Source organism: Diceros bicornis (genome assembly GCF_020826845.1).
Source record: "Diceros bicornis minor isolate mBicDic1 chromosome 13 unlocalized genomic scaffold, mDicBic1.mat.cur SUPER_13_unloc_1, whole genome shotgun sequence".
Classification (NCBI taxonomy): Eukaryota; Metazoa; Chordata; class Mammalia; order Perissodactyla; family Rhinocerotidae; genus Diceros; species Diceros bicornis.
The window spans coordinates 11,744,521-11,816,609 of record NW_026690866.1 but is presented as its reverse complement, the minus strand read 5'-3'; the positions used below and the strand labels follow the sequence as shown (position 1 = coordinate 11,816,609).

Below are 72,089 nucleotides of genomic sequence, written 5' to 3'. Positions count from 1 at the left end.
CATGTGTGCCTGGAAGGGCGGGTTCATGTGGGTAGACCACCGTGAGCAGGAGCAGGAGCAGTCGGTGAGGTGTTAGAAGCCTGGGGGTGTCGGTCAGGTTCAAAGCCCAGGTCAAGGCCGGCTGGGTGGGACGTGGAGTGCGGGGGTGGCGCCCTTCTGCCTGAGGTTTATCCCAAGCCCCTGAGGTGTAGGTCTTTCCTCAGGGGTAGAATACTGTGCAGACACAGGTGTGTGCCTGATCTGGGAGAATTAGGTCCAGAGGGCAGAAGCAGCAGCAAGTACAGCTGGGCAGGGCTCTGATGCCTCTGGGACGGAGCCAGTCACTGTCTTTGCAGAGCTCCAGACAGGAGACAGCGTGGAGCTAGTGGAAGAGGATATTCCATCCATCTCCCAGATGGAGGGGCCGGTGTCCCACAGGACTGAATCAGCAGCTACCGGGAGAGGGTCTGCAGTGACAGTGATAAAACCTTCAGAGCCACCAGAGGACCCAGCTTCAATCCCCGGAGAAAAATTATATCCACCATGTCCTGCAGCAGACCAGGAGGCAGCTGAGGCCCCAGCGTCCGTGCAGGGAGCGCCATCCCCTACCCAGGCTCCTGTAGGATACCAGGAGGCAGAAGAGGCCCAAACCTCTGTGCAGGTAGAGCCATCCCCTGCACAGCCTCCTGCAGGAGACGAGGAGGCAGCTGAGATCCCTGCCTCCGTGCTGGGACAGACATCTCCTGCACAGCCTCCTGCAGGACTCCAAGAGGCAGCTGAGGCCTCAGCCTCCATGCAGGAAGAGCCATCCCTTGCAAAGGATCCTGCAGGAGACCAGGAGGCAACTGAGGCCCCAGCCTCCGAGCAGGGAGACCCATCTCCTGCACAGTCTCCTGCAGGAGACCAGGAGGCAGCTGAGGCCCAAGCCTCTGTGCAGGGAGACCCAAGCCCTACACAGTCTTCTGGACGAGACGAAGGGGCAGCTGAGGCCGCAGGCTCCGTGCAGGGAGAGCCATCCTCTGCACAGTATCCTGTAGGATACAGGGAGGCAGCTGAGGCCCCAGGCTCTGTGCAGGGAGAGCCATCCCCTGCACAGGCTCCTGCAGGAAAACAGGAGGCAGCTGAGGCCCCAACCTCCGTGCAGGGAGAGCCATCCCCTGCACAGTCTCCTGCAGGAGACCAGGAGGCAGCTGAGACCCCAGCCTCTGTGCAGGAAGAGCCATCCCCTGCACAGGCACCTGCAGGAAACATTGATGCAGCTGAGGCCCCAGCCTCCGTGCAATGAGAGCCGTCCCCTGCACAGGCGCCCGCAGGAGACAGGGAGGCAGCTGAGGCCAATCTCTGTGGCCTGGGAGCGCTGGCTCAGGAACTTCCCTCATTAGCACCTCCAGTCCCACCTGTTCCACCTGCTCCCTTACCACAAATTTCCTTCCCTACCCTGTTTATTGTATTTGTTTCCTTCCTTGTTCCTTTTATTGCTTTGTTTTTATTGTCTATATCTTTAATATTTAAAATAAATTTAACTTTCATCTTTTCACAATTTATTGTTTTTCATTTTAAATTGTACACCTCATGAGCATCAAGTACATTCACAATGCTGTGCATCCATCACCGTTGTCTGGGTTCAGAATATTTCATTCTCCAAAAGGAAACCTTGTTCTAAAAACACTCACTCCCCATTTCTCCCTCAGGCCCTGGCAACCCCTAATCTGTTTTTTGTCACGGTATTTTTTTTTTTTAATCTGTTCTGGATGTTTCCTATAAGTGAAATCATGCCGTAGGTGGCCATTTGTGTCTGCCCACTCATTTTCACACGGCCTGATAGGTTTTCCTTTCTGTTTTTATTTGAAATAGAATTTCTCTAATTTGATAGGAAAATCCCAGATGAGTCTAGATTTTATGTATCCAAGAAAGCCCTTTTGGTACATAGGTGCATAATCTTGGGGTACAGACTGTTGTTCTAAGTGGGACACCAGAGCCAGAAGCCACACACGAAACGCGTTGTTCTTCGTGCGGAAAAAACAAAAACAAGAAAAAGGTTGAAAGCTGGAAAGACAAACCATAAACCGGAATGTATTCCTCATAACACAAGGCCAGGGAAAGGTTACGCATCCTTGTGGTCTAAAAAAACGCTCGAAAGTCAGAGTTTTAAAAAGAGATAAAGAGCAAACACATTCTACGCCAACGAGAGGCGCTACACAGGGACAGCATGTGTCAGAGATGCGCGAGTTCCCCGAGGAGGAGACGGGCACACGGAGACACTGTGGAGAGGGCACTGGTCCCCATCAGACGGGCAGGGTTCCAGTGTGGTGATGACAAGCCCCGCTGACAATGTGAGGAAGCAGAGGCCCCAGTAGACCCCTAGAGACAAGTGTGAAAGGACACTCCTCTCTGGAGACCAGCCTGCAGGACACATCGCTGTCCCCAGGGGCACATCTGTGCTGGTGGTGCTGATCCCAGGACTTCATCCCACAGAAATTCCTGCCCAACTTTTCAAAGATGGATTTTCCAGACTATTCATCACAGCACTGGTTGCAATAGCAAGCAATTGGAAGGAACGCTACTGTCCATGGGGAGGCGATGGGATCCATCCGTCCCATCTGTAAGACCACTATGTGATATCAGCCGGGAGACACGCATCTATGAAAATGAATGTGTGTGTGTGAGAGAGACAGAGACAGAGCCAGAGAGATACGCACCAAATCATCCATGGGGTTCACCACTGGGGATGGGAATTGCCACTTGCTTCTCTTCTCCTTTAGGGGCCTGCGTGATGTTTCAACTTGATAGAATGTGCCTCTATTCCTCTTATAATTCTAACAAGATTAAAATCACATGGTTAATGTTATCCATTTATCACTCATCTTTGGACTGAAGTACATTATTTAGTTTTTCTTTGTAAAGGTTTTTATTACAAAGACAATGAACGTTTATTATAGTAAAAGAATGAATTCTAAGGGAATTAAGAATTAAGTGGAAACTGAGGAGTGCCCTTAATAGGCAGTGTTCACCGTTTCAGTCCTTTGCCTTTGTATGCACGTGTGTGTGCACGTGTGTGCATGTGCCCATTCAGCTATGTGCATCTGTATGCTCATGGGTATGTCTATGTGCAAGTGTGTGTGGGTGTGCACTTGCGTCTATCGTGTGGGAAGGACTGCAGCGAGTGTGCTCTTCTGGAACCTGTTCCCCAGGGCTGGACCCTGGCCAGTCAATCCTCTTCCTCCTCTGCGTCGGCCTCAGAATTTCCTAAGAGCCCCTGCTGGGCAACACGGATCATTTCTGATTTTTCACTCCCGTCAGTGTGCTGAAAGGAACGCCTGCATCCATAAATCTCTACTTCTTTAGGACCGATCGCTAGAGGTCGAGATTCTGGCTCATAATGTAAACGCGATGTTAAGGTGTTGCTCACAGTCTCTGACACCCAAGGTCTCCTTCTACCCTGTGATCCTGTTTGGGAACACGGAGTCCAGAGACCCTGAAGCAGAGACCTGAGGGAGGGAGGGAGAAGGAGGAGCAGCTAGGATGCAGGGGATGAAGGTACTTGGGGTGACCTGCCCACCTGGAAGGCCCCGCTCCTGTTGCTTCTGTCCCTACCACTCCCCTCACCCCGGGCCCCGCCCGTACCACACCTGACTCTACTTTGGCCTTGCCCATGCCCCTCCTGCTCCCTAACTCACCTGAGCTGAGCAGCCTGGCCTGCCATCCAGGACAGATGATGATGAGGGTCTGGACACTCCTGCCTGCTCCCTCTCCCTCCAAGCAGAGAGCCCCATCCTCAGTAGGGAAAGCACATCTAGGGCAGTGCAGTGAGTCACAGGGACCTCCTTGAACATGCTCCCTCCAGGGGGAGTTCTCAGTTGCAACAGCAGGACCCACTTGAGCTTGTGTGAGCAGAAGTGACTTTGACAAGACACAGTGGAGGTGTCATAGAAGGTGCCAGAAGGTCAGAGCACAGGGGTGGAGGCTTTGGAGAAGGTCATTGTGCCCAAAGCACACCTCAGGGTCTTCCAGGAGTGATGGCTGCCTCAGGCACTGTGCCAGCCCCAGCCCAAATATCCAGCACATTCAGCCTCTGCGATGGAGGGGCCCTGCTCAGTTGGGACGAGTGAGAGAGCCCTGGTGACCTCGGAGAGGCACTGCCATTGGAGCCTCGGTTTCCTCACCTGTGAAGTGGGGTGGCAGCTGACCTTTCATGGTGGTGTTAGACAAGTTCGCTGAGGCTGCACCTGAAGTGCCCTGCACCTTCTCAGATCTCAACAGCTACTAGCTCTAATGAAGAGGAATCATGGGAGGAGAGATAGGGCTGGGTCCTGGATCCAGACCTGGCTGGCTGACTGCTGTGGGACGAGATGGGGTGGAGAAAGGCATTCCAGAGGAACAGCGGAGTCAGAGCGAGTAGGGCATGCCTGGTGGGAGATCAGAGTGGGCAGAAGCGAAGGGCCCCAGGGGGCTCTCAGTGGGGTGACATCAACAGGAACAGCTCACGGTGATGAGCACTTACCGGGGCCTCTGTTCTCCTCTTGAGCTATCTCCTTGCATCCTCCCCACAACTCTTTGCGGGAGGAGCAATTATTGTCTTCATTTCACTGATGAGGAAACTGAGGCTCAAAGAGACTTGCCCCCTCTGTGCCCTGCAGAGTGGCAGAGCTGGGATTTGAACCCAGTGCCTTTTAGACCCCATGGGGCCTGCCTGAGAAGGGCTCCCCCATGCTGAGGGAGGGACCTCTTTTCCCTAAAGTTCTGAGAACTCTTGGTCCTGATGCCCAGACAGACCTCAGTCTGCGGTGGGATAGGCTGGTCCTTGGTACTGGGAGAGCCCACAGCGCCCACAGCTGCCATTCCCTGGTCACCATACCCAGCCCAAGGCAGGCGGAGTGGCCCTGTCCCTTTAGTTCAGTGATGGCTGGAGGCCAGAAGGGTGCAGGCCCCAGGGAGGCCAGGACCCCTGAGCCCGAGGAGGCCGCAGTGCAGGACAGTGGTTTGGAATGATCCAAAGTCAGAGAAATAGGGGTCCTAGTCCCTGCTCAGCCTCTTTCCAGCTGCTGATGCAGGTGAGGCTCTCAGCCTCAGTTTCCCCTTCTGTACAATGAGGAAATAACTTGGCCTCCTGATAGGCTGTTGGGAGACTTCCCTGAGGAATGGCTTGAGCATCTCTAGCCTGGTGCCTGGAGCGTGTTAAGAGCCCCGTGCCAGGCTGTCACAGTGGTCCTCCAGGGCACAGGGTCTGGGAAGTCCCTCTTCAGGCTCCCTTCCTGCTGCCCTGCTCCCGGGAACATTCAGCAATTTTTGAGGAGGAGCTGAAGAAGATCCAGGAGCACACTGTGTTGAGGGTGACGGAGGCTCAGCTCTGGAAGGACAGCTGGACATGCTCCATGCCACCGTCCAGGGCTTGTGCTGTGACCCCCTGTGAGCCCGCCACAGATAAAGGCTCCTCTTGTGTGGATCCAGCTTCTGTGGTTTATTCACTTATTGCTTCATTGACCCAGTCATTCCTTCACTCATTCCTTCACTCACTCACTCCTGCACTTATCTACTCATTCATGCATTCGTTCATTGTTTCACTCACTCATTCAGCCAATACGATCTGGTCCCTGCCATGGGCTGAGCACTGTAACTTCACCAGTGAGTATGACCCAACGTGGTCCCTGCCCACCTGGATCTCACATCCACTGTGTGACCTGAAAGAGGGCTGTCCCTCAGTTAGCAGGGGTGATGAGCACCAGGAATCCACTTCTGAAAGTAGAGGCCACCCATGCAAAGAGAACAACGGAGAAAACCCATGCTTGGCATTTCATCGACAAAAAAAAATAATTAAAAGTTAAGAAAAATAAAAATATCCTATATTTAACAAAATGTGGGTTCTAATCACAAGTGTGCACTCATTCCTACAACCAATGAGAAGTAATCCAGAGTGGACTGGGTATTTGTAACACATTTATCCAGCCAATAATAGCATTTCAGTAAACCTGTTCCAGTGCCTCACGATTTTCCTAAGGCCTCTGTGATCCTCCAACACTTAAATCTTTCTCCTTGGAAGCCTCTGCCCTGTCACCCTCCTTGTCGAATGGCTCTTCCACTGTTCGGGGGCCTACCCTGCACGTCCACACTCGTCAGTGATTCTCCACGTTGTTTGGACAGGCTCTCCGCGTTCCTCCCTCAGCCTCACGAGCTCCTGTTTCTTTGGCAAGGTTGGTGTTTTCACTGGGTGATCACCTGGCATCCTTCTTTGCAGCGGTTTGCATCTTCCCATGCTGTGTCTCCTCTGACGACTCCGGGAGGCAGGCCTTTAATCCCCATCTTACAGATGAGGAAGCTCAAGTCCAGAAGGCTGGACGACCTGCTCCAAGTCACAGCCAGCGTGGAGCCTCGGCAGGGTTTGGGCCCAAAGCAGACAAGGATGTATGGCAAGTGGTTTGTTTGCAGGTGATGGAGGAGGTCCGAAGGAGGCCAAGGGGAAGGGAACATGGAGGAGGAGAGCCAGTGTGGTGGCTGACGAGGGAGCACTGAGGTGAGCATCCATCCTAGTCCTGTTGAGAGACGAGATCCCACCCGGACTGGCTCTGTCCCCGTGGGTGGAGGGTTTACCCCAGGGTCGTGAAGGCTTCTGTGCTACAGGCTGGCACAGGCTTGCAGGAGAGGAAGCTCCCCGTGCGGGAGAGAGCCCTCAGGAAGAGAGTGGATGCAGGTGCTCCAGGGGGACACTGTGGGCCTGCTGGGGACTGGCTCCCAGGGACTGCAGGGACTCAAGTGGGCCGAGGGAACTGAAGGGCAGCAGCAGCAATGTCTGAAAGGGGGACCTGCACACATGTCCCACACTTATGCACCCAGAAAGGCTGCTCTGCATGGCATTTCTCCTCCCAGATGCGTAGTAGGCCCAAACCGCCCCTCCACTCCACACCCCCAATTCTTTTCCAATCATCTCAGGTTACTAGAAATTCAGAATATTTTAGTTGCTGTTGGAGCCCAGAGACTTTTGTTTGCCCCGCCCATGTTCTAACATTGTTGGCTTTTTAAAGATCTCAGGGCTTTGACTCCAAAACAGCAAGATGCTGAGGATCCCAGACAGCTTTCTGGAAGCAAGACCTTATGCTTTGCAATACTGCCATCCCACCAGCTCTTCTCAAAATCCCTCCAGGACACAGACTCACAATCTTGGGTCCTCAGATTGCTGAAAGGATGCGCCTTAAGAAAGTGATCGGCGTGGGGCGGCAGGACACATCGAATGATGGAGTGAGGAATTCAGCCAATCCTCTTCCCGGAAGCCATGATCACACCGTACGCGCTGTCAGAAACAAACTCTGGGAAGAGACCAAAGACATTCAACCAACTGAGGAGCATTTGAAGCTGAGGGAAGAACAGTGAGAGTCGTGGTGTTTTTGCCCGGGGCACCTCCCGTCCCCACCCCATCAAAGCGATGGACCTGTGAGCCACGCAAGCCTGAAGGGGGGTGGCTTCACTGTCAGAGGTTGCCCACTTGATGTCGCCATGGGTGGACAAAGCCCAGCCCCTAAGCATCTCTGGAAACAGTAGCCATCTCAGTGGCAAGCTGACGTGGAAAGTCAACTTTGCAGCCGCCTGAGGTTGGATCTAGAAAAGAGCAGCGAATCAGCCAGGAAGGTGAGACGGACAACCACACAATGAGACAGACACAGTGGCCTTGATGGGCTGCACTTAACCCCAGGGGTTCTGAAATGTTGTGTGCTTGTGCAGGCCTGTTCCGAATCAGGAGAGAACAGGAAGATGGGCATTGTGGGGATGCTTAGAGACCTGCCACCAGCCTAGGCCCTGCCCCCAGGTGTTGCTGCCTCCCAGGAAGTCCAAGTTGATTGAGGGGACAATGCCCAGCCCTGTCGAAGGTCCCTGTCCACTCTGGGGCTCTCATGGAGAGAGGCCTTCCCACCTGCAAACTTCTCCCCAGGTCTTCTTCAGAGGCTGAAACGAGGTGCTCTCAAAGCAGAGAAGATGGTGAGCAGTGAGGAGAGGCTCCTGAGGAGTTGGCCCACCTGGGGAAGGAAGCAAATGAGCTGGGAGGGTAGACTGGTCCCTGCTTGCTCTGGGCTCAGCCCCCTCAGTGTACATCTCCCTCCTGGAGGGGACAGGAGCCCAGGGTACCTGGGAGAGCACAACTGGGCCCTGACAAGCAACACTCCCAAGGAGGAGGATCTGAGCTCAACGTAGGATGAGCCCAGGTAGGAAGGGAGCCTTTCACCACCACGACAATCGAGTCAATGTCAGCGTGCCCCAGCAGGGATGATCTCCCTGCCTGTTCTATACGTCCCTGTGGACCAACGACAGCTTAGGTATTGGCTTCTGACCAGCAGACCCAGCACAAGTGACAGGATGACCCTTCCCACATTCCACCACCGAGGCTGTCATTCTCTCTCACTCACTCTCTTGTGTTCCCTCGACCCTCTCCCATTGCTCCCCTCTCTCAGTCTGTCTGACCCCTGGACCTGGGGAAATACATGGATGTCCTGAGCTCCCCTATGCAGAGGCCCACACAGAAGAAACCAAGGGAGTGCCCTGGCCAACAGACAGAAAGGAGCCGGGCTGTCAGTGAAGCTGATCTTGACCAAGCCCACAGGAGTTAGCTTGACAGCACATCTCATCCTGGTCCAGCCTCAGTGGAGGCCACAGCCCCAACCTGGAAGACGTGATGAGCAGAGGCTCCAACTCAGTTGTGCAGGATTCCTGGTCCACAGAGATGGAGAGAGAGCGACTATTTGTGGTTTAAAGATGCAGGGTGGGGAGCAGTGTTGTCAGAGAGGAGGAGACACCCCACACCATCTCCCAGTTTCCGGTTCTGGCCTGCCCTTCTCCCTTCTCTCCCCTCCAGGCTCTCCGCAGCCACAGTGCCCACCTCTCTAACCTCCTCTGGCCAAACTCACTTCTGCCTGGGTGTCTCCACACCAGCAGTGCCTTCTCCCTGGCACGCTGATCACAGGTGAGTGCAGCGCTGGGTCCTCCTGTCATTCTGATCACAGCAAATGTCACCTCAGTCAGGCCTTTCAGACCCTCCTACCCAGTGAGACCCCAGCCCTCCCTGCAGGACACTCTTTATTTTAATTCCAGTTCATGCTCTTCTCTTTCACGTGTCTCTGATTTTGTGCTTTTGTCCATCTGCCTCCAGACTGAGCTCCTGCTGGGCAGGGACCGCTGGGTAGATTTCAGCACCACCCTTGGGCCCACCAGGGCTCCTGGCCCAGGGTGAGGGCTTGGCACGTAGCTGCTGAATGAACAAATAGGGGCATCTTGGATCCCTCCTTCCTGCTTTTGCTCCACTCAGATGGTGAAGAGGAACACTAGTAATAGGAAGTGCAAGTGGGTTCCGAGGCAGGCGGAGGGTCAGCATGACTTCTGCATGACTCCTCCTTTTTCCAATTGCTCCAGCAAAGGTCAGTGGGCACCACTGACACAGGAGGCTGCCACCTGATGGCGAGCACAGGAACTGCAGCCTCAGGCAGGGACAGCACAGCACACCACCAGGCAGGCATATATTTCTTGTGGAGAAATGTCTATCCAAATGCATTGCCCATTTTTCATTGTGCTATTTGTATTTTATTGTTGAGAGGTGAGAACGTATTATATATTCTCAATAGTGGACCCTTATCAGATATGTAAAGATCTGTAAACATGTTCTCCCCTTTTGTGAGTCGTCTTTTCACTTTCTTGATCATTTCTTTCAACGCACTCAAGTTTTACTTTTGATGAAGTTGAATTGATCTCTTTTCCCTTTGGTTGCTTTTGTGTTGGGTGCCATAATTACAAAAACATTGGTTAATCCAGGGCCATGTTTTCTTCCAAGAGTTTTACAGTTTTAGGTCTTACATTTACATCTTTCATGGTAAGAAGATGTAACATTTTTGTATATGGTGTGAGGCAGGGGTTCACCTTTATTCTTTCACATGTGGATATCCACCTGTCCCAGCACTACTTGTTGAAAAGATTATTTCCTTCTCATTGTCTTGGCATCTCAAATAATTCTAGAACCTGTGGTTTTTGCAGGTGGTGTGACTTACAGTTCCTTAGAATTATTCTTTACACGAAGGTTGCTTTTCTCTGGCCTTGTGGACTTTCACCCACTGCATATGTAGACTGATCATTAGCGAAGTAATCATATCAGGTATTTGGACTAGTTTTTTCTTTGCTTGCGGTGGGCATGTAAGTCCACACCCTGTTACTCCCTGATGGCTGGGTGGAGCACATTGCACCATTGTTCTGGCCTGGATTATCGCTGTATCCTTCTAACCGGTTTTTCTGCCTCTATATTTGACCCGCAATCTATCCCCAATGCACCAATTGGAGTGACCTTTTAAAGCCAGATGTCACACCCTGACATTGTGAAATCTCTCAAGGGGCTCTCCATTTCTCTCAGGGGGAAAGTTCAAGTCCCTATGATGGACCTCAAGCCCCATACAGTTGGTCCCACACTCTCTCTGACATCATCTTTGGCCAGTCATCCCCTGTACCTCTGCCCTCCATTATGCTCCTGGTACATGCCAGGCACTCTCCCATCTGTAGACTTGCACTCTATGTTCCTTCCACTTGGAATCCTCTTCCACATGATGATTTCATGCCTCATCTTCTTCACTATCTGTGATTCTGTGTTCAAATGTCATCTTGGTGAGGCTGTATTGACCATGTCATTTAAAATATAAACTATCCTCTTGTCCTGACACTCCCTATCCAACTTGTTCCCCTTTCATTTTTCCCCTTAGCACTAACACCTTATAAAATAATATATAATGATAAGAATCAGTGTTCACTCAGGACAGGGAAACCAACCAATTGATTGAGCAGGGACAGTTTATATAATGAACAATTAACCATAAACCTTTAAAGGGAACTATAGAGAATAGCCCAGAATTACAGTAGAGTAGTTAAGAAAGAAACAAATTTGGGAGAGGACCCCCTCACCAAGGCTGCCTTCAGGCCTTGTTGGAGAAGGAATGATTGCAGCACAGGGATGGTGGAGAAGATTGTCATGTTTCCCAAGGCCAGTACCGGTCCCTGATCAGGGCAGAGCTCAGCAGGTAGGGAACAGCAGGCTGTGACTGGCAAACAGGAAAGCCTTGTCCCCTCCCAGGGGCAGGTAGGCTGAGGCTGGGATGCCTACTGGATTCACTGGGATTCCACTTGTAGAGGTGCCACTCATTCTCCTTATTAAGCCATCCAAGGGGATCCACTGAATCCACTGTGGATCACCCACTGTGGGTGAGTCCCTCTAAACACCCCTGAATTGTGCCACTGCTGGTTGTACTGCAGGAGAAAGAAAAAGGAAAGAATGGAAGCACCCTGGAATTAGGAAGGAAGGCCCTTTGTCCTAAACTTTCTCTGACAAAGCTTAACCCCTGCCAGGTGCAAAAGAGAAATGTCTACTGGGTGCAGCTCCATTATTGCAGAACAGACAACAGAGGCCAACAGTCTGACGTTGTTACACAGGGGCAATCCATTGGTAACTGGCACCATAATTCCCTTATTATTTCTTTATGTATTCCATGCTTTTACTTCCAACTTACCTCTATTGCTTTATTTGAAGTAAGATTTTGAAGACAGCATATGGTTGTATCAAGGTTTCTAAAAAAAGTTATTTTGACCCCCCAAAATGCCATTATTAGATCAAAACAACAGAAGAATTAAAAGTACAAAGTAGCTATACTATCAGTATATGCCTTAAGTAAATAGTTTACTGTCAAATTCCTCTTATATAAGAAAGCACCATGCAGTTTCACTTTAATGATGTTAGCCTCAATAATCTAGTATAATAATAAACTCCTTTGTAATGAGTAACTATATAAAATGAAGTTACAATAATTTACAATTTACGTCTGTGACATGACCCAACTACTCTCTACAAGCACCACTGAAATCTTGATTGATGCTTGGCTACCTTTTTCTACTAGAACTAACGGGAATATTTCACTGCCAACAAATTCTGTTTACCTGCTGTGTAGTTTATAAGGGTTGAATTCTTCTCTACTTGAAAATCACCATTTTCATCTCTCCATACAGATACCTGTTTAATGGCAGATAGCTTTGCAGCCAGTATAGTTTTTTTCAGGAGAGTCTTATATAAGAAGTCATAAAAAATGAGTATAAATAACTTACACTTAGGCAATTTTTCTTTTTCTTTTTTTTTCCCTGCTTGGAAAGATTTGCCCTGAGCTAACATCTGCTGCCAATCTGCCTCTTTTTTCTCTTCCTTCCCAAAGCTCCAGGACATAGTTCTATATTCTACGTGTAAGTCCTTCTAGTTCTTCTACACGAGCCACCGCCACAGCATAGTCAATGAGAGACGAGTGGTGTGGCTCGTGCCTGGGAACTGAACCTGGGACGCCGAAGTGGAGCGTGCCAAACTTTAACCGCTAGGCCATCAGGGGTTGCTCCAGGAAATGTTTCTAGAAAAAAATTGGAATCAAGATGTATAATTTATTTCTAAAAATTTCATAACATACTTTAAAACATGAAATGCTCAACATGTTTAAAAGCACTTTACCACTCAGTTTACCTTAACAAAGATATAGCAAACATTTTGAGAAATATACTTTCAACAGGAAAGTCCAATTGTAGCTTTATGCTTTTGTAGACCACTCCCAATAACGTGGCTTAAAAAATATAACTGTAAGATTCTCTCAAGAAAATGTATTTCATTTCTATAAAAATCGTTCCTTACAGCGTCTCAATGTTTGTTTCCTACTGAGCTTCTCAATGTTCTTTAGGCTTAACAATATAGTAGAATCAAGCTCCTATAATCTAGCTTTTAATCCCGCAATGCAGAAAGCTCTATCTCAAGGTCATCAATGACCTCTTAAATCACCAAATAATATTATTCCCATTTTATAAGTGTGAATACTAGGTTTTAAAGAAGTCAAGTTCATGCCCAATATTGTTTAGCTAGTAAGAGGCAGAGCCTAGATATGACTGACTCTTGCTGTCTGATTCTAAAATCCATAAGCATAACCTCTAGGTATGCAGCCAAACATAACACTCTGTATTCTTGCAACAGAATAAATGCATTTGCTTTCTCCTTAATGTCTGTAACACGGTTCTTAACTATTCCAATACAATGGTTTCACCCTTTCTGTAAATGAGAGTGTTCTTCAAAGAACCTTCCTTCCTCTCTGCTCTTCTCTATACATTCCCTCCACTCCCAGTGCTTGAATTCATTTAACAAGCATTTATTTTATTGAGTCCATACAATTCCATACCCCATGGAAAAACAAGGAAAAGAAACCAGCCCCTGGTCTTGAAGGATTTACAGACTACTAGCGCAGAAAGCCCTATAAGCAAATCCAATACTATTTTCAAAAAAAAAACAAGTTTGAGTCTGCACAAACACAGAAGGCTATCTGTGCCACACAGCACGGGTTTTCAAGCCTTTTCTGAGGAGGACTACAGTTTTTTAAGAAATAGCGTTTAAAATTTCCAAAAGAGCACGCAAGACCTAGAACTTCCCTGATCCACTGTCCCCTTCCCAATACAAGCCATGATTTTTCTAAGACTCCTAAGAACATCATTTGAAAACCACTATATTCAAACATCTTAATAGTTTTGCCTTTTATGCCTAGGTCTTTAGTCTACCTGGAATGAATTTTTGTATATGGAGTAAAGTAGGGTTCCAATTTGAATTTTTTCCATACTGATATCTAATAGTCCCAGGACCACTTAAAGAAACGCCCCTCCTTTGCCCTCTGCTCTGTAAGAGAACTTCTATTAAAAGAAATCAAGTTTCTGGATACACGTGGAACTGGATTTGGGTTCTCTACTGTTTTCCACTGGTCTAACACTGTGCTAATACCAAAGTGCTTTAGTTACTATAGCTTTATATATAATAAATCAGGATATCTCATAGAGCAAGTCTTCTCACCTTGACCTGCTGCTTAAAAAATATCTTGGCTATTCTCAGTCCTTTGTATTTCCATATGTATTTTAGAAAACACACGTAGTTTTCAGCTCTGTAATTTCCTGGCAAACTGGTAAAATACCCACAAAACTAATCTAGATCTGTGGTTCTCGACCAGGGCAATTTTAACACCCTCACCTCCCACCCCAGGGACATTCAGCAACGTCTGGAAACATTTTTGGTTGTCACAAAGTGGGGGGTAGGTACCACTGGCCTCTAGTGGGTTGAGGCCTGGGAGATGCTGCTAAGCATCCCACAGTGCACAGGACAGCTGCCACAACAAAGAATTATCCCATTCAAATTTTAATAGTGTCACTTTTGAGAAACCCTGTCCCAAATAAATCAAGGGGCAAATTGGCATGGGCCCATTAAAGGACAGGGAACATCTACCAGAAACAATAATTTAGTTTTAGAAAAACTGAACTGCCATATGCCAAATGAGATTCACCTCAATTTATTAAAAAAAAAAATCATATTATTTGCATAGACCAAAAGGTTTATCTTCCTGTTCTCTACAGCAGGGACATTTGCAGGAAGCTTATTGGAGTGGTTAAGTCTTTAAAATACAAAGTTATAAAGAAACAAGACATAGCCAGAAGATATTAAAAAAAAAAAACTCATAAAAATCAGTAAGAAACAACCCAATAGAAATATGGGCAATCTGTATAGACAATTCACTAAAAGGAATATTCAAATGACCAATAAACATATATAAAGATTCTCAACCTCATTAGTCACCAGAGAAATACCAATTCAAACTCACAAGAACACCATCCATGCACCAGAATGGCTAAAATTTTAGAAGACTGGACATATCAAGCAGTCTTAACAAGACTGCTGAACAAAGTAATTCCCATATACTACTGGATGTAGTGAAGGGGTTGCATAAACTGGTTCAACCACTTTGGAAAATGTTGGCAGTCTCTACTATAGCTGAACATATCCATACACTATGACCAGCAATGCCATTCCTAGGGATATATCCAACAGAAAGTACTTACCTATTTGCAAAAGAATGAACAAGAATGCTCATAAAAGCATTAAAAGCCTAAAGGGGAAACCATCCAAATGTCTAATAACTGCAGAACGGATTAATAAACTGTGATATGTTCATAGAAGGAAATAATATACCACAACAAGAACTACTACTATATGCAACAACACAAATGAATCCCCAAAATACAATGTTAAGCAAAAGTACGCAGACTCAAGAGTACAGATATCACTCCATTTCTATAAAGAGGCAAAACTCATCAATGGTGACAGAAGGGAGGAGAGCAATTACCTGTGCAGAGAAAGGAGAGTGACTAGAAAAGAGCATGAGAAGGGGCTGTAGGGTGTTGGGAATGTCCTATTTTTATCTAGGTGGTAGATACACGAGTGTATTTACTTTGTGAAAATTCATCAAGCTATACACTTAGGATTTGCATGCTTTTCTGTATTTAGCTTATATCTTATTAAAGAATTTGCTTAAAAATATAAAGAATACAACCCTGATTTACTGCATCTGATGCTTCAAGAGACTATTCTAAACAGCCCTAACTCACAATGATGTTAAAATGCAAGTTGTGTATATATTGACAACTGATTTTTTACCAAGGCACAAAGGCAATGCAGTGGATAAAGGGTAGCCGTTTCAATAAATGGTGCTGAACAATGAGATATCCATAGGCAAAATGAATGAACTTGGATCCATACCTGACACCATATACCAAAAATAACTCGAAATGGATTTTAGACCTAACGGTAAAAACTAAAACTATATTTGATAGAAAAACAATTGTATTCAAAATATATAAATAACTCTCAAAAATTAACATTAAGAAAAAAAAACAGGCAAAATATTCGAACACACATTTTATCAGAGAAGATATACAGATGGCTAATAAGCACACGAAAAGACGCTCAACATCATAAGGTATCGGGGAAATGCTGATTAAAACCACAATGAGATACAACACTACATGCCTATTAGAATGGCTGACAAGACTGACCATACCAAGTGTAAGCAAAGATGTAGAGAAATGGGAACTCTCGGACACTGCTGTTGGGAATGTAAAATGTTATAATGTATAAACAATTTGGGAAACAGTTTGGAAGTTTCTTAAAGAGTTAAACATAAGTGATCCACTCACTCCACTCTTAGGTATTTGCCCATAAAAAAGAAAGCACATGTCCATAACAAAGACTTACATACAAATGTTCATAGCAGCTTTATTTGTAATAGCCCCAAACTAGAAACAACTCACATATACATCAACACGTGACTGGATAAACAATTTGTAGTATATCCACAGAGCAGAACATTACTCAGCAACACAAAGGAACAAACTGTTGATACACACAACATGGGTGAATTTCAAAAGAATCATGTTAAGTGACAGAAGGTAGACAAAATCAGTGTACAAATTGTCTGATTCCATTTATATAAACTCTCGAAAATGCAAACTAATCTATAGTGATAGAAAGCAAATCAGTGGTTCTTTGGGAAGAGTAAGTCACAGAGGGGTGGGAAGGAGGGATAACAAAGGTGCATGAGAAAACTTTTGAATGTAATGGATATGTTCACTATCTTGACACTGACTGAATGTTTCATGGAGGTACAACTTATGGTGGAGGTCATAACTTATCAAAGCATACCATTTAAATAAATGCAGTTTGTTTTGTCAAGTATATTTCAATAAAGCTTTTCTAAAAATAATACAGTTTGTATATAAATAGTGTAAACCATAGTTCTTATAATTAGCTCAAAATCAACTCCATTCATTCACACAACAAATATTTATCTAGCACCAACTATATGCCAAGCACTCTGCTAGGTTCCAGGGTTACAATTGTAAACAAACTGACATGGTTCCTGACCTCATGGAGAACACAGTCTGCTAGGGGAAGCAGAGATTAATAAAAGATGCACACAGACACATGGATAATAAAAACTTCACAGACAAGTGCTGTCAAGGAGACAAACACAGTGAGATGACACAAAATAACAGGGAAACCAAATCTGATCTAACGGAAAGGTCAGTATGGCTCCCTCAAAGAAGCGACACTTAAGCAACTCCTAATGGAAGAGGAGGATAAGAAGTTGAAGATGTAACTTTCCTCAGAAGAGACACTAACACAAGCAAAGGCTCTGAGGCAGAAGAAAGCATGACCCTTTGAAGGAATGGCAAGGAAGTCAAAAGGGATAAGGGTCAAAACAGTGTAGACAAGACTATTGGTCACCTCTCCAGTAACTATTCCATCTCCTCTTCCTCACTCCTAATAGAATCACACTTGGGTTCCAGCAGACACCCTCATCCACACATAGTCATGTGCTTTAGAGCAAGATGACTCCATTCTTGATTTTAGGAAGTGGATACTGTTGAGACTTCAGTCAGTCATGGCCACCTCTTTTCTCCCTGCCAGTGATTAGTTAAAGAATGGCATGAGTGAAAGCAGGAAAAGAAGTTATTGCATGCGCTAAACAAGAGATGGTAGTTTGGACCAGGGAGTTGTCAATGGAGATAGAGATTTGCATGGAGAAATAAGGTAGAGCAACGTGTACAGGATGTCTCCTAGGTTTCTGGCTTAGGCAAATAACGATCAATCTTTTCCATATAGTCAAAGCCAGAGAAATATGTTTTAAAAATGAATAGTCTTATGTTAGTCTTAATATATTTCTCTTAAATAAACCTAATTAGAACTAGTCAAGGATCATACCTAAAACATATCTCATCCTCATGCAGGATACTGGCTTCAGAAGTTCATGCAAACTTATCAAGAATGAATGAGGCTAACTAGATTTTGTCTTACAATACAAATCAATGTTTTCTAAAATTCTAACCTATAACTAACAATCCTGCCTACAAATAACATTAATTTCTGAATATCACTTATTTTGCCTTGCCTGCTTCAAAAAATGATTTAAGCTAGCAAAATGTCCAAATCAATTAAAAGCCAAGCCAAGAATAAAGTAGTCCAAGGATTTCTGACCACTCTTGTGTTCTCTAAAAATAATTCCAGAGAAATTAGATGGAGGTACCTAATCAATTATGCTCATCAAATTTATCAAATTAGGTCTCATAACAACAGTAATGAAGGTTCCTACTACAGATACCAACAGACCCAGGCAAAAATATAACCTACCTTGACAAGTTGATGAAGTGCCATTTCTTTCAGAAGGTGGTGTACTTGGACTGCTGAAATGACGTGAAGTTCCTCGGTCCTCGCCATCGTTTGTAAAATCCTTTGAATGGCACGTACAACCACGTGACAATGGTACTTCAGCTTTTTTGCTTAAGCTTTCATCCGCTGGCTTCCCTAAAAGTGAAAGAACCTCTATTTATAATATTTCTAATTCAAAAAACATTAATCATCCTCTGCAGCTACAGTGAGCAAGCACTCGAATTTGCCCAGGATTGGGAGGTTTCCCAGGCTGTAAGATTTTCAGTGCTAAACCTGGGAAAGTACCTGGCAAATCTGGACAAGTTGGTCACCCTATCTGTAGCATCAAATTAGGACAGGAGAGAAACACTTATGATGTCAGAGACATTTATAGAGAAATTATCATCAATTTGCATAACTTACAAAAAGATAATAGTCAAAAATTAATACTGTAATAAAGGCACAACCACTTGAGTATTTGTTTATATTCAGACTTATTAAAATATCAAGCAGGGAGGATTAAAAGAAAGACCAAAAGTATATTCTTAGTTACTGCTATTTCTTTAAATGAATCATTCTGGATAAAAAGTACTTTATTATATTTTTTTCAAGTCCCAATACTCAAGCTGAATATATCAACCAAATACTTACCACGAAGAAGAGACTGTTGCCACGCTAAAGCAGCACAAAGTAAAACTAAGCTTTTCCCACTTTCTGTAGGGCCCTCCAACAAACAGTGCTGCTTACTTTTTAATCCTCGGACAATCTATTGACACAAAAACAATAAAAAAATAATCAGTAAACAATTTACTTCATTAGGGTCTGTCTCCATCACAAGTACAAACACAACAAGAAGTAAGGTTGTACTTGAGGGAACATAGCAATAGCAGAAGGGAGAATTAGTATTTAGTTCAATCTAGACCTTATGCCTTTATCTTTCTCCCTAAAATTATGTTGGACTTAAAAGCATATAGGCATAAAAGAAATGAACAAAGCAATTTGTACCTTAATGATGCAAGCACCGTCATTTCTGTAAAACTAGAGTACACTAATATCATAGATGAAAACTTAATGGAGGATACTGCTAGGGGGAGTGTAAATCGCTACAGCCACTTTGGACAGAAATTAACAATTTCTAGCAAAGTTGAAGATACCCAACACCAGGAAGTCCAGTCCTATGTATATATCCAAAACCTGTCCCACAGGAACATAAGGAAACATGCATAAGAAAGTTCATAGCAGCATTGTTTAGAATTGCAAAAGAATGTAAACAACTTAAATGTCTGTCAAAGGAAAATGGATAAAAAATTCTGGTATATTCATACAATGGAATACTATGCAGCAATTAAAATAGATGAACAATCAATAAGGCTACTTCTTAAAAATAATGTTAAGCAACTAAAAACACTTCTGAACAAATATAGGTACAGTATCATATCATTGTACAAAGTTTATAAACAGGTAAAGTAATGCTCTATATTGTTTACGGATACATACGTATGTAACAAAAGTATAACAACACGTCTAGGAAAGAAAAAGAATAAATTCAGCATACTAGTAATGTTACTTGCAAACAAGGTATAAAGTAAATATGGCAAAAGATTAAGATTGAACAACTCTGGAAAGTTGGCTTACTCATTTGTCTATTAATTTTCTATATGATTGAAACATCTCAAAAAATATGGTGAGAAATATAGTATTCTGTGTAAAAGACAGTAAATACTTTGTAGAAGGTAGTAATTCCGTAAAGTAAATAGAAGTGCCAAATGAGCTGAGAATAGTTTTCAGAATATTCCCCTTTGCCTCCTAACCATATACAGTTTATAGCAATCAGGATTATTTTTTGAAAGGTTACATGTTCTTCCATGAACCCAGCAAATATTTTCAATCCATTTACTATCTGAGAAAATGAATGTAGTCACAGATTCAGTATACGTTATGAATTATCAGCATCTTTATCTTAACGAAGACTTAAGTATGAAAAATACTTGCAGAATTCATTATAGCAAGCTATGATGGACAAGCTTTACAAGGAAAGTTCATCTTCACCCCACCAACTGTATATTCAGACCATATTGAAGAGTCATGCTTTCTTGTTTACTTAGATTCCTAACTGCAGCAGAAACGAAAATCAAGACTGAAACAATGCCATTCAAAGAAAACCAGATACCCAACTAGACTAGGACAGAAGTCTAGAAATAAAAAGGGGATTCCTAAATGTATAAACAAAACAAATGCAAGTAAAAAAATTTCCTAGTCTTAACCATCACAGTGGTTGAGAACATGTCTCAGAATCTGACAAATCCGGATTTGTATCCCTACTCTGCCAAAGCTGTGGACCAGGAGGTAGAAGTACGAGTTCTAGATCAGGTTCCCACAACTCAGATGTGTTTCCTTGATCATGTCTTCACTTCTCTAGACTAAGATCCTTATCTGTAATAATCCCTAATTGAAAAGCTGTTGTAAGGGAGAAAATGCCTCGGCACACAGTAGGTGCTTGATAATTCTGATTTAAAGGTCAGAAGGGTATAATGAAAAGAAAATGGGCTTTGGAGTAAAGCAAGCTTAAGTGTGAGTCCCACTGTGTGAATCACTGAACCTCAGTCTGTTTCTTCATCTGTGCAATGGAGATAAGATTATCTACCTGATAGAGTTTTGATGAAAATTAGCCAGGCATTGAGTTAAGAATTAAGTAAGGTAAAGGATAGAACGTGCCTAAACTCCAGTATTTGACACAGAGGAGGTGATCTACTTAATCCCCACCTCTTCTAAACCACCTATGCTTAATCTAGGATCCAGAGACGGAAGTCAGAGACTGTGCTCTCTTGCTATTGCGTGCAGAAGTCTTGGTACATGACTGCGTTTCTCTGAAGAGAAAGTCCGTGGATTTCTCATTCCCAGAACTATATCCTAATAAAATAACTGAAAACAGAGGGGACACTGATATGCACTGTTATCAACTGAGGACTTCCTTGCAATAGTGGAAAAAAACGGCAAATTCGACCTGGGGATGGAGGGATGGTTAAAGGGGTAATTCAACAGCTTATGAAGCCAATTATACCCTGACCCCTAGCCTGTGTTCCAAAACAAGCTAAGAACCACTATTCTGAGGTATTTCCCAGTTCTAATATTCTGTGACTCTATCTGTGCAACTTTTGAGTAGAGATTTGGTGGACTCTAACCCCTTCACCGAAGCCAATAACGCAACGCCGGCTAGTTCCTCAGATACAGCCTAGAAATCCATCCCGCCCCCAAGTCACCGCAATCCCCCAGTGGATAAAGCACGAGCCCCCATCCACCTCCCGCCGTCGTCCCCGCCGCCACGAGTCAGCGGAGGGCCAAGGGGGCCCGGGGCCTCTCCCCAGGGGTCGGGACAGGCTCCCTCCGGCCTCCGTGTGTTCAGAACCCGAGGCCCGGGGACGCGGTCACCCCGACGGCCCGCACGGCGGCCAGGCGAGAGCAGAAGGCTCTCTTCGGGCAGGCTGCACGCCGCCCCAGGAGAGACAGGCTGGCCTGTTCTGAGGAAAACCGAGGCAGCGCTGCCTGGGCTCCGAGTCCTGGGAGAAAAGGAAATGGTATCTGCGAGCACACACTGCGGAGCCTGGCAGAGAGGAGAGGCCCCAAACCTCTCGCCTCCTCACCGGGCTGCCACTCCCTGGCTGAGCGCGGACTCTGGCTCCTCACCTGCTCCCTCCTCCGCTCTCTCCAGGCCGCGCGCAAGCGCTCTTGCGGACGAATTCCCGCCTCCCACCCCCTCGACTCCCAGCACCCAATCACCCACCAGAACAGAAACCAAGCAACCAATCCCGGCGTGAGGTTTGGGGGCGAGAACTCTGGCCCCCGAGGGAAGCCTCCGCAATAAAAACCAACGCAAAGTATTTCGTGGCCCTGAGGCGAACGCTTGAAGAGGGAGGGACGCGAGCAGACCGCAGGGTTTAAAGGAAAAGTCTTCTCCGTTTTGAGATTTTGAAACCGGCAACTTAACCCGTGCAACCGTTTCCTTGGAAACTCGCAGTCTCATTCTTCAGGTCTGTAGACCATCGAAAGGAAACCCTTTGAAGCCTTGCCAGGTTCTTCCCAGAGCGCCCGTCAGTGCCGCTCAGCTCACGTTTCCGAACTTCATGGCGGCCCGGGTGTCGCACAGACGGAGGCGGGAACTACCAAATGCCTGAGCCCGGCCAGACGACAAGGCTGGTTGACGAGTGGCCGCAGAACCTCAGGATGTTCCAGGCTTCCCCGGATAGCGAGTTCCACCAGAGCGACTCTGTAGAGCGCTCCCGCCCCAGTCACTTCTGCTCCATCAAGGCTCATCCGCCTTCTGTCCCTCCTAAAACCGGGTTGTTATTCTTTGCCATGAAGAACATTTCAGTTTCCTCAAAGGTAGGGAGTTAATCGTGATCTCTCCAAATCGTGATTTTGTCAATTTCTGAATAGCCTAAGCTTGGCTCCGATACGAGTGTCTCAAAAAAGTAAAACGTGAGACAGTTTCTCAAGTTTGAGCACCTAGTTTGGGGAGAGGTTTGCTGCAGGGGGAGCAGCGGGAGGAGAGTGGATTTGTTTGCTTCCCTTTCAGTTTTACTGCATCTTCCCCAATTGCAAAATGTACAGTGCTAAAAATAAATTCTACCTTTTAATTTAGTAATCTCAGGCTCAAAAATTTATCCTAAATGAGTAATCTAAAAGAAAGAAAAAGTAAAAATACCTAAATTGATAACATTGCCTATTGTAATCCTGAAAAAAGTCATCAACCTCCCGGTCTAGAAATAGCACCCTATACGGTTATGATACATCAGTTTGATCATTAGGAAGCCAATAAAATAATTATCAAAAGTAAACAACTTTCGGGCCGGCCCCGTGGCTTGGTGGTTAAGTGCGCGTGCTCCGATGCTGGTGGCCCGGGTTCAGATCCCGGGCGCGCACCGAGGCACCACTTCTCTATCCATCCTGAGGCCGAGTCCCACATACAGCAACTAAAAGGATGTGCAGCTATGACATACAACTATCTACGGGGGCTTTGGGGGGAAAAAATAAAGCATCTGATATCTCAGGGAAGGCCAGCCCAGTATCCTGTTTTTCAGAGCTGACCAGGTGTTTCTGATGCAATCTATGGACCAGCAGAGACCCATTTGACTAAAGAAGAAATAACTAATCAAGTGTTCTCTAAACATTGCTGCATAATGGAATCAACTGGGGAAACTTAAAAAAAAATACTAACGCCTGACTCCCAACCACAGACATTCTGACTTAATTGGCATGGGTTACAATTGGGGATCAAGAGTTTTAACAGCTCTCCAGGTGATTTTAATGTGCAGCAAAATTGGGAGCCACCACAATGATGCAAGACACAATAGTGATCTAAATCACAATTAGCCACAAATGACAGATGCCTATAGAGGAGAACTCACTTTTAAAGAAGTTTCTCAAGTTGGAAATACTTTATAGTTTCTCTCTGTTTCTTAAGATCAAATTTATGCTTTTTCTGAAAGTTATAATGACTCTTTAATTAGTAGTCTTCAGAGGGGATTTATATTGTTAAACACTCAACAATTTTTTTCAACCATTCAGTTTAGGTTATTGTATATAATCACTGCTATACACTTATCTATTACGTGTAACAATACACTGAAATTACCTTCTAGGCATCACGGTATTAAGAACCATCCATAGTTTATTGACTGAAGCATTCTCCACAGAACCCCTGAATTCAATAGGTGGTTCATATTGGATGTTAATACTTCTGCATATGGTATAAGTTCACTGGCAGAGAGTAGAGTCAAGCGTTCTAGAATCTGTATCATATCCAAATGTCTTACTGGGACAGCTGAAAATGCTAAAGGGGAAACTTAGCAGTCATAATCTAAATTCTATAGAGCTTACCAAATAGGAAGTAACATTGCTCTATCAGACTACACGCCAAAAAAATCAAGAAAACAATGTTGTTTTCTCCTGCAGGAGACCAGTAGGCAGCTGAGGCTCCAGCCTTTATGCAGGGAGAGCCATCCACTGTACAGGCTCCTGCAGGAGACTGGGAGGTTGCTGAGGCCTGGAGTCTTGGAGGCTGGATGGGAGGGCTGCGTTTGCAGAGGTCACCCCCACTGGGTGAGTGGGGACTCTGGGACACCTGAAGTCACAGATGCAAGTGACCCGCACCTGGGAAGGTGTGAGGGAGGTGCACAGAGGGCAGTGCCTCAGTGGCAGGCAGGGCTTTATGCCCATGGGCAGAGCTCCTTGGCAAAGGTCAGCTACTCCTTTGCACCCTGGAGAGCAGAAGGCACCTAGGGCTGCCAGTGGTCCATGGGAGGCCAGGACAGCCTGCTGACTGGCAGACATCAGGCCTGCAGCACGACAGGTTCATGGTGAAACTGCTCCTGGGTAGCCTGGGCCAGCGGGTTGGACAGAAAAGGTGGCCACCTGGTTTTTGTCACTCTAGTCTGTACGTGCTCGTCTCCCCAGCTAGCCAGACCCTGGGGAGTGTGGCCCTGTGGCTGAACAGCACTAGGGACTGAGGAGAAGTTGCCCTTGGCAATATCGAGTCCCTCCTCTTCATGTGAGGCCGGGTTGAGCTGGCTCCATGCCTGACCTCACCCCCTTGGCGACAGTGGGCTTCTTCAAGTCAAATTCATACAAGGCTTCGGGTTCATGGCACCGAACACATTGGCATCCTCAGGGGTCTTCAGCATGGGGGTGAGGGGCCAAAGGAGCGTTGGCTATTCTCAGGACAGCCACACCAGTGACAGGGAAATGCACAGAGACAGGAAGCATATCAGTGCTTGTCAGGAGGTGGGGGAGTGGATATGGGGGCATGGCTGCTTCATGGGTACAGGGGTTCTGGTAGGGCGAAGCAATGATCTGGAACTAGATAACAGTGACGGTACACAGCATAGAGAATGTAGTTAATGGCCGGCTCTGAAATGTAGAAATTTATGTGAAGAAAACATTAAACTTTATTGAATCTAAATTTGAACACATAGAACATAAAAAATTATAAAACATTGAAAAGGGAAAAGACATCCTGCCCTCACAGGCAAGGTGAAGGACAGCTCTGGTGTGGAGCTGGAGCCGGCCGGGCCTTAATTGCTGGCGATGAGGGCGCTGCTGCAGCTGCTCTAGCGCTGGATCCACTGCTGTGGCTGATGCTGGAGATCCCACCAGCTCTGGCTGTGCAACTGGCCCAGGAGCTGGACCTGATCTGGGGCTGGAGCTCGGTCTGTCTCAGGCGATGGTGCCTGACCTGATTCTAGAATTAGTTCTGGTCCTGAGACGGACTCTAGCTCTGCATTGTTGACAGATTTGGTGCCGGAGCTAGTGACGGAAATGGCTGCTGCTCTGGAGCTGGTCAAGTGTGGGAGCTGGAGGGAGCTCTCGTTCTTGATCTGGCCACAACTGAGCTCTAGATCTGGCACCAGAGCTCTCACTAGTCCACAGCTGGAGCAGGATCTGGTGCTATGTGGCTCTAACTTTGTAGGTTGAGGTAACTCTGGCTCTGCTGTTGGTGACCGAGCCTTCTCTAGCTCCACAGCTGGTAAACAACGTGTCCCGACCTTTAGATGGGGTCAGTGACATCATCAACCCATCATGAGCTGTCCATCAGATGGTGGGAGAACTCCAGCAAAGAGCATCTATTACAGTAGTGTTATTTCATCTCAGTTCCAGTTACATATTGATTTTAAATATACTTAGAAGGAGAATAGGATAACAGAAACCATTTACTCTTTGCTGAGATTTAACAGAGCACACCTTATTGATGTAATTTTTAAGAAATATTACACAGTGGACGACACCATTCTCTTCCCTCTCTCTTTCCTCCCCAGAGGTAACTATCGTCTTGACGTTAATATATGTATTCTGTGCACATTGTCTTTTGCAAAAAGACAATCGTCCCAAATTTGCTGAGGTTTTTGCTATAAGTGGCCATCAAAGATATGCATCCTAGTGAATACTGTTAAAAACACTGTCCTTTCAAAGTAAAGACAACAGTTCAACAGTTAGTTGAGAAGGTACCTGCTTTGTAGATATGGTTTTTAAAAGAGAGGTTTGAAAATATCTCCATTCTGTTACCATTGATCCTCCTTATTTGGAAGAGTTATGTTCTGTCAATTCTTCACTGACACTGCATGAGCAAGAATGAACCAGTGCTCCCAGGGGAAGGACAAGGTGAGGTTTCTGCAGCCTCTGGTCGTGACATGTTTGGGAACCTCTCAATGCACAACCTTGTCTTATGTGTGTCTCTTGAAAGACACCTTATTTCATATAGATTGTTGATTCATTAGTTGAACTCTCGGCCAACAGCACTATCTATAACTCATGCCTGAAGGAAGCTCATCTAAGACAACCATTTTCTATGAAAGGCCCATCACAGGCTCCTTGTGCTTACGAACACTATACAACACTTCAGCACTACATTTGAGGGCCATTCTAAAGAGCAAAAGCACCAAGGAGAAGCACAAAACGGGACAAACTTAGCATTCCATAGATTAGAAAAAGGACATTTGTTGACGTGAGAATTAAAACAAGAGTTTTAATACTGTAATAGCAAAAACTGGAAACAACCCAAATGTGCACCAAAAGAAAAACAGTCAAAGGAGATGTTGTTTACTCATACTAACATGTAACAGTGAAAAAGAATGGGTCCAAGCAAATTGTTACAAAAGTATCTCCAATGTAGTTTTGAGTGAAAAGAGGAGGTTGCAGAACCAGGTCCATGACTCACAGGAACAGGTCTGCCTGAGGTTTGATCGCCAAGCAGCTCTATCAAGCTTAATGCCAACTGCTGTGAAAAAGGAAACAAAAATTCTGTTTCTGGAATGTGCTATTTGCCTTAAGAAAATCTTGCAAGCATGTGGCTGGTAGGTTCATCTAAAAGGACAGAGAGCTGAGACTTTGCTGAGCTTACAGAATAGGATTTACGAGTTCTTTCATTCCCTGATTCCTAAGGAATATTTTTATGTAAATGTGTGCTTGTATGACAACATTTCAGGTGAGACTCGCTTGCATTATAACCTGGTAATGAGGTTGTGGGATTTAGCTAACCATTAGCAAGGCAAAGTTTTGCTGGCTCTCTTCTCTACCAAAAGCAATGTAAAAGTTGGGCAGGACTATTTTGGGTTAGCTGGTGGTATTTGGGCTGGTTTGCACCACACAGCCCCAAGAAGTCTCTCACCTCTGGGCCTCTGTACTTGAGGTAGCCTCTGCCTAGAACCTCTACCCAGGATGTGTAAATGGCTCACTCTTCATTTCTTCATGCCTTGGCTCAAATGTCCTCTGAGAGGTGGATACCAAGACAGGATTAAACGGGCAAGGATTTTATGAGGGGAAATGTTTCTGTAACAGAAAATGGGGTCGGGGAGCCTGGCAAAGTGTGAGAGTCATCAGGCCATGATGCAAGTCTGACTCTAAATGAGGGGGAGATAGAGGGAAGGATGGGTCCAAGTGTCCTACATTGCTGTATAGTCTAAGGAAGGCTTAAGAATGCCACTGGGGAGTCCTTGAGCACAAGCAGATCAGCAGAAGAGTCCATGCCTCCCAGGAACAGGTCTGCCTGAGTGTCTATCGCTGCCTCACTCACTGATTTGGAGCAGTCCAAGGGAATCACGACCTCAGTGCAAACAGAGGATAGATCTCATAGCTCAGCAGACTACTGACTTCATAGCTTTGGCTAATTACATTTGCTGCAGGTGGAGGCCTTCGAGGAGCAGTCTCCTGGATACCATATCTTATCAGTCAGTTTTCCCTGATCACTCTCTGCAAAACAGCCCCACAGAACAGTAAAACGTCAACCACATTTCACCAGGAAACAGTAAAAACACATTTCAGACTGGATACAAGGCACATTCCAGGACAACAAGTAATCTGGACTGGTGTTGGGAGTAGATTAAAACTGGATTACTTCTAGGGATCAAGCAATATCAAGAGAAAGAGAGAGAAGGAAGCAAGTGAGGGAAGACAGAGGGCGTTGGCCCTCAGCATTTGGGGCTAGTATTTGGCCATGCCCATCAGGGATCATAACCGGCTGCAAGACATCCTACAAGCCATAAAGTCAAAACAGCTCATTCATTTACAAAAATGCATTTCATGTATTGACTTTTGTTTCAACCCGTCCCCTCATTTCAGACAGGAGATCCAGAAAAGGGAGACAACTCATCAGTAGCAGAACCAGGACTAGAACCCAGGGCCCCAGACTCCTGGTCATTCATTCAGGAGGGCACCCCTTGTTCCTGGCTGCCTGCCAACCTGTAGGAGGACAACATTGGTGAGGACAACCTGAAGGAACTGAAGTTCTTGCCTTCACAGAAGTTCAAAGGAGGTGCTTGTGCTGGATCTTAGAGGATGACTAGGAATTTGCCAGACATCTGAAGGGCATTGGAGGCAGTGCCTGCAAAGTAGGGAGGCCTGAAACAGCGCTGGGATCAGAAGGCACAAGTGAAGCCCTCTGCTCAAGTGGATGAAGTGCTGAGGAGCGAAGTGAGAGCTGGGGAGGACGATGCACTGTGGAAGACAGCGGGGAATGCCTGCAGGGGTTTTGGCAGTGAATGCCAATAGGAAGAGCTACCCTCTAGCTCACTGTGGGTGGAGCAGGGACTGAGTGGCTTAGTAGCTGTTGGGGCCCAGGAACGCCCCCAACAAGGCCAGGGAAGAGATGACGATGGACATTGGTAAAGGGAGTACACAGGACAGGGGAAGGACTTACCTGGATATGCGCGGACGGCACCACCCCTCCAACGTTTCCCAGGCTGATGCCAAGAGGCAAAGGGCCTCATGACAGGAAAGCGCCCTGTGCCTGCCCGAACAGGGCAGATGCTTGGGAAACATGCGCTGCGTGGGGAGGGGACAGTGCTCAGGGGGATCTGGAGCTCAGAGGAAGGTCGTGCACCAGGTGGCATGGCCAGGACCTGGGCCCCATCTACCACCCTGAGGATTGCGGGTCCCTGGCTCCGCCCAGCCCAGCCACCCCCCCGTCTGCGCCACTGGGGGCCCTCAGCGCCTTTGCCTTCAGCCAATAGGAAACCTGGTGGCGGCGCATTTGCCAGGGCCTGGGGTCACACAAGTTGGCCTAGACTGGTGGCCTGAAGGTGCGATGGCGCCGGCGTTGAGGGCCCGGCTGGGGCGCCGGCTGGGCTGCCCTGGGCCGGGGCGAGGGCCCTGAAAGGCGGCGGTGTGCTAGTGGAGCAGGCAGGAGGCGGCAGAGGCCGGGGCGCGCCGTGGGCCTGTAGGTTGGCGAGCGCGCAGCCCGCGCCGACTGCACCCTCGTGGGGGCTGCATCTTTTCGGGGCACAGGTCGCCCCTCCTTCATGCTGCCCAGCTCTGGGCCTAGCCCAGCCCCGGCTCGCGGACGCGCCGCCGGGTGGAGTTGCTGCCATCCTGCCTGGAGCTGGAGCGGAAGAAGTGGGCTGCCCCTCCCTCCGCGAGTTCTGCCCGCCGCCGCCACTGCTCCTCCCCGTGCCCTTGCTCCCTTGAGAAGCTGCCACGCTGGAGGGTGAGACTCTGGGAGGGCGCCCCTCGAGCGGCCGCAGGCACGAGAGGGGGAGGCGACAGGGGCGCTGCCCGCCTTGATGGAGGCCCGGAAATGGCGGGTTTGTGGTGGCCCGCTGCATCCGCACCTCCCCAGGGGGTCGGGGTTGTCCCCACAGATCAGGGAACAGAGGGAGGCTCAGACAGGTCAAGGGACAGGCCCCAGGCCCCACAGCTGATAGTGGTATGTACAGTGGGATCCGCACTCGGGCGGTCGGCCCCGGGGGTTCTGATGTTAGGACAGCCGGCTGCAAAAGCTCCGGGACCTTGCGGGCCGTCTCGTGTCGGTGGACCAGTGGGAAAGGAAGCATTAACTGGAGCAGGTACAGCGATGAGCGAGGAGGAGCGGAGGTCCGCACACACTAGGGTGTTTGCACAGGAGGCGTCTGCCTTGACTCAGGTTTGAAAAGATGGCAGCAGAGGGCGACTTGCGGTGGCTTCTCTTGGAGCCAACAGTCAGAAGAGCAAAACAAGGTACTTAGGATAGGTTCTTGTTGGGGATGCTTGTGGGAATCTCGATGCAGGATGAAAAAGCAGCAGTTTGGACCAGTTTGGCTTCTGACTTGTCTGTCAAGGGTAACAAGTGATCTTGAACTGAAAAGGGGAGTTCAAAAGAAACGGGCCATTGAAGCTCCAGAGGAATGACAAGTTGCATTGTTTTTTCCTTAATATTGAGATGTAAGAGTTATTTATGTGTGCTGGATAGAGGTCCTTTATCATATACATGATATGTGCAGATATTTTCTGCCAGTCCACGGCTTTTCTTTTGATTTTCTTAAGTGTCCTTTGAAGAGGCAAATGTTTAAATTTTAATGAAATTCAGTTGATCAGTTTTTCTGCTGTGGATTGTGTTTTTGGTATGTGTAAGAAGTCTTTGCCTAACCCAAGATCACAAAGATAGTTTTCCTATGTTTTCTTGTAGGAGCTTCATAGTTTTAGTTCTTCTGTTTAGGTCTATGAGCCAGTCATTTGAGCTGGTATTTGTGTATGGTGTGGGGTAGGGGCCTTTCTACATGTGGATATCCCATTGTCCTAGGATCTTTAGTTGAAAGACTAGCCTTTGCTTATTGAATTGTTTGGCACCTTCGTCCAAGTCAGTTGCCTGTAACAGTAAGGGTTTATTTCTGAACTGTCAGTTCTGTTCCGTTGATCTATATGTCTAACCGTATGCTAAAATTATGCTCTTTTGATTACTGTAGCTTTATAATAAATTTTGAAATTGGGAAATGTAAGTCCTCCAGCTTGTTCTTGTTTTTAAAAATTGTTTTGTCTATTCTGAGTCTTTTGATTTTCCAAATAAATGTTAGGATTAGCTTGTCAGTTTTTGCAGAAGTACTTGCTGGGCTTTTGGTAGGGATTATGTTGAATTTGTAGATTGATTTGGGCACAAATGCCCTCTAAAAATTCTTTTGTCTTCCAATCCATGAACGTGGAATTTCTCATTTAAGTAGGTCTTTAATTTCTCTCAAGTATGTTTTGTAGTTTTCAGTTTACAAGTCTTGCATTTCTTTTGTTACAGTTATTCCTAAGCATTTTATCCTTTTTGATGGTATTTTGAATAGAATTGTATTCTCAACTTAATTCTTGGAGCGTTCCTTGTTAGTATATAGAAATACCTTTGGTTTTTGTATATTGACCTTCTATCTTTTGACTTTGCTGAACTTGTATATTAGTTTTATATGTTGTTGTGTATTCCTTAGGATTTTCTACATACAAGATCGTGTTGTCTGGTTGTCTGTGAATCAAGACAGTTTCACGTCTTCATTTCCAATTTGGATGTCTTTGTTTCTTTCTTTTGCCTAATTGCACTGGGTAGAGACTTCAGTACAGTGTTGAATTGAAGTGCTGTCCGTGTTCTGTTCCTGATCTTAGGGAGACAGCATTCAGTGTTTGACCATTGCGGGTGATGCGAGATGTAAAGTTTTCACAGATGCCTTTCCTCAAGTTGAGGAAGTTCCCTTCTTATCCTACCTTATGCGGAGTTTCTTTTCTTTTTTTAAAATCCTGAATAGGGACTAGATTCTGTCAAATGCTTTTTGTATATCTGTTGAGGTGATCATGTGATGTTTGTCCTTTATTCTGTGAATAGGATATATTACGTTAGTTGATTGTTGGATGTTAAACCAGCTTGTATCCCTGGGAGAAATTCCTCTTGTTCTTGGACAATAATTCTTTTTCCACTGAGTTGGTTTTGCTAACATCTTATTGAGGATTTTTTTCGTGTGATGTCTTTGACTGGTTTTGGTATGAAGATATTCCTGGCCTCACTGAATGAGTTTCTGGAAAAGTTTGTGAAGAATTGGTGTTATTCCTTAGGTAAATGTTGGGTTAATTTACCAGGGAAGTAAGTCATCTGGGTCTGGACTTTCCTTGGTAAGAAGAGTTAGTTTTATTACTAATTTAATTTTTTTAAGCTTGTTATGGGTAGACTAAAATTTTCTGTCTCTTCTTGAGTCAGCTTGGGTAATTTGTGTCTTTCCAGGAATGTGTTCTTTCCTTGTTAGTTATCTAATTTGTTGGCATAAAGTTGTTTGTAGTATTCACTTCTGATCTCCCACAGTTCTGTAGGTTGGTAGTGATCTTCTCTCTTTAGTTCCCGATTTTGTTAATTTGCATTTTCTCTTTTTTCCTTGGTCAGTGTAGCTGAAGATATGGCAACTTTATTAATATTTTAAGAGAACCAAATTTTGGTGAATTCATTTTCACTATTGATTTTCTATTATCTGTTTCATTGATTTATAGTTCAATTTTTACTATTTCCTGTAATGCTTGCTTTGGTTTTAGTTTGTTCTTCTAGTTTCTTAAGGTGAAGGGTTTGGCTAGTGTTGAGGTCGTTTTTCTTTTATAATGTAGGTATTGGAAGCTACATTACAAGCTTTAAACTTCAGTTTAAAGCTCAAATTATGAGTTTGTCTCTAGGCACTATTTAGCTGCAGCCCATAAATTCTGATATGTTGTATTTCCTCTGTCTTCATTCACCTTCAAGTATTTTTCAGTTTTCTTTGGAATTTCTTCTTTGACCCTGGAGTTATTTAGAAGTGTTTAATTTCCAAATATTGATGGTTTTCCTAATTTCTTTATTGTTTGATTTCCAATTTCATTCTGTTGTGGTTATAGAACATACTTTAATTTCAATCCATTGAAATGTATTGAGATTTTGTTTTTTCGCCTAGCATATGGTCTATCCTGAAGAATGTTCCATGTGTTCTCTAAAAGGATGTGGATTCTGCTGTTGTTTGGATAGAGTGTTCTAGAGATGTCAGGTCAAGTTTGTTGATAGTTTCTGGGTTAATCTATTATTTGCTCCTACTATTATGCACCACCCAGGCAGCTTCAGTGTTCCTCATTAGCCTCTCATTGTTTTCAGCAACCATCCCAGGAGGAAAGGCTGTTTGCTCTTGGTGATATCTGCATCAGGTCAGAAAAATAGAGCCTTGTTAATGTGGTCTTGCAGGGAACCACCAGGCAGAACAAATGCGAGTTCTCTGGGAGTAGGGCTTTCCAATTGTTCCAATCATTTTCTGCCTCCCCCCGTGGCTGCCAGATTGTTGATTTCCACTGAAATTGTGAGCTGTTGGTGTTGAGGGCTCCTGCAGAGTTGAGGAGAGGTGGATGGGAATAGGTCAGATTAAAATGCGACCAAGCTTGCTGTTCTGACTGAGAGTCAGCTGCTTTCTGGAGTGAACCTCCCCGAGATTGCTTGAAGTCTTTGGTTCTTTGTCAGAGTTTTGAAAAGTGGATTTTGACAGTTTCCCCGTGTTTTTGTTGCTCCACTATTTTTACTGACGTTGCTCAATCCATATCCTTTGAATGTAGTTACGGATGTGGTCGGATCACATCTGCCGTTTTGCTGTTTGTTTCTTTATGTCGTTTTTATCTTTCTGCTCTTCCTTTGAGGCCTTATTTTGTGGTTAATAGGTATTTTTCTAGCGGACCTTTTAAATTCCTTTGTTGGGTGTTTTACTATATTTCGTTTGTTTTTTTTAGTAGTAGCTCTTGGGATTAAAATATATGTCTTAATTCATCACAATCTACTTCCGGTTTTTAGTGACCTAATCCTGAGGAAACTAAGGCAACTTTGTTCCAACATTGCTCCATTTCCTCCTCTCTCTTTTGTGTGGTTGTTCTGATATATACCACATCTTTATACATTTGAAGCTCAGCAAAGCAATTTATAATTATGATTTTGAGCGATTGTCCTTTAAATCTCTTAAGGGATGAAGATAGACAAAATATATTTGTGCAGTGTTTTATATTTACGTTTATAATTACTTTGACTGATGTTCTTCATTTCTTCTTGTGATTGTTACTGACCATCTGCTGTCATTTCCTGTCAGCCTGAAGGACTTCTTTAGTTCTTGTTCAGACACGTCTGCTCTCAGTGAATTCTGTCAGTCTTTGTTTGGTCATGTCTTTATTCCAGCTTCAATTTTTTTTAAAGTGTAATTTTGCTGGATATAGAATTAATGCTTGGTTGACAGTTTTTGTCTTTCAGACTTTGAATATGTCATTCTATTCGTTTCCGGTCTCCATAGCTTCTGATGAGAAGTGAGCCGTGAATGTGATTGTTGTTGCCTTGTACCTGATGAGTCCATTTTCTTTGGATGCTTTCCAGAGTTTGTTTTTTAACGGCTTAACTGTGTTTTGTTGAGCATCTGTGATCTGTAGGTTTATGTTTTTCATAAAATTTGGTGGGTTTTCTGCCATTCTTTCTGTAAGTGTTTTGTTCTACTTTCTTTCTCTCTTGCCCTTCTGAGACTCCCATTTCCTGAATGTCAATACACTTGATGTTGTGCCACAGGTCTCTGCAGCACCATTCGTTTTCTTTTCCAGTCTTTTTTTTTTTCTATTTTTCAGAATGAATACTTTCTATTGGTATTTCTTCAAGTTCACTGATTCTTTCTTCTGCCATCTCAAATCTGCTGTTGAGCCTATATAGTGAATTCTTTATTGGTTATTTTGCTTTACAACTTTAGAATTTCTATTTAGGATATTTGTGTTTGTATTTCTGTATTCAGCGTCCGTATTTGTCAAGTCATTGTCATCATGTATTCATATGGTTTTTTAACATGGTCTTAAAAAAGTCTTTGAACAACAGTTCATTGAAATCTTTGATAAATCTAACATCTGGGTCAACTGCATGTCAGTTTCTGTTGGCTGCTTTTTTCCCCCCGGTATATGTCACTCTTTCTTAATTATTGAATTTTTTTTGTTAAAAATTGGAGTTTTTCATGATATATAATAACAACTTTGTATTCTGATATTTTTCATACTGAGTTTTTTTTTTTCTTTTTTTGAATTTTTATTGACTTGATTTATAGCCTCAGCCTCCTGGACTGTGCTTGGCCACTGATGTCTTTGCTCGGTTCCTGTTTTGTCCCCCTCCCTCTTATTTTGTTAGCCTGACTTCCTGAGGGTTGCCCCCAGTCTGCATCCCTTTGTGGTCAGCCAATGATTTGGGCTGAGGTTGTGCTCAAACACCTTGAGCTTCTAAGGTTTCTACCCTCTACCTTTGATTGTGTGTAGGTTGGAACCACATCAAAGTTCAGCCTGTTCTCCAGTCTCCTCATCTTTACTTTCCACTGGTGCTCAGGTCTCATCTGTCCATTCGTTCAGTTTCTCATTCAGCCGTGGATGTGGGCAGAGGCTTCTGTCGCTCTCTCCTTTCTAGCATCTTCCCGTGAAATTTCTGGCTGGTCTGCCTCTCCTCTTTCCCCAATCAGGATTGCAATCAGGCTCATCGAGGTGTGCATTGTACTTGTTTGTTTCCTACTAGTTTGCTGATGGGCATGAGTTTGCACCTTCCAGTTTCAGCATCCAATGTAAGTCTGTGCTTTCTGGCAACAAAGCTGAAGGATTTCATGGCCAGCCCTGCCTTGTTCAAAATTCTGTGCTAACTGAGCTGGGGCAGACGGAACAGCACGAGACAAGAAGTCTGAAGACTCCAGCTGTTCTTACCTGTAGTTCTCGCAGTCTTCTGTGAATAATTCCTCAGTTTATTTGTGTTTTATTGATTTATCAGGCTGTGAAGTGATGTTTTTTTAAATAATTTTGTCCATTTTTGTAGTTCTTTTTTGGTGAGAGCTTCACTAACCTCTTCACTCCACCATAGTTGGAAGTGCTCTGCTCGCACTTTATTATAACACACATTACTGAATGCTGACTCTGTGTCAGGTGTTGTTCGAAGCCTTTTCTCATACTAGGAGATTTAATAACACAGTAGGTGCTCACCAATTATTTGTTGAGTGTTGAATCAACAGCTACTACAAGCAATGAGAAAAAGCGTAGAGTGCTGGACATCCTTTGTGGACTCACTTCTTTTCTATGTTTCCTGCCGTGTGGTCCGGGGCTGTGTCCAGCCTCCCCAGTGGGTCGTTTCTGTGGAGCTAGAGCCGTTCCCAAAGGCCAAGGAACTGACCTTTTTGACTCACACAAGGATGCATGTGTATATGTTCCCTGTGAATGTGAGGAGAGAAAATATCACAGGGCAAAAGGAAGGATATGTCACTTTGGGATGACTTGATTAAACAAGTCACCAACAGGTCAAATTTAAAGGAAATATTTAGCTAACTTTCTTCAGGCCGTGATGCAATTAAAAAAATAATCTTTTTTTTTTTTTGCTGAGAAAGAGTCACCCTGAGCTAACGCATGTGCCAATCATCCTCTATTTTGTATGTGGGTCGCAGCCCCAGCTTGGCCACTGACAAGTGGTATACGTTTGCATCCTGGACCCGAACCCAGGCCGCCCTAGGAGAGCGTGCCGAACTCACCCACTGGGAACTAGGCCACAGGGCCGGCACCCCCGCCAAGAAAATTCTTCACATTTGTTCTTTATTGGTCAGCTGGCTTTTCCTAAGGATTAGGTTTATATATAGTCTCTGAGACTGACTACAGAGGCCTGTGATAAACTCTAAACAGCCAACAGACAGTGGGGCGTCGTTTGGGTTACCATAGAATTTGTCATCCAGTTTGTTCGAGAGTGAACTTTGGGACATCAGGTGTAAGCTAGGACTACCCCAGGCCACCCGGGGAAGGTGCTCACTCTGGGTTTTATGGGAAAGGAGCCGATTCTAAAGCCAAGCTGCCTTTGGCTTCAGCCCTACCGAATCCTCAGTTTGCTCCTGCGGCCCGTGAAAGGGAGGATTGATAACATCACATCGCGTTTGGGTGAAACACCCAACAGAGTCACTGGGCTGTGAATGTGTCACTTTCGCTGTGGCTGTGGTATGAATGGTTCTTCATGGCAGGTCTTTGAGAATGTCACAGTGCAGCATCAGGGTCAAGAGGGTGCATTCTGGAATCACATAGCCTCCACTTCTTAGCCGCGTGACTGTATTAGGCAAGTTACTTAATCTCTAGGAGCCTCGATTTTCTCCTCTATCGACTACTCATCTTACTACCACCAGTAATGATAGTGAGTACGTGCCGTCGCTCTTACACATGAAGTCAGGCACTATTCACTGTAGGGGCTTTAGCTCTATTAACTCATTTAGTCCTGACAGCAACCCAATAAGAGAGATATTATTCTGAACTCCAGTTCACATAGAGGGAAAGAATCACAGGGAGGTCAAGCAGTCTGTGTCAGGTCACACAACTGGTCAGAGTCTACCAGCTGTAGACCCTCTGGCGTTGCGAATATTAAAACGAAGGTTATGTTCAACTTTACTGCTTTGTGAGACTGTGTCTTGGTGAATGGGGAGGATCTGATAACTAGATCCTTGGGTGAGTGTGAAGATGAAATGAGATAGTGCATCTCAAACACTTAGCATGTAGCAAACATTCCATAAGTGTTGGTTGCTGTGTTAATAGTGTGTGTTCTTGGAATGGGTAAACAAGCTGCCATTTATTTCTGGATAAACTGGATGTCCCAGATAAGTGAATGCTTTATGGGAACTCTTTTTCAGATTTCACCTGCCGCCTGTGGCCATGGATTCACACTGCTGTCCTCTAAAAGTAAGGAAGGGATGAAAGTTTGGGAGATGGAACTCAACAGAGATTCTCAGTTTGGATTTGACAGGAGCCAAAAAGAGAAAATTGAGGCTCTCCCCTTGGCTTTTTCTGCTGTGATTCGCTGAGGAAGCTCCCTCTTATTTTCAAGAATCTGATGACATAAAGCAGACCGTAACAACAACATAGATGGAGTCTTCAAAGGCACATTGTTTGGAACTATCTGGACTAGATTATTTTCAGCCTGTTTGGTAAAGGTCCTTTGCTGATAAGTAGGGATGTTATTTTTTGGCCCCAGAGTGATGACCTTTGTTTCCTAACTTGAGATATCCTGAGACACTGTACAGTGACTAGAATGTGGTCTGGGCAAAAAATTCAATGAAAGCCTTAAGATGGAGGCTTCATTCCAGATATTTGAAATTGGATTATAAAATGTTAGAAATGATTTATGATATTTTCAAAAGTAGACACTAGTCAATCAATATTATGAGGACCATATGAAACATTTTTTAAAATAAAGGAGAATTACCCAGAAATACATACTGGACAAATCTTTCTTTTCATTTTTTTCCCTGTTCCTTCATTTGTATGCAAATGTCTGTTTATAGAATTTTGATCACAATGTATATTTTGTTTCCTGCCTTTTTTCACTGAATTTCATATCAGAATCCTTTTACCCTTAGTATTGAAGTCTTTATTGGCTGTACGATGCCAAATGACATTTCTTTTTACCTTTTGTTTCGAATGATTGTAAACATATGCAGAGTGGATGGAATAGGATAATGCACCCCATGGGCCGTCACCAGCTTCCACCATCGTCAGCTCATGACGATCTTGTTTTACCCATTTCCCTCATGTGATCCCTCAGCAAATTTGGAGCAAATCATAAGAAAATTGATTTCATTGATAAATATTTCAGTACATATCTAAAAAAAATAAGGACTGAAAAGAGTGGTAAGTATAGCATCACACCTAAAAATAATGAACAGTGTAATCCCTTAATATCAAATACTTTGTCAGTGTTCAAACTGACAGTTGTCTCATAAGTGTCAATAGATTTTTATGTTATTTTAAAAATTTATTTGAATCCAAAGCCAGATAAGGTCTAGACATTGTAAGTGGTTGAGAAGACTTTTATAGTCTTTTAAGTCTGTTTGAATCTTTTTTCCTTGAAATGTATTTAACGAAGAAATGACATTGTTTATTCTATAGAATTTTCCAGTCTGCAGTTTGTTGAATGCATCCCTGTGGTGCTGTTTGACATGATCCTCTGTCCTCTGTATTTCCTGTCAATTGGTAGTTGGAGCTAGAGCCAGTTTACCTTTCAATGTTATATAGTAACCTTTCCCAGGCCCTTAGGGGTCTATGCAGATAGTAATGGTGGATGTGAATCACTTGTCAGTATTTTAATGTACTTCATATTTTCAGCTACTAATATGAGCTAACAACATTGTCCATTTTCTTTGATTTTGCCTAGAATCATATCATCTCATTGTGATAAACCAGTTATTTCATGCAGATCAAAAGCTCTGTCTGCAAATTATATCAGTCACTGATGAATATGGATGGACAAGTAGATTATTATAACAGTCATAATGCCATTTATTAGGTAGATGAGATGTTTTTAAAGATGGGGATCATAGGAGAAGATAGAGGGTCATTAGTGAGGAGTATGTTGAGAACCAGTGCACTCGCAGACCTTCTCCTCAACTCCAGCCTCCACTGTAAATAGTCAAAAGTTCATTGTTTAAGACCTGTCAGAGGAATTCCCTATGTAGACCAATCTGGCCTCTCCAGTAGGATTATAAAGAACACTAAGTTTCTTCTTAAATCATTTATTTATTTATTTATTTATTTTTTGTGAGGAAGATCAGCCCTGAGCTACCATCTGATGCCCATCTTCCTCTACTTTATATGGACGCCACCACAGCATGGCCTGACAAGTGGGGCATCGGCATGTGCCCGGGATCCAAGCCAGCGAATCCGAAGTGCAGCGCGCCCACTTAACCGCTTGCGCCACCAGGCTGGCCCCAAGTTTCTTCTTTAGAGTGACTTCTAGACAACATTCCCTCTTACTTGCTTATTTAAAAATTAAAATTTTCTGTTTTGAATACATAACATATTTGCATAATTCAGAATCATAATGGCGCCATAGAACATATGATGAAGAGTTTGCTTTCTACCTCTGTCCTCCCAGCATCATGATTTTTCTCCTTGTCGTTAACATTTTCCAGTTTATCCTTCTGAAGAGATGTAATGCATGTGCAAGCAAATGCATCTACAAATGTATTCTTTTTGCTTCCTTTTATTAGAAGAGGAGTCATATAATATGTGCTGTTCTTCACCGTACTGAGAAATCCTAGTGGCTATTGCAGAAAGTGGCTATTGCTTTTACTTTCCTGAAAAATTCAAATGGTGTGAAATGACATGTGAAGAGCTTTCTTTAATAAGACTAAGGATGCTTTTCAGTAACCCCGTGTGTCATGGAGGCAGTGTGGTGCAGTGGGTTGGACTTGGGGACTTATGTGGTTTGAGTAAGTCGTTCTGATCTCACTGTGTAACAATGTGGGGGTGGGGCAGTGTCATCTCTCATGTTAGAAGTGCTCTGACTCTGCGTCAGTGCACTCGCCCTGGTTGTGTTTGTTTCAGCGAGGGGAGACGCGTGTGTTTTGGAGCTCTCACCTGTCCCACTGCCTCTGGACAGACCTCAGGAGACACAGGTGCTACAGGTCTCCTGCGGCAGAGTCCACTTTCATCCTGACAAGACGGTGAAGGACGTGAATTGACCTGTTCAAGATTGATGGAGGGTTGGGGGACCACTTTCTTGCCATAGGGCCTGAAGTGACCCATTTGATTGAGTCACATCTGATTGTGAAGCTTTGGAATTTCCCGAGCAAATCAGGAACATGGCTCAAGAGACTGTGTTGGGCAGACTTGGCTGACTCTTGTCTGTTCTCTGCTCTCTGTGGTTCTTGAGAAATCTCAGGTATTTATAAACATGACAGCGTACACCAGGCAACCTCATCAACGCCTGCCTTTGTTGTGAAGTCACTGAGCAGGGCTATGTGTGTAAATGGCTTTTCTACTGTACTGAGAGAAGCCTGTTTGCTAACACTTCCTCCAAAACGCGGGGCTTTCAGAGTCCAGGCTCTTGGGTAATCCCGACCGTCTCAAAAAAAGCGGTTATTCCAGGGAAGGCCAACTTCACGAAATTCATCACATTTCATTTTCTGACTTAGGGTGCTTTGTAGGAAAAGGCGAAGGTGGTGATTAGGAACTCTTTCCAGAGGGGCCTTGGCCTTGAGGGCAACCTGGTGACAGGTGCAAGGAATGGGGTGTTATGAGTGGTTCGGAGGATTCAATCAGAGACGTAAAAGAAACTCCATTCCAAACAAATGGACTGAAGGTATTTTTTATTATCTAGAGGATAGTAAAGGCGATAGTCCTCCAACAGATCTGAATAGGTCAAGTAATAAGAGGGAAAAACACCAGCTCGATCAGAAAGGGAAACACCAGATCGACTGAAGGGAAATGACACAAGTCAACGGGAAAGAGAAACACCAGGTTGACCGAAAAGAGAATACATCAGATCAATTACTTCACAATGAATCAATTACTCAAAACATCCACACCCCACAGCCGGGAGAGTCCTGTCAATCGACACGGCTGGTTGGGAATCATACATCCTGGGCAAGGCGTCCTTTCCACAGGTAGAACACTCACCAGGCCTCGCTTTCCAGCTGTTTATATAAGCAGTTACAGAGTTTACAGAGCAAGTATTCAGTGTTTCAATGCACAAAATATTATCAGTGGTGTACGTGCACTGAGCCCCCTGGCTATTGTCGCAGCCCAGTAGTTGTGTATGTGCATTGTTTTTGTGGTTTCTTTCCAGCCCGGCACAGATGGCCAGTCAGCACCAGGCTACGGCGCCCGAAGGGCCTTGAAATTTTTACACATTGCAAATATATCCATCGGAGAATGGCCAGTTCCCACCATGCAGAAAGCAGCTTTTATATTTCTTTTTGTGCTGCTGGTTGTAGGTCAATGGAGCGGCCAAACATGGCTGTACTCATGTCAAGACATGGGGGTGCTGAGGCCTATCACAGGAGGTGCTGGCCTCTCATGGAATTCCTGAGAGGCAGAACGAGGGCCCAGAGAGGAAGCAGAGGGAAAGTACAGGTGGCCCAGCCTGTTGCAGCATGTCTGCACCCCAGCATGCCTGGAGGTGAGCCTGCACTGGCTGGAAATATTGGAGAAGGAAACCCAGTGGCAGTTGGGTGACCAGTTGGACTAGGACCGCTTTCCAGACCCCTTTCCAGTCCTGACGTCCTCAGATTCCCCAAACCTGTAGAACTGATTTCTGATTTCATTGGTGGTGGTATTCTTTAGTCTTCAGCCTGGGCAACAGCTATGATGGACAATGTGGAAGGAAGGTGGTGGAAAATGAACTTTACAGGTGAGTTCCCACAAGGACTACCCCTCCCCAAGTTGTATTGAGTATTAAACATCTCTGGAGTGATTACTATGTGATAGAGCCATAGAGCAGTACAAAGCCAGGTTCCTCATTCCTGAGAGGATCAGTGAGCGCTTCCTGGAAAGTTGTGGAGGGTGTTGTTCCATCTCAGGGGGAGATTCGTGCATCAGCCTGGTGGGAGGGAGGGCGCATGAGCATTGATTGGGATGCCTGGACCTTCTTTGGATTCCTTCTTTATTTTTAGCCAAATTGATTAACTTCAAAAATTCCTCTGTTTCAGTTATATTTCTGTTGGTCTTTAAAAAAATTTCTCTCTAGTTCCTCGCGTTATGCTCGTTGGTGTAAACACCAGTCTCAGCTCTGGCAACATATTGAAGTCACCAAGCGATTTAGTTTGTATTATTTTACCTTCGCACCTGTGTCTAACTCTGCCTTAATTTTAACATAGAAAGTTTCCCTAACAGTTACTATGTGTGTGTGTGGGGCCGCCAGTGAAGAATGACAGAGGGGAGGCCAGAACCCCACAGTGCTTACCATGAGCATATCTCTTGATTCTCTCCAGATTGCCCTCAGCCATTAGCGGAAGTCACAAAGTCCACAGAACGCAGGCCTTCGATGGACAGGTGGTCCGGGTAAGAGGTGTGGGCTGAGAGCCAATCATTCTGCACCCTGGGGCACTTTTGAAAGGGGGAAACTTGGGTGGGGTGATGGGAAATTTCTTAGGGGGATTTTCTGAGTTAATAAATTTTTTTATGCAAATGATTGCCTGGCTACTGTAGACCAGGATGTACAGTACTCGAACATGGGGAACCAAGTTGAATAAGGTTTGGGGGGGATAACACTCTAGTGGGAGAGAAAATTGAAAAAACTAGCTGTACTCGAGTGTGTCCTGGCGCTGTGTGTGTTTCAGGCTGGCTTTATCTTGTTCACCATTTATTCCCATGTTTGGGGCAGTTCCTGGCACATGGTAGATATCTATAATCAATACTTAAATACATAAATGAATGCATACCGAAAGTGCTATAAGAGTAGCAAAGGGGAGTCATTAAGTCTTCCGGGGATGGAATGGAAGGCACAGAAGGCATCGTGGAGGAGGTGACAGAGGAATTTACCAGATAGACCAGGAATGGGTGGTGGGAAAGGTTTCATGGCAGAGGGGAGGTGGCAGGTGGAGCCTTTAACTGCTGAGAGCATGTGGGGTGGCTGGAGTTTGGTATGCTTACAGGGGAGTGCTGTGGCATAGGCTGGAAGACAGGTGGAGAGTGAGCGATGCAGGGTTTTCTAGGGTTGGGGGAGGAGGTGATGAAGGCCACTTGGGAAGGCGTGGGGAGAAGGGACATGTGGAGAGACATGTAAGGAGGATTGACCAGATTTGGGGCTTAATAAGAGGTCCAGGGAGTGAGCTAGAGGGAATGGAGCCTGACTCCACTGGCAAATGAGTGGCTGCTGATGTTCTCAACCCGGATGGGGAAGTCCTAGAGGAGGAGGCTCGTGTTGAGTGGGAGAGAGAAGCAAGGAGGAGGTAGAGAGTGAAATTGTTTTTAGTATGCAGTAGAGTATAGTGCGTCTTGCACAGACTTGAAAGTCCCATGGATGCGAATTCAAGTCCCTGCTTCCCCACATATTAACTGGATGAATTTGGTCAAGTTACCAACCTTCTCTGAGATTCAGTTTCTTCGTAGGTGTTCTTGGTTATTGACTTAGCACAGTGCCTGGCATAATAAGCATTTAGTAAACGGTGCTTTTCATTAGGCAGTTAGAAAAGCAGGTCTGGAACTCAGTAAAGTTGTTGGGAATGGAGATAGCAGTGTACAGGTGACAGAGAAAGCCTTGGAAACGGATGCAGCCTCCCAGGGGAGTGTGAAGAGGAGGAGAGAAGAGGGCAGAAGACAGACCTTGGAGAAGGATTCCAACACTGAAGGGTAAGGAGTAAGGCTGAGCTAGGGAGCAAGACTGGAAGCTATGGGAGAGGCAGAAGAGAGAGATGGGGAAGAGAAAGGCTTGTGGAGAAGGGAGTGGTTCTTCAGGGATGGACTGGGATGGAGGAGCTCTTGGGTCTTCTCCTTAGGACATCTGGCCCTTTCCTTTAGCAAGAGCCGCATCAGTGGAGGGGCAGGCAGAAACCAGGCTGCAGTGGAGTGAGAAAGAATAAGAAGTGGAGGTTGTGTGGGGCAGCCTGCCTGGACTTGGCCCCCTCAGGTTCAGGAGCAGTAGGGAATGCTCCCGTGCTTTGGGTCCTTTGAGCAGGACACTGGGCTGCCAAAGATTTCTTCTCATCAACCTTCCCTCTGTTTGTCTGATAGATCGCTTGTGGTCAGGACCATAGTCTGTTCCTAACGGATAAAGGAGAAGTCTATTCTGATGGATGGGGCCCAGCTGGGCAAACAGGTAGTGGACCTTACACCTCCTTGGGATGGTGCAGTCTGGAGCTGTGAGCAGTGGGGCTCTCATGGGCTAGAACCACCTGCCTTCATTTGACTCTTACCTCTCTTATCACTTCCTGGGGACACTGTTCTGTTTGTCCCTTCCCAGTTCCCTCATCCCCAGCTCCCATGGAAAGGAACCAATAAAGGATTGGGTGGAGCATTAGAGCCACCCCTCAGCAGAGGAGCTGTGAGCCTTTCTCTCAGCAGAGACAGGAAACTGTGTGAGGCTTTCAAAGAGAAAACAAGTGTCCCCTAAAAGGAGCTTGATGTTCACTGATTTGAGAAGAATGTGATTAATGCAGGGAGGAATGATTGACACATTTTCTCAAGCTTGTATATTTAACCTTTTTGTTTCTGATATTGGTCTGAAGAGAGGGCCATTAATATAAGACTAAATCTTGTAGAAATCCTCAGTAATCCTACCAGCAGATGAAATCATCTTTGTTCATTGTCTACTGTTTTCTTCCAATCCTCGTTCATATGTGCACATTTTTTCCCCCAAAGCCACAGTAGATAGTTGTATGTCATAGCTGCACATCCTTCTAGTTGCTGTATGTGGGACACGGCTTCAGCATGGCCGTAGAAACGGTGCGTCGGTGAGTGCCCAGGATCCGAACCCGGGCCGCCAGCAGCAGAGCGCGCACATTTAAGGGCTAAGCCACGGGGCCGGCCCTTTTTTTTGATGAGAAAGATTCGCCCTGAGTTACCATCCGATGCCAATCCCTCTCTTTTGTCTAACGAAGATTGCCCCTGGGCTAACATCTGTGCCCATCTTCCTCTACTCCACATGGGATGCCGCCACAGCATGGCTTGACAAGTGGTGCATCGGTGCACGCCCGGGATCAGTACCTGGGAGTCCCAGGTCGCCGCAACGGAGCGTGCACACTTGACCGCTCCGCCACAGGGCCGGCCCCCATTTGTGCACATTAGTATACAGTAATCACAGCATAGGTGTGGTTTTATATGCTTGTTTTATCATTTATACTTACATAAAGCATTTTTCCATGGTGGTAATATTTTCACAGTTACAGTTTTTAATATTTGTATGATATAGCATCAATTTATCATAATTAATAATTAATTTAACCATTTTATTATAAAATTACATGAGCATTTCCCTGTTGTCAGGTGGCATACTTCTTTGGAGATGGAGTGCGGTGGCCGTTGGAGATATTATGACATTTATCTTGTGTGCATACGTGACTTTTTCTTTCGTTTGGATTATTGCTCTAGAATAAATCCCAGGAGTGTCAAAGGAGTAGGATATTTTTATTCTTGTCAGTATGTATTGTTAAATTGCTTTCCAGAAGTTTTATCAGTTGATACTGCCAGCAGCAGTGGGTAGAAGTACCACTTGAATTTTGTGGGTGAGGCATCGTGGGGGGGTTTAGCTGGGTCTTTGGCTCTGAGTCTCTCAAAGGCTGCAGTCATCGTAGGGTTCCACTGGGAAGGCTCTGCTTCCAGGAGCACACCGATGGTTGTTGGCAGGATGCAGGGGCCCCAATTCCTTGCTGGTAGTTGTCCAGCAAATGGTTGCTGGCCAAGCCTTCCTCGGTTCCTTGCCATGTAGGCTTCTCCATGTGGCATCTCCCAACACGGCAGCTGGCTTCGTCAGAGTGACCAAATGAGAGGGTAAGACGGAGTGCCAGTGAGACAGAAGCCAGTGTCCTCTCATTTAATCTGGGCAGTGACCTCACCTTCACTTTTGCTGGCCTTCTGCTTGTGAGAAGCAAGTCACTAGGTCCAGCCCCCACACAAGGGTGGGGAGTACACGTGGGTGTGAACAGCAGGAGACAGGGCTCACTAGGGGCCATTATAGAAGTAGCCTGCCACAACCATGATCTTGACTGTGGCCTGAGCCTCCCTCTGTCAGTGACAACAGTGATTTCTTTCCAGTGGCCCTTGCCAGAGCACAGTTAGGTAAAGAAGCTCTCTGCGAGCCAGGCAGCAGAGGCCAGGCCCCAGCTCTGCCAGCCTCGCTCACCTAGGTGTACACTTTCTGGGTCAGTAAACCCCTCTTTTCCTTTTGAGTCAACTTAGGGACCGTTGGTGTGCCGCGGTCTTCACCAAAGCACTTAGAATCTGTCTTTCCAAAGTTATCCCTCAGCAGAGGCACCAAGATCAAATCCTGCTGGAAAGCTAAGTTGGCCACACTTCGTCCTCCAGACCGCTGACCCTCCCATCTTTCACTCTCAGCAGAAGAACCTGCCTCCTGTTTCATAGGGGAAACAGATGCCGTCAGCTGAGAAAGCCCTCAGTTTCCCACTCGGACTCCTGCACACTTGCCTCTACCTGTCCCCGCCCTGGGTCCCTTCCCTTTATAGTGGTGGGGGAAGCGTGTCTCTTCCTGCTGAAGCTGATGATTCTATCTGTGCCCTGGATCCCTTCTCCCCCCGTTCCTCAGAAGCCTCACTCCATCTGCTGGGCCTTCTTCCCCACAACTTCAGCCTCTCCCTCTCTACTCGTCCCTCGCCATCAGTCTTGACACCTGACTCAGGTGTCTTCCATCTTAAGAGGCCCTGTGTGGAGCCCTCCACATCCTCCCATTCTCCCAAGTCCCTCCCCTTCGCTTCACCTCCTGCCTCCCCTTCTAGGCGAGAGTTCTCAGGAGCTGCATTGACTTACTGTCCCCATTTCTTCGTCTCCTTCTCATTCCTCTGTCCGTTCCACTCAGCTTCCACACTGATCAGTTTGCTGAGTGGCTCTTGCTAGGGTTACGGTGACCTCCATGTTGCTGAAAACAATAATAAAGAACCTGGAGACCATTGTCCAATCTTTCCCTTTCTTGATCTCTCAGCAGCGTTTGACATTGGCCGTGACGTGCTGAGCATCTTGGTGAAGAGCGGTCTTCCTTTCGCCCCTGTGACTGGGCTCTCCGAGGGCTCTCTTCGTTTCTCGTTCCTTCTGGACTCATTTCCTGGCTCTCCTCCTGGGCCAGGCCCTCCCATGTCGGAGGTCCCCGAGGCGGGACTGTGCTCTCCTCCTTTCCTCTGCCTTCTCCTTCAGAAGGTCTCACCCTCACCGTGGTTGCAGTCACCGTCTGTGTGCTCAGGACTCTCCAGCTGGCTGGTGAGGCCAAGCCTGCTGTTCGGAGGTGCGAACATCTCTCAGTGCCACTTGACGTTTTCCCCTGGCCGTCTCTAAGCACTGTGAGTTCAGTGGGTCCAAAAGTGAACCCCTGCTCGTCACCCCCCACCGCTCCTTCTCCACTGTTTGCCACGTCCACTCACGTTCCCCTCTAGGAATCATGTCCCTTCCCTACTTAGAACCCTTACCGTCTCCCCATTGTGCTTAGAATAAAGACCAGACCCTTCAGTGGTCTACAGCATCCTGCATGACCTGCCCTCCCTGCTCCCCACTGGCGTCTTGCAAATATTCCCCCTCGTCCCCTGGCTTCATCCACTCGGCCCTTGTTTAAACTCCCTCGGTGGGCCATGGCCCTTCCCTCCCTGTGCAGGTGCTGTCTCCCCTACGTGGAATACCGTGCTCTCCCCTCCCCTCCACACTCCTACTCATCCCTCAGACTACGTGGATAGAGTGAAGCCTCCCGACCGCTCCTGCCCATGAACTACATCAGGCTCCCTGACGTTCCCTCACGGAGGCCCCTGTCCTGCCATCCTTGCAGTCAGCACAGATTAACTGGGTGTTAATTTTGGCTGACCTCTGCCTCCTCCACTAGACTGAACTCAGAGAGAGGGACCGGGTCTCTTCCTTCCCCTCATGTTCCCATCACCAGTTAGATGTTTAGCTTATGTTTACTGTTTGGGACATATTTGTGGGGTGAATGAATGACCTGGCACTTATCTGCTCTTTCCGTTCACCAGAATCCTTCCAAGTTCTCACAAGTTTGTCTTCCTAACAGTATGGACCCTTCCTGTGACTCGGGTGAATGTCCCCCGATACTTGCCCTTCTCAGGAGTGGGGACGGTTAAGCATGTGGCGTGTAGGGGCACAGGCTGTGCTGTATGAAATGGTGAGGGCCTCTTGCAGGCAGGTCATTGGGAAGATCTAGAGGGGTCAATGGCTAAGGGTCGGTGTCTGTTGGATCCACAGGCACAGACCTCAGCCTGAGGGAGGGAACGTGGCTGTGGGAAGACCTAGTTAGAGTGAGTTCAGTTAATAGAGGGTGAGGGTGACGTTCCTGACAGAACGATAGTAGCCCTGGTTTCTCTGTAGACAAATAGCCAGCCAAGAGCTTAGTAATTCTGTAGTAAACCTCTGGAGTGGAGAAGGAACTGCTTTCTCCCCCTCCCGTCGCCTGGGCCAGAGACTCCGTCGCTGCCTTCTCCAGAGAGGCTGCACCAAGAAACAGAGACAGAGGGAGAAGAGCCTTAGTGTTTCGACGCTGAGGTCCTTGCCCCTGGGATGAAACATCTGGCATCACTGATAGGTATTCCACTTTTTATAAGCAAAACATCATTTCTGATGGTTTTCGGCATCTGGCCCTAAGTTGTTTTGTACTTGGCTTGCTCTCCTGGTCAGTGTGAAACTTAGAGCTGTTAGTAGGGGGACAACTGTCTTTCTGAGGCTCTCCTGTGTTCACATGGGGTTTCTGGGTGATTTGTTGACTAGGCCCCTCCAGGTTGCCCTCCAGGTTTGGGAAGTTTATATTCTGAGCTTGGTTAGTTTGCTTGGCATACGCCCAGAGTAAGAATTTAAAAGAGGAGAAAATAAACTGATTCTTTTCCAAGTGTCATCAATGTGTTTTGCCAAGCAAGGAGGAGAAAACAATCCCTGTGGATCTAAAGCATCCCAGTGGTGCAGTTTGAATTTCTGGTGAGGAGGGCTGCACTTGGTTTGACTTACTGACCGCTGTTTTTACTGTCATGTAGAAGGACATGTTTTTGTCTGAGGCTACGGAATTCTTGGCAAAAGACCAAACCTAGTGGAAACTGCTCTTCCGGAAGTGATTCCACCCACTCTCTTCAGCTTGATGGAGTTCAACCCAGAAGTCCAGGTTTCCCGCATTTGCTGTGGACTCAACCGCTTTGCTCCCCATACCAGTAAGTGACCAAGCTCGTGTGGCCCCAGTGACGGGCCGACTGCATTCTCTTGGGTTCACCCCAAGCCGTGGGCAGCTTTCAGTGTCCATCCATCCAGTGGAGGAGCGCCCCACGTGGATAATTACAGAGAGCAGATCATCCAGACGTTGTTTGGCTTGAAGTTGTATAATGTGTGTCTTTTTTCATCCTGGAGTTTTGATTTTGGTTCCTTTGGTTTGTGGTTGGGCTCATGTGAAAGTGAATTTTATCAAGAGGACGCCAGTCGGTGGTGGGGGGGGACCCTCGAGATGTCGGGTTGTTGGGGAACCCAGCAGAGGTTTGGTGAATCCCCGGGAGAGCAATTGGGAAATGAAAGTGTGGGACTCATCCCGCTCCTGGCCAAGCCCAAACCCTGACCCGACCCAGGAATGGGGGACGGCAGGACGCTGATTTGTCAGATGCCCTGGGGTTTTGTGGAGGAAAACATGCCCCATTTCTCCAAAGTGCCGAGAGAGAATGATCAAAGCCAAGGCTGGAATGGAGCTGTTCTTGAACGTTTGCCCAGTTACAAAGCCATCAGACACCCAGGTGCCTCCCACCCTGGGATATGCGCTTTCCTTTTTTGCCTCTCCCGTTCCACCACAGTAACTGTCGGGTCAGTCTGCTAGTCTTTAGTTGACCTGACTGGTAAGACTGAAGAAAATTAATTTCATTTTGTGGGGATCCTCACGTAACTTCGCAATTTCCTTGCACCTAAGAATGTTAATTTGTAAATCTCAATTACTCATCTCTGGTGAGTTATTGTTTTCTCTTTAAGCGTCTGGGCCGGGACAATGAGTTGGGTCATCCTCATTTGTGTTCTCTGGTCCCACGCTACTGTGAGGACTATCCAAGGGCCCCCCGACCCAGAGTCCTGACTGCCCTTAAATTGTCTTCTGATGTTCAGATCTCAGGCCTGTAACACACATGGGCTGTGGCGTGGACTGTGGGGGGGTGACTGTGTGCACAGCACCCTTGGTTGTAGTGATGACCGGGCTAATCCCTCAGCACCGTCACTCGGAGTCAGCACTTCCATATGCTAATGTCTTGAGGGTGCCAGACTCTTCTAAAGCTATTTTGATTTAAAAAATGAGAGTCATTATGGACTCAGTCTGGAGGTATCAATGATCTATGGCTTAAACTGTGCAGAGTCACATCCTTGGAAATCCGTATGAAATGTGCAAAGTATTCAACTAGAGTACACTGTTTTCCGTTTGATGTCATGCCATGTGGACATTTTTGGGTCACACCAAAATGAAATCCCCTGCTAGATTTCCCCCAAGACCCCACAGCCACCCTCCAAGTGCCGTGACTGTCCTCAGTAGAGGCAGCATCAGAGCTTGGGTATCTCCCCTTCTGTGCCCAGCGTTTGCATGTGGTCAGCTGGGAGTTGGACTTGGTTTGTTTCCCCTGAGATCTGCTAACCTTTTGGGTGCCGGACTGAATTGTTCTGTTAAATATGTAAAATCTGAGGGTGGAGGCCCCAAGGTGGTGGTTAGACCAGAGGGCCTCTGGCAGATGGGAACAAAGGGATTCCTTATTAATCAGTCAGATTATTTTAGTCCTGGCTTCTCCATGTCTTGTCTACTTCTTCTGCTTCTCAGGTGGAGGTGGTTAAATGGGGCCTCTGTGGCAAGGAATGCCTAGAGCTGATGTGGACGGAAGTGGTATCTAAAGGCTGGGTAGCGGGAGGCTGCCCCAGGAGGTCTGGGGTCCCATCCTGGAGGTGGACATTCCCGAGCCCAGTCTAAATTTGTTCTCCTGGACTGTCCTCTAGAGCACTCTGTCCTTTCTTGTCCCTCCTGGCACATTTTACTGTTTGTAAACACGTATATATTGGTTTGATCGTTTGTTTCTTTCTAACTGTTTGACTAGCTCCTGCCCCATGAGGACAGGAACCGTACATGTTCACTCACTGTCGTGTCCCAGCTCCCAGCACACAGACATCGACCCGGCCCAAAGAGGTGCCCAGTCACCCTGTGTCCCTTGACCAAATGCTCCCGAGATGTGGAAACCCAGACAAGGGATGACGGATGGAGGTCTCCCTCTATCAGGGCATGACCAGGACTGCAGTGTGTTCAGACTTCGGGAAGTGTGGAGCTCAGGGTGTGGTCGGATGTGGCTGTGGGTGAGGGATGTGCATAAGGGGCGAGCAAAGCAGGCCATGACCGTTAGTGAGGGGCATGCATAAGGGGCGAGCAGAGTGGGCCATGACTGTGGGTGAGGGGCGTGCATATGGGGTGAGCAGAGTGGGCCTTGTCCAGGAGCCTCCTGGGCCTACAGCTCTGTGCATGTGCTCTTCTCCATGCGATGGACACACCGTCATTCTGGGCTTGCACATGTCTTTGGTTTGGGGATAGTATACATTTCCCTTCAAAAGGAGGCATTAATGCCTGGTAGAAATTGAAGTTTAACATTGGGCTCTGTTTGTACCTGGTTCTAGAAAGCGTATTCTCATGACCCTTCCTCTTCTTGGTGACTTGCCTCTGGCCTAGCCCAGCCAAGCCACCCTTTTCCTTTCTGTGCAGACAAAGGAGAGCTGTTTGTGTGAGGCAAGAACATCCGAGGGTGCCTGGGAATCGGTTGCCTGGAAGACCGGTATTTGCCATGGAGCGTAAGGCTGGACTGGACGGGCGTGAGTGCGTGCCCACAGAGCAGACTACCTGATGTGGCAGCAGCGTCCAGTGTGTGGCTGTGCCAGGACTAGGTCCCTGGGCACTGCTTCCCCTCCCAGGTCCCCGCTGGCCTCCTCCTGCCCCAGCGCACCCTCTGCCAGGGCATCAGTAGAGACCACGTAGTGGTGAGGAGCCAGAGCGAGCGCCAAGCAGCAGCTTCTCAGGCTGCAGGCTCCCTGGCGCTGAGCTCCTTCCTGAGGCTGTGAGTGAGCAGCCTGTGTAAGCAGGGGACAGCCTGACCAAGAGTTCCAGTCCCATGGTGCCCTGGAACAGGCCTCATCAGAGGCTGTCCACAGGCACGTGGAGCAGGAAAACAGAGGCCCCCCGGGACCTCACTGAGGCAGAAGCTACAGGCTGGGCTCCACTACGCCCAGAGGGGCTCCCAAGGGGGAAAGATTTGAAATTACAAAGCTGGCGTGCCAGGAGCTGTTTGCAGAGGCCCGTTTGGAGGAATGTTTTACAGCACATTTAAAAGAAAGCAGGATATTTAATATTTAGAGTGCCTTACCGCAGCCAACAAAGTGAAAAATAACGGTTTTCATAACGGGGAGGATGCAATTAGACCAAAAGTCTCATTTCAGAGTTAAAAGGTTCTTTCTTAAATTGTAGTTTATCTTACTGTTTACTAAGTCAGTTCTTCTAAACAAAGCTATTGATATTTTTGAACACAGAACATATGTACTTGGTACAAAGTGTCTTATGAAAACTAAGTCTCCCGTCTCTTGTCCCAGAGGCACCACCGGTTCTGGTTCTCATGTTCCCTCCAGAGAAAGACTGTGGAGAGAGCGTGTGTGTGCGCGTGCGACAGTGTGCACACACAGGCCTAAGTATTTCCTTTGCAGGCTGGATTTTAATAATGTCTTTTGAAATTGTGAAAAGCATTTTTAAAAAACACTTGTAAAAATGCAAAAGAAATGTATAATTTAAATACAATAAGGATTTATCTTTCAAAAACCCACTGCAGAGTGTTTCGAGGCACTTTGGTGTTTCAGGGGCTGTTTCCATCGGGCCTTCCCTCTGCCGCTGGCTCTCCTGGTTCCCTGTGACCTCGGCAGGCCCAAACACACAAACTGTCTACACCACTAGATTCGTTGCTATAATTTATCCTTTTTTTCCCTGCAAAAAGTCTATCTGCAGGCTCCGGGCTCCTGTCACTTCAGTGAGTGTGTGAGGACACCCTGAATACAGTGACCACGGGCCACTCCGACGTGTCCTCTGGCTGTCCTGACTTCTTACACTCAGGCCCTGTACTTCTGCATGTATTGGGGTCTGTAGAGGAGGGCAGTGCAGAGCTCGAGTGGCAGGTATGGCCTGAGAAGGTGGAGGGACTCTCATCACACGGTGGCCACCACAGTCTCCCTCAGTGGATAGCCGTTCCCAGGGGCCAAGGTCTCGGTCTTCTGTTCCCTGACCACATGCCGGGCATACAGGGTGCCACTCGATGATTTCTGGTGGGGACGGTGCCCTGCTTGCTGGCAGGCAGACCCTGACATCAGTGAATCCAAAACACTTGGCCTGCCATTCTCGTCAGGTCCACCCCTGACTCACACAGGAGAGTCCTGTCCTGATCATGCTTGTTTCTTGAATATGTGGTTGTCTCACATTTTCACGAGGTCAGGAAACACCTACTGTGCAGTCACTGTGTTCATGTGACACAGTCAAACGCTGAGCACCACACGGCAGGAAGAGTGCTCTGACTTGGCAGAGCAGGTGACAGTCTCGCTGAGCACCTGGCACAGGGTAGACACTCGGGCTGCATTTCTGAAGATCCACACTGTTCTCTCTCACATTACACTCAGGTCCCAACACCTCCTGACCAGCAGCAGAGTTACTCACACCTTCTGAGGGCCGGTCTCCCCGCAGGGGCTGCATGGGAGCTGCTCAGGTGCCTCCGCCTAACCATGCTGCCTGATCTTCCCAGAGACCACTTCAGATGGCGTTGGGGGTGGCCCCCAGGACTGGGGTGGCTCTGTGAGGCCTCCATTCTCCTGGGGCCTGCCCTGCCCCATGATTGAGCCCCAGGAATATATCCCCTCCCCCAAGGAGACCACACTTGCCTTCTCTCTCCCAGGGTGCATCACCCAGCTACCCTCAGGCACTCATGCTGCGGCGACGAAGAAACCCAGCCTTTCTTCCACACAAACCTTGATATTTCACACGGAACAGCCCAGATTGAGCTTGAGCTGGAAACAGTGCTTGGAGTCTCTCTTGTTGTGATTTTCTTGGGGCCACACTGAGGGCATGCTGAGCAGTCAAGTTTAAAAGGAAAAATCCTGAGAGTGTGGTCACCTCCTTGAACCAGGAGTCCATTGTCTTGCTAGGGAGGCAAACAAGTGGGATGTAGCTGGTGTGGGGGCTGCCCATGAGGAGCGGAGAGACTTGGTCTTGCTGTCGCTCTGGTAGGGTGGTGCCAGCTGTTGCCAGAGAAGTGCACAGGAATCTGTGCCCAACAGAAAAATGCCTCGTGTGAGTCCACCCTCAGAGACGGAAACTGAACAGGATCAGGCTCATGACCGGAAGCTGTTCCACAGCTAAGTCATCCACCCTCATTACAGCGGGAGAACACTGAAGATGAAGTAAAGGCCTGATTGGGTCCCTGTTCCTGTCTGACTGTACGCCAGGAGTTTCCAGGTGCAGGGGATGCAGTGGTGAGAAGGACTCGTTCATTCCAGCTGGTGCATTGGGCGGCAGGCTGCCTCTAATGAGTCTGGCCTCAAACTAGGAAATCAAGATGAGGCCGCCTGCCCCCAGAGCAGGCGAAGGAGGCCATGTTCATGAGGGGATTCCTTTGGGCAGATTCTACGCCTCACCCTGCGCCTCACAACCGTGCCTGTATGATAGAATCATCTGGGAGGTTACTGATTGATTGTTTTGCTGTACTGTATTCAACAGTTGGTGGACATTTGGGTGGTTCCAATTTTTGGCAATTATGAATAATGCCAGAACTTCATGTATGAGTTTTACGTTGGCCCAGCGTTTTATTTTTTTGGATCATTCACATACAAGTGTCTGTATGAACGTGTTCTCAGTTTTCTCGAGTGTATACCTAAGGAGTGGGATCACTGGGGCCTTCATTTAATTTTTTAAGTTTGGACACTTTTACCACATAATTCATGACACGCTCGGTGATCTTGAGTCCAAGACACCGAGTATTAACTGCCCTGAAGACAACACGGGCTGTTCCCTACAGGCTCCTCAGAGGCTCTGCCTGCTCTCCGAGGTTCTCCCTGGACATCAGGACCCTCCCGGTGCCCCCATGCTCATCAGGGTGGCAGATGGGCATGGGTCTCGCTGATGCTGCACAGCTTCCCGCTGGGTCAGCTCAGGTCCAGAGCTCCTGGAAAAACAGCTCCAATGAGATGCTCCCCCATCAACATTTGTGAGGTGGGAGCTCCGAGTTCTTGCCTCCGTCCTCCTCCTCGTTCTCTGTGCTGCTTCCGCCATGTTGATAGGGACTTCCTTCAACCCTCAAGAGTGTCAGAATAACTCACATTCTTTCTTGGCCATCCTTCACGCCCAGCATCCATTCCTGTTCCTTTTTCTATGACATCGATATTTTTAAAACATTGACATGTGGGTCACATAATGTAAGACCATTTTAAAGTGTACAGTTCAGTGGTTTTAGTGTATTGTCTATGTGGTACAACTACCCCCACCATCTCATCCCACACATTCCCTTTGGAGAGCTCGTTTTCACCATCATGAGCCCCCCCGCACCCCCAGTGGAATGTCACATGATAAAACCAAGGGGGCCCATGTGACCACAGAGGCTGCTCTTTCCTCCTGTGGCCGAGTTCTTTATGTTAACTTTTGAGAGAGGGTGGGGGAAGCTTTAAACCGTTATTTTATCCAAGAGAAACTGACTCTGACTCCTTTGGGTGGAGTCCTGGCATGGGTAACCCCCCTGGGGATCCGAATGTGTGCTGCGGTGAGAACCTGCCAAGAAGCAGCCAGAGCTGCTCCAGGAGGAATTATGCCCTGGTTGGGGGCGGGGGGGCAAAGTCATGATTCTGAGGGTTGGCTGGACATCTGCTGGTTCCCTGCATGCGCCACTGCCCCCACCACCCCAACTCTGCACACAGAAGACACTTGAACCAGCCAGGGACCCCTCCTGAGAACTGAGGCCAGGATGCTGGCAGTACCCTTTCCCTCCTCCTGTCAGCCCTCTTCATAACGCAGACCCTCACTCAGATGTTAAGTTTTATCCCCTGCGTGGAAGTCCTCAGTGGCTCCCCATGGCCTGTAGGAGGGTGAGGTCCCTGGCGGACCTGAGCACCCACCTTGCATTTCAGCCTCAACCCCTACCTGCCCCATCCACTCCTCCCTCCCCCGCCACACTCCTCCATTCCAGACAAGGTTCCCTCTGGCCCTCTGCGCCTTTGCTCCTCCCTCTGCTGGGTCCCCATCTTACCAAGCTCAACCATAATGTCCTGGCTTCTTGGTCTGCCCCCTACTGCTGGACAGTGGTCATTCCCTACCCCTGGGCACAGCACACCCTTGTGGTCTAGCCTGGCTCTGCACTCCCTGAAATAGCTCCTTTCCCTGTCTTCTCACCTCCTAGAGAGACTCAGGTGCAGGGGCCACAGCAGGTTCCTCAGGGTCCCCAGCATCTGGTACAAGGTCCAGCACCGCCTGAGTGACAGCAACTGTGAGTGAGTGGTGGGAAAGGGAGGTCGGGCTCTGGAGGCCTTTGTAACTTTTGAGAGTTTGGGGGACATCAAGAGTCCCTGTGGATGTCCTAGCTCCAATGGGGTCTCTGAAGGAATGAGGGGGGCGTAGTCTGAGGACCCCAGAAGGGAAAAGATCCACAGCATCCAGAACTTTCTTGGGCTCAGGGTGGTGAGAGAGCTTCAGCCCCATTGTCACTCCCTTCAGACACCAAGTCTGCTTGTCTTGCGGGCGGGGGTGAGGCGGGTGGGGATGGAGGTTGGTGGGGTTCAGTGCAGACTCAGGTCTTCAGCCCTGTCCTGGTCACACCGGCCCTCCGTGGAAAATGTCAGAGAGGGGTAGTGAAGGATGTCCAAGGTCCAAGACCTCTGTCCTGCCTGGGCATCCCCATTACCTACCTGCCAAAAGGGCAGGAACCAAATGCCAGAGCCCTTGTAGGAGGGACGCTGGGCATGGAGCTCTCTCTCGTGCCCCCAGGGTATCTTGTCGGGAGCCATCACCTCCTGGGCTTCTAGCACCAGGGACCTTCCTGGGGACGTGACATCCACAGTAGGGCTCCAGGCTTGGGCCAGAGGCCCTGTGGCCCGGAATCCAGCCCCTGATCCTCTGCCTGCCACCAGCAAGGCCCTGTCCTGCTCCGCAGGCCCCCTGACCCCCAGGCCCACCTAAGCCAGATGTTTGGGAGGATGGATGGGCATAGCAGTTGGTCTCCAAGATGGCCCCAGTGATCTTGCCTTCTTGGTTTCACACCCTTGTGTGTTCTCCTCTTGTGTCAAATCAGAGCGGTGCTGTATGCTCACAGAGTATGGTGGAGGCAGAGGCATGTGAATTCTGAAGCTTGGGGCCAAAAAACCATTTTGGCTCCTATACTGGCCCTTGAATCCCTTGCTCTGGAGGAAGCCGGGCACAGTATTGTGAGGTCACTCAAGCATCCCCATGGGGAGACCAATGTGGAGAGGAACAGTCTCCCTGCCAACAGCTGAGCCCAACTTGTCAGCTCTGTGAATAAACCACCTGGGAAGTAGATCCTGCTGTCCAAGCCAGGACTTGAGATGATCGCAGCCCCCTGAGGGACCCTGACCCAACTGCTCAAACTGCTCTCGAATTCCTAACCTACAGGAATGGTGACACATAAACAATCATTTTAATCCATTGCGTTTGGGGCAACTAGTTACCCTGCATCAGGTAACTAATACAGCCCCTCTCGCTCTGGGGATGTGCCCTCTCTCATATGCTGGGTGTGGACGGGAAGGTTGTTCTGCCTTCCTCCCAGCCCCTGACCATGTTCCTCGACCATGGAATGGAGAAGGAAAGAGATGAGATGTGGCCCTGGACCAGCACAAAATCAGACGCCCTCAGCCGACATATTTTTCTCCGTTTTAATTAACACTTTACAAAGTACAAAATACATTGTCTTTTTGGGGGGACATTTGGTATTTGTTTCTCTCCATCACACAGTACATGAATCTTGAGGGTTTCGTGTTTCTTCAAGAAAGAAAGAAAGCGTGAGGGTCCCCACCAGGGTGTAAGGTTGCCCGGTTCTCCCCTCTCCAGACCTTGGGACAGATGTAAGTGCCACTGCTACAGCTGGTGACCTGGGGCAGGCCAGGTGAGGGCCAGACCCCCAAAGACGAGGTCCTGGGCATGGCAAGACCCCCCAGAATTCCACTCTACCCCTAACATCCACTCACCCCATCTCAGGATAATGGAAATGATCTTGGCATAGAGCAAGAGGGGGGTGTGGGATTTTGTTTCTTACTCCCCGACCCCAGCATGGAGCCCACCCTGCTCAGTTCTTCCCTGGACCATTTCCTGCAAAGGTAAACTGAGGCAGGGGACGGGGAGACTCACTGGGCTTGGCCTGTGACTTGGGACATCAACTTGGCCTCTTTTTCAAGCCCCCTTCCCACCCCTTCTCCAACTTTGCTGGACCCTCTTCAGGGACGAGCCCCAGTAGGCGAGGGGGAACCAGCACCCAAAACCTCTCCCTATGAACAGTATCCTGAGGACTGCATGCTTCTGAAGAGCCGGCTCAGTAGGTCTAGCCCCTTTGGGCTGCATGGACTGCCAGGCCTCGCAGAGCACAGCAGAGCCCCTACTGGGAACACCTCTGCCCCCTCCACAGAGCAGAATTACACAGTCAAGTGGGCTGGGGCAGTCCTGCATGCAAGGCCTGCCACACCCCCATCAACTCCACATGTGGCCCCCGGGTAAGAATGCTACCAAGGCCTCAAAATACTGAATGGGTCAGTCCCTCAGCTAGGATTTGGGCTCTACACACGTGTGCTCACACACACACTAATGTGGATGACATGGCACATGCTCACACATACATGTGTGTATATGAACACATGTGTGGCCGTCCACAGAACACTGTCCTGCCCCCAGGGCAGGGGTCACCCTGCACTCCTGACTCTCACAGCCTCCCACCACCTTGAAGCAAGAGCCACAAACTCCCTCACCACCAGGCTGCCCACAGACGCCAGGGGCCGGGCCGCCGGCTCCTACCTCCACTCCAGTCGCTCCTGGTGCCGCCTGCCTCAAGGACAGAAGCTGCTTCAGCCACCAGCTCCTGCCTTTACCTTCCCGAAAGAGCAGGCATCAAAGGAGTGGTGGACATCAAAGCTGAAGGTATGGAAAGGGGATGAGAGACAGTTAAGCTTGTCCTTTTGCTGCCTCTAATTTGAAAATGAAAGAAAGAAAAGATCTGGATAGGTCTGAGAGGTAGGAAAAGGTCTCTCCTTCAGCCGGGCTCCACTCCCCTCAGGAGAGCCCCGCCACTCTTCGTAAGCCTGCCCTCTGCTGGGCCGACCACCGTCCACCATCCTGGTTTCTCCCCTCCCAGGAGGCCTCTGTGAATGGAGGGCTGCTGCCCCTCCCTCAGCACAGTATCCAGGAACCTGAAAGGCCAAAGCTCACTTTTTTCCACTGCTGGGAGACTCTGTCATCCTCCCCCAGGCTCCGCTCACGAAGCGACACCAACTTCATTTCTCCATGGATGTGACAGCAGTGACTGGCTGCTCCCTGCCCTGGCATACTGTAGGCACAGATATATTGGGGGTATTTTCTTCCTACCCCTGCCCAGTGTCCACTCAGAGAGTGGCAGCAAAAATTCCTCAGTCACGGGACTGGAGTCCTCTGCTCTCATTGGGTGCTCCCCAAGGCCCCTCTCTTAGCTGGGACCGGCAAGGGCCCTAGTTATCCCCACATCCAGATCCAGAGGCTCAGAAAGGCGGCCCAGGGTGGCTGTGGGACTCCTAAAGTTCTTCCAGGGAAATGCTGCCAGGTGGGTGGGCCGGTTCATCTTTGATTATTAGGCAAATGGTGCCTTGGCTTGGGGTGGGAGCCTGGCCCTTCCTATCTCCTCAGAGCCTTCTCTCCTGACCTCCATGGCCTCCTCTGTCCCCTCATAGGGGACAAGGTGCACAAGACCATTCGTCTTCTTCTGGACACTACACTGGTCCCGAGGCCATGCTGCCTGGTGGGAGAGGGCACAGTGGGCAGCTCTGGGTCACCTGGCTCCCTCCTTCCCCTCAAGGGGCCTGTGGCCTGGAGTTGGTGGGAGGGGGAGAATGCTGATTCTTGGGGGGCTCTGGACCCCCTGAATCTTGGGGAAGAGAGGTCTGCATGCCTCTCCAGCTCAGATGTGTGCCCTGGGCTGAGGGCAGTGGCATGGGCAGCACCTGCTGGGGGGCTTTGGAGACCCCCGTGGAGGAAGGGGGTGCAGAGGTGGCACTGCACATCTCTCTGATGGATTAGGGTTGGGGGATGAGGGAGAAAGGGGTTCCTTGGGAACCAGTGGAGGCCATGCTGACGGTGGAGCCAGAGCACATGTTTCTAATTGGGGGTGAGGGACAAGGGGTGGTCAGGGCTCCCCCGTCCCTCACTCTCCCCTCCTTGAGCTCTCATCACTCTGGAATGTACAGGGATGGGGCAGGGAGGGGCTCGGTATGAGGGTGGTGCAGAGGGTGTGAGCTTTCCTCACCAGGGAGAGGCACAGAGGCAAAGACACACCCGGGAGCCCAGGTGGGGGCTCCAGTCACTGACTCACCCCGTCTCTCGGCAGCGGGGCCCAGGAACACCATCGCCCTCTCGTGCACCTGTCTGTCCAGCCAGGGCCCAGAGATGCTCAACACCAACAGGACTCACTCCTCAGGCCTCCCTGAGCTATTGGCTGCACTCAGTGCCTTTGCCTTCAGACAGTAGGAACCGTTGCCATGGGCCCTTCCACTGGGGAGTGAGGGCAAAGGTCATGCAAGATGGCGGTGCCCAGGAGAGCTGAGGCGTGAAGCAGAGAATGGCACTGGCAGCCCTGGCATTTTGCTGACGTGAATTTCCACTCCTGCGGAGATGGCTGAGCTTGCCAGATGCAGGTCCCCTTGTCAGCCCAGCAGAGTGAAGGAGATCACTGAGCAGTGCCTCAGATCACTGATGGTCCAGCTCAGGGCTGCCCCAGGTGTCCTGCAACAAGCACAGAGCAGAAGAGAGCGGGGACCTCCCTAACCACCACCCAGATGAGAAATCTCCGGGAAAACCTTGGCCCTGAGTCACAGAACTCCCTGGTCCCATGAATGGCCCAGAGTAGAGTTCACAGGGCTGTGGGGAGGACAGGATAGGGGCTCAAGGTGGGCGCTGGTATTTTAGATGATTGGGAAGGCATGAATTTTACCACATTTTATCCTTAGGAGAGTTGGAGAGGAAGGTGCAGTCGTGTCTCCATATCTGCCCTCCCTGTGTTGATTCTACTCACCTTGACAACTACCGCTGCACTGTCTGCTCCACGTGCACTGATCTCATTCAACGGCACAGAATCCCCACCCTGAGAGCAGCATTGTCCCCATGTCATATGGGGAATTGGAGGTGCAAAAAGTGTCACCAATGCCCTCCTTCAGCTAGCAAGTACACCTGGTGTGGAACTCAGGGTCAGGAAAAGTGTTCCTGGAGTTTCTACCTGCTGAACTTGGCCAGGTTCTCACCCTGCCCTGGGCGGCGTGGTGTCTCCTGGGTTTTGGGAAATGTGTGGAGGCTCTTTGGGCTGTGCCAGTGAACGGGGGAGACCACTGTCATTTAAGGGGGCAGAACATGCCACAGACTGAAGAATTGTCGCCACCCCCAACCCACACCCAGGGTTCCGAGGTGAGAACCCCTGGGAAGACAGGAGAAGGACATTCTAGCTCTGACCTCGCTTGGTCACTGGGGATAAAGAAGGTGCTCCTAATCAGCACAGGTGACTGGTCCCTGAGGGCATGGGCACTCTGCACTTGGAGCATATTAATAAAGACTTTGAAACACTTAGAGCCCCAGAGTGCTCTGGTCCTTTCGCCTTCTCTAAGAAAGGATACCCTTGGCCTTGGAGCTGAGTTGAAGGCCACAGGGTCAGGGGCCTTGTGTGACCTTGAGGGAGACTCTTGTCACTGTCAGCCCTGGGCAGTTTCCCTGAGCCCCAGTGACATCCCTGTGCTCCTCAGCATCTCTCAGACATAGCCCTGCCCCTTAGCCAACCCTTGGTTCCTTTGCTGGGACTCCCTCCCAGGCCCCTGCTCTACTTTGTCCCAGCCCCTGTCCAGCCCCCCACCACCCCTCTCCAACTGAGCTACCAACCCTCCTTGGTCCTGCCCACCTGTGACCAAGATAACAAACCCGGTCCTGCTGGTCACTCAGAGGCCACCACTCAGCAGGGCTTCACCCTGATGGGGGCCACCTGCAGCAGGAGCTCTGCAGCCACACTGGTGGGGCCTGGTGGACACCTGAAAGGCTCTGGGGAAGGAGACCCTGGGCCAAGCAGATTCAGGGCTGCCTGCACTGCCCACTGTTCTCCCTCCAGCCCTCCTGGGACCAGTAGGGCTAGGGGTGCACACTCTCATCTCTCCACCTTTTGTTGTGACTCACAATTGCTGCTCGTTTTCTTCTGGTGAAGTGAATGTGCTTTTAAAAAAGGTGAGAAATTGAGAAAGGTGTAAAGAAGAAATTATTAATCGCTGTTAATCCCTGCCCGTGTAACCGAGCAAAGGCTCCTTCTGCTTGCTGCAACCTTGAAGCCAATCAATCACAAGATGAGTCGGTGGTCAAGAAAGGGATTTACTCGATTAGCTAGCAAAATTGGAAGATGATGGACTCATGTCCCAGAGACCATCTTAAACAAGCACATAATCTGTGGCAGTTCTATAGGGACTACTGGGCTGTGAGGGGGCTCAGGAACATTGACCATCTGGCATGGGCGACTGGAGACATCACACCAGGTCTTTCAGGTGTCATCGATGATGGATGCCGGCATAGATGATCTTCCTGAGGAGGTCGTCATGTTCCTAAGAAACTCAAAAGAATAAAGTTATCATCTATCACTCTTGGGAGGTACGTGTGTCAGCCAGGATTATTTCCGAGAGCTGTTTATCTCCTAGGCTATGTGCAAGGTAAAACACACAGAGCTTGAGTGAGCTACTCAGAGGTTACTCTAAGTTACAACACGGCTTCCCTCGAGTTAACTTGCTCTAGGCCAGTATCACCCACGGGTAACATTTGGCAAATTTTCTCCCAGGCCCTGCTGCATTTGTGCTTTCACTTTTTGTTTTCCTCATTCACCTTAATTCGTAAGCATTTTCTGAAGTCAGCACAAATATTTTTCCAGTTGTATTAAGGTATGATTAACAAAGAAATGTTGTATATATTGAAGGTGTACAATGTGATGATTTGATGTATGTACACATTGTGAAATGAATACCACAATCAAGCTAACAAAGAGTTCCGTCACCTCCTGTAATAACTCCCCCGTTTTTTAATGCTAAGAACTCTTAAGATCAATTCTCTTGGTATAAAATGCATTATTATTAACTCTGGTCACCTCGTTCTATATTAGATCTTGAGAACATCCTCATGTTATAAAGAAAGTTTGTACCCTTTGACCAACATCTCCCATTCCCTTCGCACCCACCAACCTCCATCCCTGGTAGCCACATTCCACTCTCTGTTTCCACGAGTTTGACGTTTTTAGATTCCACATGTAAATGAGATCATGCAGTGATTGTCTTTCTGTGTCTGACTTATTTCGCTTAGCCTAATGTCCTCCAAGTTCAACCGTGTTGCCAGAAAAGACAGGATTTCTCTCATATTTAAAGCTGGATACTATTTAATTGTAGATACATGTAATTTTTCTTAATCCATTGATCCATCAGCAGACACTTAGGTTGTGTCCATATCTTGGCTATTGTTGTCACCAACTAACTGCCCCGAGTAATTCAAAGGCAGTTTCGAAAGTGCTTAACTGTTTCTTTTTTGTTGTTTTGGTGAGGAAGATTAGCCCTGACCTAGCATCTGTTGCCAATCTTCCTCTTTATGCTGAGGAAGATTGGCCCAGAGCTAACATCTGTGCCCCTCTTCCTCCGTTTGATATGTGGGACGCCTGCCACGGCATGGCTTGATGAGTGGTGCATAGGTCGGCGCCAGGGATTCGAACCTGCTAACCCAAGGCTGTTGAAGCTGTGTGCCAAAACCCAACCACTATGCCACCAGGCCGGCTCCTTAACTCTTTCTCAAAGTTGTTTCTCAGTTACGTTGAGACGCAATCACCAACCACCCTGAACCAGTCCAAACCCCACTGCAAAAGCAACGCCTGCACAGATGGGCCAAGAAGTCTCGAAAGTTACTTTTGCTTCATTTTAATGTTAAGATCTCCACCTCAGGAGGAGCTTAAGCCTTATTAGCATAACATGAAATATACGGGAAAGCATGTTTTCAAACTACGACTGGGATAGCTTGTACTCACCTCTATACGTGATGACGAAACTTTCCTTTTGACTATTTATTCCCTACCAAAAATAAAAGGCACTTGTTTTCCCTTTCTGAGAGAGCCACAGCTTTGGAAGTGATTCCCTATGGTCCCCTTATTTGCGGCAAATGAATTGTACTTTGTGTGAGAACTACTTCTGCTAAAGGCTTTGATTTCAACTCACCAAATAGGGAACTCATTTTGGTTCGGTAACATTGTGACAAGTGCTGCAGTGAACATGGGAGGGGAGATATCACTTGAAGATACTGATTTCATTTCCTTGGGAACTATACCTAGTAGTGGGATTGCTGCATCACATGAGAATTCCATTTGTAATCTTCTGAGAAAACTCTGATCTTTAATCTTTCAGAAACACTATTTTCCATACCGGCTGTACCAACAAAAATCAATTCCAGGTGTATTTTAAATCTAAACGGGGGTTTTCAAATAACTTCTCTAGTAGGTACCTTAGGAAAACAGTCTCCAGATCTTGGGGCATGCAAAGATTTCACAGAACACAAAGAATAGTAAACATAAGGAACAAAAAGATAAACAGGAAATTATTAAAAATGAGAACTGTCAGTGAAAAGAAACTTTTAAGAGAGGAAAAAAGGCAGGCACAAAGGGGATAAACACTTGCCATTTATTTACCTGACACAAGACTCTTATCTAGGATATTTAACTAACTCGCATAAATTTATAAAAATATTGCAGACAATCCACCAGAAAAAAAGGGCCAATTTTACAAGGCACTTGAAAAAAACGATAACAAAATGGGAACAATGAAATGGAAAAGGGCTCCACGTTATTACTCAGGAGGAAAATGCAAATTAAGACCACAATGAGCTACCACTACACATACACCACCACGGTTAAAATCAAACCTCTGACGGCACCAAGCGTTGGTGGAGATGCAGAGCAACTGGAACTTTTATACACAGCTTGGAGTGCAAACTGTTTAATCCACTTTGAAACTCTTTGGTAGTATCTCCTAAAGGTGGACGTACACATACTCTATAACCCAACAATTCCACGCTTAGGTATATACCCAACACAGATATGTTCATATGTTTACCAAAAGATGTACAAGTTGTCCAGAGCAGCATTTTTTGGCATATCATCAAGTTGTAGACAACTCATCCCGCATCCGTAGTGGAATGGATACATAATATGGGTTATATATTTTATAGTGGAATACTATACAGAAATAAAAATTAACTACAGCCACATTCAAGAATATTGATGAATCTTACAAGCAAAATGAAAGAAGCCAGACACTAAAGAAGACACTCTGTATGATTCCATTTAAATAAAGTTCAAAGACAAGAAAAACAAATTCAGAAGTTAGAATATTGGTTCCCCTTGGGGGAGAGAGGGCAGTGACCTGGGAGGGGCACATAAGAGGACCGTTGGAGGGCTAGTCATGTTCTATATTTTGTGGGTACTGGTTAGCTGTTGTGTTCCCTTTGGATAATTCACGGATCAATGCAAGTATGATTTCTGTACTTGCTGGTATGTCTGCTATGCTCCAACTTGCAAATCCAATCTCATGATTATAAACTTTTTTGCTGATTAGTCCCAAAGCATACATGTTAGTGCGAGACTCCAGACTTATGGGTCTACATTCATATCCTGGATGTAACCTCTTCCTACCTCAGAGACCCTGGCCATGAGATTAAATCTCTGGGCTTCAGTTTCTTCATTTGTAAAATGGGTTACTTTTGGAACCTCTCTCTTACTCAGTGAGATAATTAACTCCTTGCTGGCACAGCGCAAGGACTCCATAAATAATGGCTCTTGTAGTTGTTCTTGTCATCCTTAAATCTTTGGGCTGGGGAGCTGGTGGACAATGGCCTGTGGCGGAGGGAGTAGCAGGATGGGGATCCAGTCAAGACACATGCTCCAGGTGAGGGTGAGGGGACAGAGCAGAGCTGATGCTGAGGTGCAGGAGGAAGGGTCAAAGACCTGGGGCTCCTCCTTCCTTCCCCATCTCGGTTCCTGCCCCTCTATAAATACAGAAGGTTAACTAACCGGGTGATCTTTAGCTGGTTAGTCCTTCCAGCGTGGACATTGAAGAGTCGGAAGGGTTATGGAAATGCCATGAAAAGCCAAAAACGAATTTCCCAGTTTGATCCACACTCAAACCCAAAGGACCAGACCTGGCAGTTAGGGGAGGTGGATATAGTGGTGGGATTATGGGTCCTGTCTATTTTCTTCATTGTACTTTTTTCTATTTGGGACAGGAGCCACCTGAGCCAAGGAGCCGCCTGAGTGGCTGAGGCCCCTGGGGTGTCCCCCTTATCTGAAGACTCCACATGAAAGGGTACCCTTGGACGGGGAGAGCAGAGAATTGCCCTCTGTGGATGGGATGTTGTGGAACTCCCTGGGCTCAGGGGTGCTCTGTCCACCCTGCTAAAGCCCCTCCATGAGGGACATACCTGCATTTGATGGCTTGCAGGGGGACCACACCAAGAGGAGGGGGCTCAAGCTGTCAGTGCCCGGCCTCCAAGAGCCAGTGACCTTACACTCTCTTCCCCCTCACCTTAATAAGCCGCCAGCCCCTCCTGAGTGGAGTCCCATCTTCCTAGCCTGGCCCATTAGAACCTGAAGCCCCCTGAGATGTTCATCCTGGAGAGGGGACAGTCCCTTTGTGTGGTCCTTGTCCCTTCCAGGGTGTCTGCCCTTCCCAGCCACCGGGACCTGACCTCTCCCTGGGGGAGTCTGAGTCTCAGAAGCTGCACCTCAGCCCTCTGCCAGCTGGCAACATGTGTGCACACCATACCCACAACCTGTTCCACCGAGCCGTGCACACTGCACTGTGCACAATCCGTGCACTCAGCCTTGTTTGCGGTAAAGGTTTGTCCTGCACAGGGAAGCAGGGGTGGATGGTGAGGAGAGAAGGGACATGTGAAATGCACCTAGAGCGGGGAGGAGTGAGGTGACGTGGGGACATTGGGAGGGGTGTGGGCAGTACCGAGGGACCTTGTGGTCTGCCATCATGATGTGATGGTGGGACCAACCCTCGCTCTGCACCAGCCTCTGCCCCTCTCACAACTGGGGCAGAGAAGTGTAAGGTAGAGGTGCAGAGAAGGTGCAGAGCTGGGTCCCAGGGTGGATTTCACCTTGCCAGGACCATGGAACGAACAGGACTGAGTTGCAGGACAGGAGCGTGGGGCTGTGCTGGAGCTCAGTGTGTGCAGAGGAAGGAAGGACGTGACGTAGGAGAAGGAAAGCGAACGTGGAGCAAGGTTGGCAGACGGAGACCCAGTGGGCTGAGGACTCATCAGAGGAGGGAACCCCAAGTGGGTGGGCTGGAGAGACAATGGTGGGTACTGGCTAGAGTGGGCTGGCCATAAATGGGGGTGTCGGTCATGGTGGAGATAGTTAAATGCGCAGAGTGATGCCAGGGCAGTGGGTGGTGGGGGTTGAGTGAAGGTGGGCGGAGGACAGGGCCTGAGGGTCCAGGATGTCAGAAAGATCATCTGGGTGGATGCAGAGTGACCAAAAGGGGTCAATACACAGTGGTGGTGGAGAGACAGACAGTGCGGCCTTACACCCACACCTTGAAGTGCACACAGGTGAACACACAGACACACACTCCCCCATCGGTGCACAGGGTGCAGTTTGGCCCACAGGCTCAGTGCAGCTGCTAGATGTGCTGGCCCAGGTAGGCAGCCCACTCTGTGTGGCCACGCCACTACCTCTAAGTCCCCTCCTGACCTGTGGAGACCCCCAGTGAGGAGCTTCATCATCTGCATGTCCTGGTTACTCATCTTGTCTTGGAAGTAAGCGATGCCATGGTCCCTGTCCAGGATAAATCAGCTGTTGATGATGGGTCTCCACCCTGGAAGCGACATGGGTTAGGGTCATGTTGGACTTGTTGGGGTTCATGCAGTTGGGGAGGGTCTTAATGCCTGAAGGGGGGAGAACAGGGTGGGGCAGGCCCCAGTGCAGGGAGCTGCGAGATCAGGAGGGATGCAGGCTCAGATCCCCAGCAGTACAGAGTAGACGTGTCTGGTGGCTGGCAGGGATGCTGTCCACTCCACGTCTCTCTGCTGGCCTCAGATCACTGCCATAAGCCAAGGCTCCCTGAGGCTTGTTTGGACAAGTACTCCCATATGCTGCAGGGAGCTTAGGAGCAGCTGACCTGAGCTTCAAATTTCTTTACTGGGTCTCTGGGTGGAATAAGCGAAGATGATGGAACTGTATCAGCATGGTGTCGTGTCCCCTGAGGGTGATGACCCTGTGAGGTAGGGGAAGCACAGGTGTCCTGTCCCTGGGAATGGGGCCAGTTTCAGTGAGAAAGGCTCACAGGTGGAGGGCTGCCCAGCAAAGAGTGTGTCTGGGCTCTGGGAAACTGGAGAAAGTCGGTTCGTGGATATGGTGTAGAAAGAACACGATCTGTGTGTGGGGACCGGCCGGGATGACTGATGGCTCTGAGCAGTAGAGGGGAAACTGTCTCCCTAGTTGATGATCTGAGGTTTTCAAGGGACAGGTGAGGGGGCTCTATCACATGAGTCCTCATCCAAATTCACAATCTAGGTGGTCACCTGGCACATTCCTGCAGAAATGCTGCCCCCTGGAAGCCCAGGCCCTCCATGCAGCTGAGCCAGTTGCCACTTACAGGTTTTGAATTTCGAGGTGATGATTCCACAAAGGGCACTTTAAATACTTTGCATCCGCTGGGCTTCCTGGACAACAGAAGCCACCTTGGAACCCTGTTCTGGTGATGGAAGCATCCCAAGGTCTCCAGGGGGTGAGCCCCGACTGTTGAAACCAAAAGGCACCCTCCTCATACTTCACTCAACGCCCATCCCGCCTCCCCCAACCCAGGGAAGCGCCACTAGCCTATCCATTTGGCCCAGCCCCTGCCTGGCCTGGGGTTCTGCACCATCTTTACTCAAACAAAACTAAAGTATATGGTCAATCTTGTAGCCCCTTCCATCACCTCTCATCATCCTCCACTGCCATGATATTCTGAGCTCACGGATACCCATGACATCCCCCACCAATGTCCCCAGGATGTACCAATGTGGCCACATAGAATGAACGGGCAGGAGATTGTCCAATGAATCTTGCAAACTCCTCTTCCCTCAATCTCAGCCAGGAACACACTCCTTGGTGAAGTCCTCCCATCTCAAGCATGATGAGGCTGCGGGCTGCAGGTGGCAGGACTGTCATTCCTCTTGGGACAAGCTTGTCCATCTGCTGCTCAAGGAGACGGTGAAGGTGGGCTGAAGATTCCATCTGATATCTCTTTGTGTCTCCAGAGACCAGGATGTTATAAAACAACACCCAGCAAGTGTGGTGGGCAGAGAGAATGATCTACGAAACATTCAACCTCCTGACTACCTCCTCTTGCCCCTGAAGGATGGGAATTTTGGCCTCTCATTAACAGAATTTCAGAATTGACCCTCAGGCCTATTCTAAGTACTCATAAAGCTCATCTTGCTGACAGCGCCCAGCAGGATCCTGAAGAGGCTGTCAGCCTACTGTGGGGAATATCCTGACCATCGCCCCCGCCCATCCCACTTACAGTGCTAAGCCGACAGGTGAGCCTACCTGGGCCCCACCGGCTACAGCAGGATGACAGCGGTACTGTCTGCCCCTTGCCCATTTTCCCACCTGTCCTGTAGACAAGAGACCTCTGTTCCTTGTCTCAACAGAAGCCAGTCCAAAACTTATATTCCAGGCTCAGAGATCACCAATACCTATCAATCTATTGAATTTCTAGCTCACATGAGAAGTACAAAGACTCCCCTTCCTCAAGCACCCGCAGCACAGGGCTTTTGCAAGATATGAATGAGGTAAGGTGGGTAAAGCATTTTTCAGAGAACCACCCCAGAATTAGTTTTCAGTACACGATGGTGACTTGCCGTTACGTTCGTTACCATCACCACCATCTTTGTTGTGTTGAGTCTGCTAGAAAAACCAGCACATTAATAATGTAGAGGATGTTGGATCAACTTGGCAGACTGCGGCCTGGCTCCAGAGCACAGGCGGGGGGGTGAGGCCTGTTTCCAGGACCCCAGGCTCAGGATTGGGGAGCTTGGAAGTGGGAGAGGAGAGAAGAACACCCGCATGATGAGCATCTTGAAAACCAAATGACCTTGAAGTTCATTGTGAAGCTGAAGGGCAGCAGGGCTGATGTCACTTTTCCTCGAGGTTACTGGTCTAGCCCAGGGCTTTCTATACCATTTTCCTCAAAGCTGGAATAAAGGGATGTCTGCAATAAGGGCTTTAGGGAGAAAAATGTAAAAAACTGAAAGAACTGAGCCCAGATGTCTCTAAAATAACTAACATCGGAGCAGATGTGCATAGCTCAAGGATTGTGGACTGTGAAGTTGGATGAAATAGGGAAAGAAGGATCAAATGGTTGAGGGAGTTGTGGGAGGCAAACAGCCATGTGTCCCCACATTTGGGTTCACCCTTCCATCTGATCAGCAGAGGAAGCTGACACTAATAGGAAACGTCTTGTAAGATTTCCATAGGAGCTGCCATGGCCCTAAGATCCTGAAGGGGAGGCGCAGTTAATGGGCCCTTTGAGAGGAGAACTCCAAAAGGAATTGGATGCCTCTCAGAACTGGACATGCCCCCAATCCAGATCAAGAAAGGTGTGAGCAAGCAAGAGGAGAGGATGGAGCAAATGTGCATGGAGCTCACAGTGATGGTCAAGTGGATCTAGACCCCATTACCTTAGAGGTGTCCATGTGTGCTTTATTAATCCTGGCCTCATAGGTATCCATCGATCCATCTATCCATCCATCCATCATGCATCCACCCACAATCCATCCATCCACCATTCATTCATCCATTCGTCTATCCCTCATCCATCCATCCAACTGTAAACCACAGCTCCACCCACCCATCCATCCATCCATTCACTATCCTTGCATCAACTACCCTTTCATCCATCCATTCATCATCCATCCATCCAGCATCCATCCGACCGTTCATTTAATTGAGGAACATGGGATGAAAATTATGATGATTATGTGTACAGACCTTCCTTTGTCCTGACACCATTGAAGGCCTCAGGTCCTCTAACCATTACTATTGCCAAAGTGTTTCCCCTGAAATCAAGTACAGTTTCATTCTGATGATGCGCACATATTGCATGATATTCCCCAGGTTTTGGGTGTGACCAACCACCAGGATCTGGTTTCCCAGCACCAGCTCCCACCTCACCCCTGGGTCTGCTGGGACTCACTTTCCTTGAGAGGCTGAGGACCACTCTCAGGACTGAATGAGACCAGTCTTTTCAGGGGTAGGGGAGAGGGAGGACCTAGACATGGGAATTTAAGAAGGAAAAGGCAAAGAGAGGGGAACTTGGGTCCTCAGGCTCGGGTGGACAAGACTGAGGCTGGCAAGTTGACCAGCTCCGAGAGAGGGACAGTGGGCATAGGGAGGCAAGTGGGCAGACAGGGGGCAGGAACCTTGTACTGTACAGTTGGGGATGCCTGGAGCCCAGGCCTGAGTGTCAGGGATGTCCAGGTCACATAAGTACCAACAAGAGGCACAGAGGGCTCACAAAGAGGTGAGGATGTGACGGTCCCTGTGGGAGGGTAGTGACTAGGGAC

General features: G+C 47.7%; 1 long non-coding RNA gene across 1 annotated transcript; it reads left to right on the top strand.

The window, feature by feature from the left end:
• Positions 1-29,438: 29,438 nt before the first annotated feature.
• On the top strand, positions 29,439-49,256 carry LOC131401719 (uncharacterized). The gene is made up of 4 exons (XR_009217885.1): positions 29,439-29,501; positions 37,441-37,489; positions 42,520-42,589; positions 49,216-49,256. It is a non-coding gene; the product is annotated as an uncharacterized LOC131401719 (long non-coding RNA).
• Positions 49,257-72,089: the final 22,833 nt, after the last annotated feature.